Below are 54482 nucleotides of genomic sequence, written 5' to 3'. Positions count from 1 at the left end.
ACTTTTTCTGTATTTTGATTTAAATTCATCATGTGCACATTTTTCAAAATTTTTTTTTATTATTAATTAGGTTTGAAAAACTATATCTGTTCTAGTTTCAAAATCACATAAACCCGTTATATTTTTATTTGATTTTTTTGTGAGTTCTTTTTCTAATTTTTTCTTAAAAAGTTATCTCAAAATACATATTTTAAGAACCCGAAAAAAAAATTTGTTACCGACACAAAAAATACCTAGAAATTTTATATAAAAATATATCTTTTTAATTTATTGTCAAAAAGTTCAGCCAATATCAAAAGATCATCAATTGTAGAATGAGTTTAGCTCAACTCCTATTATACCCATGAGGGTAGGATTTGTGAAGTCAATTCATGCTCCATTACTCATGCCCCACGTTAAAACTCGTTTAAACTATTATGGATAAAATAGTGATATATATATCTATAAAGGAGTTAGTTGAATTAATTAACTCCATTAGAACTCTTTTAAGCAAAGAGGATTGCGAATTACCTGTCCCTTAGAACTCTTGCCATGGTCTTGCAGCCACCGGGGAGTGTGGACTGCATATTTACAGCAATATTAGGGTTGTGAATACTCTGCCGAATGTGTACCCACCCATGTTGCCCATGCTCTTCATCTGACACTTTTGCCCTAATAATAATGTTCAGTTTAATGAGCCAAAAATATATATATATTAATAATGCACCAACACAATCGTTTGCAAATTTTTGAAAATGCTACAGTTTCAAAATGTTCTTGCAAAATTAAATTTATCACAAGAGTGAGATTTTTGTGGGGGATGGATGAAATTTCAACTTTACTCAGCCAACCAAATCAGTTATAATTAAATTCGTGAAAAGAAAAATCATGCCAACCTGTACATGTGAGCGTCGATGGCTGCCGGAGCATCATCGGAGTCTACAAGGCAGCCGTCACTGACCCAACAATCTCCACAGGAATCTAACTCCCACCCAGGCAGCTTTCCTTCCTAGATTGATCGACGAGGAGTGAATTAACAGTTTGGGATAATTAATTCGCTGGAAGTTAACAAATTAAGGTAAATGTAAATGGAGTGTGGTTTGGATTAAATTGATACATACCTGGATGCTGTTTCTAAATGCTTCAATGGCTTCTACGGCTTTTGCCTTTGCATGTCTTGGCTCAGAGATGACATTCATCCGCAGCTCTACCGATTCCAATGGCTCCTCCAGATCTTCGATCAAACTACCGATGCCTTCGTTTGATCCTTCAAGCCTCATTCGTACCATTTCGATTATGATTTTCACCACCATGTAAGCACCTATAAAAAAACATCATCTTGACTTTACAAACACATAAAAATCAGGAGAAAATAAATTAATCACATAAATTTTGAAAACGTAAATTATATATCAACTCCATGTAGATGTAGTTTTCTTTCCCCCCATAATTGTTTCTCAATCTTAATTCCCTCGATTTCGTGGGATTTGATGAGCATTTTACCCAACATCGGGACTGAATTTTTGTATGAAATCAAATTAGGAAAGAAATAGCATTTTGGTTTCCCAAAAAGGCAGGCAAATAATGGAAGTGATGAAGAACTCACCATCGTCAAGAAAATGGTTCTCCTTAAGGGCGCCATGGCCAGAAGTTTCCATCATCAGATGGGTCTCAACCCCATCTTCGTTAAGATGAACTCCCTTATCAATCACATTCCTATAGCCAACCCGGTACAAGCAATGGTGGCCCCCCCGTTCAGTGATGAACTTGGTGAGCGCCATGCTGGTGCGAGCGTCAGTGACGACGGAGGTTCCGGGGTGCTCTCTCAGCACAATGGCGGCCATGAGGGCTATGAGCTTGTCGCCGTTGATGGGGTTTCCGGCGCTGTCCACCACGCCACTCCGGTCGACGTCGGTGTCGAAAACGATGCCGAGGTCGGCCGAGTTCTCCAGCACGGCGGCTCTGGTCAAGGCCATAGCGGTCTTGTCCTCAGGGTTGGGGATGTGATTGGGAAACATGCCGTCCGGGTTGAGGTGGAGAGACCCGAAGGTGTCGGCTCCGAGCTTGTCCAGAACATCCCAGGTGAAGAATCCTCCTGATCCATTTCCTGCATTTACTATGATCTGCAATTCCAGGTTTGATTTCATCAATTTCTGTTTGATATTTTGTCCTGAAGATTGAAGCTTTGATGTAAGAATAATCAATCTCGAGTTGGGTCTCCATTCCAAACCTTGATTAAATATGGGTCCTTTTGACTCAAGGATCTAATCCAAAACAAACTCCATGAATATCAATTGGGTTCAATTTTTGAAAAATCGAACTCCAACCAAATTAGACAAAATTAAAAATCAAACAAAACCAATCTATTTACCTATAAATTGTCTATATAAAAGTTGTACGCATATTGAACTGGGTCTTGGGCTTTGTTAGTGGGCCAGTTGTAACCACCACTTACAATATCCGCATGACCACTTGCCAACCAGTCCAAAACACTTAGAACAGAAACCAGACAATACTACAAAGGCCTGTCCATTTAGAAAATCATATGGAAAGAAACCCTATTTAGATAAGGTGCAGAGGCTGTGTGGCCATGCATTTATGTGAGCTCTACGAACATCCAAAAACAAACCAAGAAATGTAGATGATGAGGGAAGAAGAAATTAAATAAACCTGAAAGCCCTTGAGAGGAGTTTCGTAATGCAGTGGATGGTTCACTCTCTCCTTGATTATGTTTCGGAGGTGCTCGGCGTAAGTGCTCATGAAGTTCACCTTCGCCGGCAAGACAGGCAGTGCCGTCGACACTTTAGCCAGCCGATTGGCGTACTTGCGAGCTGCTCGGTTGCATATGTCCTCCACCTCCGGCGAAGTCAACCCGCCTCTCCTCGTGAAAAACTTGAGGCCGTTTCGGGTGTAGGGTAGGTGCGATGCCGTCATCTGCAGCCACAGCTTGCATTGTGTTATTCAATCGTCACTACGGTCCTTCTCTTCATAATATATATAGGATGATGCATGCTCTATTAAACCATCATTCTTGAGAGTTACCACATGATGCGTGAATTTAAACTCGTCACGATATCTACTCATGGGTTTTGCCCTGAAAATGTTAGTTTGAAGGTAACCATTAAGTTTATAAAATTAAATTATATAATATATCGAGACCTTCCAGTAGATTAGTTTGGATCATGACAAAATATGCCTCTTCCTTTTACTTGAATATTCTCACCCCGCCAAAATTTCCTATCTCAATCTTATTTAAGCCAATATTAAAATATTTTCCTCTTATGGTATTTGTTTGACAATATACCTGACTTGATTATAACACTATAAATTCTCAATTCTTATCCAAAAATACTATTAGAAGATACTGACTCAATGAAATTAAGTAATATACCAAGATCTTTCTTAATAGACTACCAATGCGAGAGATTATAACATGTAATGTCAGATAAAATTTTGTATAGCACACCTAAACAGTTTTAATCATAAATAAAAAAAAACATATATTATAGATTTAAAAAAAGAAGAAGAAGAAGATATTCTCAATGCATTAGAGTCCCCATTTTCCTTTGTGAGGTTGTCTTTATATACGGTCTGAATATATCGATATAAAATATATATATATATATATAGAGAGAGAGAGAGAGAGAGAGAGAGAAAGAGAGCTAGGGCTGCCTGCGGGACAAACCATTATAGAAGCATCATATGCAAATGGAGGCAACAATGTGCTCATGAAGCAAGCCGGCGTAGTAGCAAGCCCCATGTCAAACACTTGACAACCAGCCCGAGCAAGCCCCGCAAACACTGCGACGCTCAACACTCTGCCGGAAATCCTTGGATCCTTCCCCAGTGAAACCCTAACTCCGCCGCCTCTTGGCTCCTTCTCCATCCCACCAATCAACCACTCGGCAAAGCTCTCGGCAATAGCCTCCACTGCCGGAGGCGTAAGGTCGACTGCGCGGCCCTTCTCACCTTCCAGGGCCACGCCGCGAACGTCCGACCCATTCTGCAGCCTCCTAATCTTGTCCATCTCTTCGTCGTCCACTGCAACCTCATTGAACTTGAAGGTGCTTGATGATGATTTTGCAGCTTTGAGTTTGGTTAAGGGAAGGGACAATGGGAAGTTGATGGTTTTGTGGGAGGGTTTTGAATTTGATGCTGGAGAGAAAGGGAAGCTGGATTTGCCGGCGGCATTGGTTTGCAGGCACGGCGAAGAACACGAAGTGGAAGCCATTAATTATTACCGGTTGTGCAAAGCTTGGCAGCTCATTGGAAGGATAAGATGATTCATATCAAGCATAACTATAACCTCATGCTTGTAATATCTATGTAGACAAAAATATCTGTAGAGAAACTTCCAAAATCTAGATTTTTTTCGTTCTTCGTTGTTTTTTTCTCAGGAATTTTTCTTCGCATTAATAGAGCATATTTGACATGTTTCAGTTTATACCCATCGTCAATCTCACTGATGAATATATAGGAGTATATTCCTTTTTTAAGTAAAGTTTTTGTATTTTTTTTGTGATAATTATGACTTCAAATCCTAATTCATTGATTCAATGTTTTCATTCAAAGGTGATTGCGACTTCGAATTTAATTGTAATTAAGATGTTATCAAATTTGATTTTGAGTAAGATTTATTTTATCTAGAGGAATATTCTCACAAATCATCTTCTAATTAAAATATGATTTTATGTATACATTCATAAATAATTTTAGATCTATAAATAGGTAACCAACTCAATTGAATTAGTGTAATAATATCACTTTTATTGTAGCAATATTTGCTTAGTGATATTTTATTTTTTTTGTCCATGATTTTTCCTGATTTAGATTTTTCACATGAAATTATGTGTTCGAGTGTGTGATTGGTGATTTGATTCTGGTTTGTTTTCGATCCAATTTCGTAACAGATTGATATCAAAACCGTTGAATCAAACCATCAACCATTTGCAAATCTCACCCGTTGGATTTGAAATTTTAGCATCATCATCTTTTTTAGTCAGGTTTCATGTTTCTTAGCAATGTTACAGCCATTGTCGTCGTTCGAGCCTCCATCAATCGACCGCCTCCACCTTTTTTGTCGAAGCCCTTGTTTCTTCCATCAATTCACATTACAAACGTCAGTCGCCTCTATTTGGTAGTGCCCGCCATCGCTGTAGATGCCACCCCATTGTCCAGCCATTAACAACTTTTTTCTAGTAGTCTTTTTCATCGACCGACCATCAGTCGATTAGATCTTTTTTCTGTTGCCTTCGCTAGATGTTTCTCCCTCACAATTGATGTCAATGGACGGCTACTTCTCTACGAGCGAAATCAATGTTGCCTCTATTTCTTCGTTGTGAGCCCTCGTTGGGCCACCATCACGACCAGTGTATCGATTGTCATCCCCGTCATCAGCCCGCCTCTATTCTTAGGTTGGTTGCCATCATCGGTTGTTCATGTTCCCTCATTGCCGTTGATTTCTACCATCCATGCAAACGTCTGCCATTAAAGAAGCTTCAAGCTTCAAGACCCAAATCTGGTTCAAATCTGACCCATCCAACTACAACCCATTTTAGATCTGATCAACCAGAATAACCTAGATCCAAATCCGACAAATCTGCCAACCCAGTTTCCAATATGTTTCTTTGCCCAAATTCAATATTTTGATCTTATCGACGTTTGGAATTGGTCGACAGAGATTTGTTAGCCCGCACTTGTATGGTGGATCTGAGAGATAGATAATGAAGTATCCGGTTGGTTTTGCCGAGCGGACGGCCCGTCCCTGCAAGATACTTCGAAGCTCAAGTTAGTGAGCAAGTAAACAAAAAATATCGGGTGTTCTTTCGTTAGTCATTTTTTGAGTACCTACCTTTGGCCCTTAAGAGGGCTGGTTGATATATATATCAGCCCGAAAGCTTTCTTGCTTGCTCCAACGTGTCAAGACGATAAGATGGAGTAGCTGGCGAGGATGTTTGCCACGACGAGGTGCCGATAAGACCCTCATTAATGAGGATGAGATCTCACAATAATGCAGATGGGAGCTCCCATTAATGCGGATGGGATCCCAGAAGGGTATCTTGAAATCCGGATGCGGCTGTAATGATATTGTTGCCAGAAGGCCAGAATGGGACTAGCGTGGGCCGACGAAATGGGCTGTGAGAATGGGCCTAAGGGGTCTAATTAGGGCATCCCCTGGCTGTCCGGTATGCCGCAATACGCGCTTCTTCTGTGATGCGAGTTAACGAGCTAAGGCGACGAGCTATGAAAATCGTTGGGAACTTGCCCAGAGTGTAGCGGAGGGCCGTTAGAATATGCCAAATAGTTAGATGTGCTACAGGGAGCTCGTTTGGCCTCGATCTTTGACCCCAAGCTTTAGCACTGTTCGAGCTTGCTTTAGCGAGCTCAGTTTAATTTGTTGGGTCCCGAACGTTGGGGCCGAATCATCATGTTGGGTCTGGCCCGCGCAAAACAGAGCGAGAAATACCCGTAACAGATCCCATTTCAATTGGGTTTTTTATTTACCAATTACTTGATATTCTTCAAGGTTATTTGATTGATATTTTGAAGTATGATATTCTCTTATTGGATGAAATATTAAATTTTCGCTATAATAGATTTAGGCGTGCAATTTTGGCACATATAAATTTAGATGATGCACTTTTAGGCTTTGAAAAAATGTCACAATCATGGAGTATTGAGAAAAAATAGAATAATGATCATAAAGTGTTGTCTCAAATACATCTGCATATATCAATCAAATTTTACATGATGGTTTAAAAGAAAAAATTGTTCCTGCCCTATGGTTAAAATTGAAACAACTATGTATGACGAAAAAACTTGATCAATAAGTTGCATCTCAAACAAAAGTTGTATTTTCATCGAATGGCAAAATGTACGTCGATTGAAATCCATTTAACAGTTTTTAAAGAAATTGTTTCTAATTTGGAAAGCATAGAAGTATAATGATGAGAATTTAGGTCGAATTTTGTTATGTTATCTACCAATCTCATATTCAACTTTTAAATACACCATACTTTATAGTTGTGATGCTTTCACTCTAGATAAAGTTTATAATATTTTATTCTCAAAAGAAAAAATTGATAAGCCATTATTAGGAAATTCTGAAAATCAATGAGAGAGTTTGTTAATTAGAATGAGAACATAGGATAATGGTAAAGGGAAAAGTCAATCCAAGTCCAAAAATAAAGAAAACATATGTAATTATTGTATAAATAAATGATACATAAAGAATTAGTGTTATAAACTATAGAACAAATTTAAGATATATGAATCTGATAAGAAATTAAGGGAAACAACCAAAAACTTCATATAAAACCAATGTTGTTAAAGGTAATAGTAATGATGAAGAACTTATGGTGATAACTAATGAAATTACCAAACCTAGTGAAAATTGGATTTTTGACACAGTATGCACGTTTCATATCTCCTAATAGGGATTGATTTTTTTATATATAAAACTTTGACTTCTGGTGATGTGTTGATGGATAATAATTTTTCTTGTAAAATTGTTGGCATTGGAATAATTAAAATTAAAATGTTTGACAATATTGTTTGAACTTTAATTGATGTCAAACATGTTCCCAATCTCAAAAAAATCTTATATCATTAAGTACTATTAATTTGAATGGGTACAAGTTCATTAGTGAATGTAGAGTTATTAAGGTAAGTAAATGTGCTCTTATTGTAATGAAAGGTAAAAATGAATACGGTTGATTATATGTTCTATAGGCCTCTACTATTACAGATGATGCTTCTATTTCTATTTTTTCTTTATCTAATACCGATATCACTCAGTTATGGCATATGCGCCTTAAACATATGAGTGAAATAGATATGGCTAAATCGAGCAAATGAGTACTTTTCAAAGGCAGAGTACTAAAAAATTGGACTTATGTGAACATTGCGTTTTCGATAAGCAAAAACATGTCAGATTTAATAAAGAAAGGTATACTGGACTATGTTCATTCTAATCTCTAGGGTTCGACTAGAGTACCCTCTAAGAGTGGTGCCAGATACATGTTGATTTTCATTGATAATATTTCTAAGAAAGTTTGCGTATTCTTTTTGAAATAAAAGATTGATATTTTTGCTACTTTCAAGCAATGAAAGACTATGATTGAAAAATAAATCAAAAAACAAATTAAGAGTCTCCGTACTGATAATGGTTTAGAATTTTGTTCACATGAATTTAATTATTTCTACAGGAAAGAAATAATTCTAAGGCACCTAATAATTCCCAGGTACACCATAGCAAAATGGCGTAGCCGAGCAGATGAACAAAACTTTAATAAAAAAAGTACAATGTATACTGTCTAATTTCGATTTATTTAAGTCTTTTTAGGCCAAGACTGCTTATATGGCATGTTTTCTGGTTAATCAATCCCCTTCATTCGCTATTAATAAGAAAATTCTAGAAGAGTTATGATTAAGTACTCCTGCGAATTATTTTGATTTGAAAATTTTTGGATGCTCTAAATTTATTCATGTTGATAATAAAAAATTAGAACTAATGTCTAAACAATGTCTCTTCCTTGGTTATAAGTCTGGTGTTAAGAGTTATAAACTATGGGATCCAGAAGCATTTAAAGTTGTAATTAGCAGAGATATTATTTTTTCTAAAATCAAGTGCCGATCCATTAGATTATTGTATTGCTAAGGATAAACCTAGAAAGAAATATCAGACATTCTTAAAGATATACTGAAATTGATCTTGTTGCATATGTTTTGAATGTGACTGATGATAATTTTGCAGATATGGTGACCAAGTCCCTTCATAGTACAAAGTCCGAGCATTGCATGAATTTTGTCGATATTCGTCAAGAAGATTAATTCTTCGTATTTTTTTTGAAAAAAAGAATTATGGATAATTTCATATGTGAATTTAGAGTCAGTCCTAATTCTCAATTTGTGATAATTATGACTCAAAATCCTAATTCATCTATAATTGAATTTTTTAATTTAACCGTGATTAGGATATTGTCAAATTTGATTTTAAATGAGATTTATCTTATTTAGAAGAATATTCTCATGAATCTTCTAATCAAAATCTGATTCTTTATGTACATTTATAAATAATTTTAAATCTATAAATAGATACATACAGGGGCGGATCCAGAGGGGATCCAAGGGGAGGGCTGGAGCTTCAATTTGAGGGATTGTGTATATATGGATATATATATATATTTATATATAATGTTTTGGTTGGGGCTGGCATGGGCTGAAGCCCGTGCCAGCCCCTCCCTGGATCCGCCCGTGGATACATAGGTCACTAGAATTAGTGTGACAATATCACTTTTGTTGTAATAATATTTACTTAGTGATATTTTGTTCTTTCTACCCATTATTTTTTCAATTTGAGTTTTTCATGTAAAATTTTATATTCGTATGTGTGATTGATGGTTTAATTGTAATTTATTTTTTATCTAATTAGATAACATTTTTAATTGAGAATAGCCCATTGAAATAGCATATTTACTCAAATATTTAAGCCTTATGGATAGTGGACCGTCTGGGCCCAATCTTGACTTATCTTCAGCCCAATCTAGCCCATCTCTCATGGCCCAATCTCGGCCTGGCCCTAGCCCTGTGCTAGCTTGTAGCAGCATTATTGCAACCCCCATACTGGGTATCCGCGCACCCGCTTAAATCTATTCCTCATTAATGGCGGATTCCATTCACATTAATGAAAGTTCCATCAACACCATGCTGCCACATGGGAACCCCTACCAGCGCCAGATACTCAATCTCATCACTTGCAAACGCACGACGCATGCATGCAAAAAGATGTTTCTTCCTCCTATATCAACCAACTCTTTTCAGAGACAATATATGTTCTATTCCTCATTAATGGCGGATTCCATTCACATTAATGAAAGTTCCATCAACACCATGCTGCCACATGGGAACCCCTACCAGCGCCAGATACTCAATCTCATCACTTGCAAACGCACGACGCATGCATGCAAAAAGATGTTTCTTCCTCCTATATCAACCAACTCTTTTCAGAGACAATATATGTTCTATTCCTCATTAATGGCGGATTCCATTCACATTAATGAAAGTTCCATCAACACCATGCTGCCACATGGGAACCCCTACCAGCGCCAGATACTCAATCTCATCACTTGCAAACGCACGACGCATGCATGCAAAAAGATGTTTCTTCCTCCTATATCAACCAACTCTTTTCAGAGACAATATATGTTCTATTCCTCATTAATGGCGGATTCCATTCACATTAATGAAAGTTCCATCAACACCATGCTGCCACATGGGAACCCCTACCAGCGCCAGATACTCAATCTCATCACTTGCAAACGCACGACGCATGCATGCAAAAAGATGTTTCTTCCTCCTATATCAACCAACTCTTTTCAGAGACAATATATGTTCTGCTCTCTGACCTACCGATACAGTGCAATTTCTTTACTCTCTTAGTCACTCAAGCATCAGAGTGTTTGTAAGTGTCAATCACCCTCTGAACGAACCCGTCACCAGAGCCCGTTTCTTGCCATTGCGATCTCGTCTCCCCGACCGTTCTCTTTCGTTAGAAAGGAACAAATAAGATGAACATGAATATCGATTTGCTTTTTACTAAAGTTGTTATATTCGATGTTAATATATATATATATATATATAAAGCAAAACTTAATTTCCTATTCAGCTTCAACAATAGTATTTTAATTTTCAATTGAATGACTGAAATGTATGATTATTTTAAGTTGTTTACGACAATATACTAAGATAAGCTTAAGTTAATATGCATGCTATGACGATAATTACATTTATTAAAATATTTTAAAGTCATAATATATTTTCTTAATATTAATTATTCTGAATATAAAATTTGATTATTTAAATTAGTTCGGTCCGTTACCCTTGTTAGGCATGATAGGATTTATTAGCCAGTGCTCTCGGTAGCTACGTTTTTTTAACAAAATGAGAGTGGACATCCCCCTCCCCATTTTTCCTTGCCCACGCCAGGTTAACAAATCTGACGTGACGCCAAACAAATACAAGGAAAGCATCTAAGAGAATACAGGCCCGTTTTATTCCCTCTTCAGCCACCCACCACTATTCTTATATATCTTCAAGTGGTCCTACACTGCATCATCAAACACTATTGCATCCAACCCAACCGATGCAAGGGACTCCATTTACGTTCCTAAATTACAAAGCCAAACAGCTGATCATAATTAATTATAGAATCCAAGTCCAACGGAAGTAGTAGAAGAAAATTTAGCACAGACGAAGACAAGCTCTCAATCTAGACCGTGGGGAGATCGATCCACTCGATCTGGATCTCGACCTCGCCGCGCTCCACCTTCCTCAATTTGAGGCGCATGTCTTGGCGCATCTTGCCGTCGTTCCAGACGATGCAGCTCTCCTCGGACAGGCAGTTGGTGTGGCTGGGCTGGACCCGCTGGACTTGGGTGCCGTTGGGGATGTTCTGCAGCCCCATCTTCATGCACTCCATGTATGGTTTGATGTCTATGGCTGCCTCTCCCATTTTATCATCCACTGTGAACGTATCCTTGTCAAGCACCGTCTGCAAAGTAATTAAACAAACCCAATTTAACGCTCAAGTTAGAATATCCAACTAATTCGTCATTCACGGCATTAAGTAGGGCTGGTGTACATGAATGAGATTAAGCGATCGTACTAGCTGGATCTACTTACGAGGATGATTGGAACATTGGGATCTTTAATGTACAGGGTTAACACATCATCCCACACAGGATTTATATTCTTCTTTATCACCCCGGTCTTTACCTTCTGCATCACCAAAATTAAAGCATGAGATTAGAGAAGATCAGATTATCTGCTACAACTAACTGCAGGGGTTTTTACATGGAAGTACCTATTTGTCTAAATTAGGAGTCCTTATTAGTAGGGTTTGTTTGGATTCTATTTAAAATTGGACCTAAGTAAGAAAAATAGTGATCCATTCAGAAATTTTAAACCCAATCATAAATTAAAACCAAACTAATCCAACTCAATTAATTTTGCATTTGATGGGGGGTTAGATTACATCTCTATTCGAAACTGCAAAGACTATAATCTTATATATAACGCTATATAAACTACATATATAAAACTAATCAGCTAAGATAGTGACAACTTCAAAGATAAACCCAATGCAAATTGGATTATCATTGTTACGCCTGACCAAATAAATCCATAAAATGGCCAGACCAAAAATTGGCCGAGGGGGGCAAAATAGGCCGAAGGGAGGGGCCAACAGGGCCGAGCCACAAGAGGGCCAAGTGAGGGTCACTCCCCGTCACAAGACTAGCCTTGGATTCCGGCCAAGAATCTTGTAATGGCTCTAAGCTTGCCCACTCAGATCAGCCAACAACCCTCCGGGGTTAACTCACCAAACAAAGGAAAGCACACACAAAGAATACGGGAAAAATCCCAACCTTTTATTCAATCCGAGAATACAAAGGAAAATGGCTCGGGCTATGCTCTATCTAAGAAGTTACCAAAAAGGCCCACAAAGCCACATATATATAGGCTACAGAAAATACAAGCGGTTATGCCTTATAACCGTCCCCACTGGATCATAGGGCCACTTGCACCACGTCCAGCAACCGTTCGTGGGCCGCATGGCCTATCTGGCTGACACCTGTCGCAACTGCCTCGGCCACTCTGCGCACGCATGGCCCCGTGTGGCCCTCATGGGCGCGCCTTGCGCAGACGTGCTCTGCACATTGCGGGACTGCTCGGGCCACATCCCCACGTTGCTGCAACCGCTCCCGCCTGTTGGCCTTGCCACTTGCCAAGGTGCACGGATTGCCCTTGTGTCCCGCACAACTCGACCCATTCAGCTTGCTAGCGTGCCCGCATCCTTCGGCCTACGTGGCATCCGCCCCACAGCATCAGGTCCAATCCCATCTGTGCGCGCCAGCCATGCCAACCGCTGCCTTGTGTGCAGGTGCCTCAACCACAAGGCCCATTCTGCCACACACTGCTGCATCAACATGCATACTTGCTGCCACCATGGCACGGCAGCCCTGTGCCATCCAACACTTGAGCCTGCCACTCACCCATCACCTGCCATGACACGCCACCCTTGTGCCACAATGCTTCACCGGAGCCGACAAATTCCGATGAGCTTGTCAGTGTGACCAAAGAGCGGCCATGAGCCGCGTGCGCATGGGCATACCCCCGCTCAACCGAGTGGTGGCCATCCCCGCAAGGTCGTGAGCCTCGCCTGCGCGGCCAAGCGAGAGCCATGCCGAGAGACCCCACTCGGGCCATGCCGAACAAGGGTTACTCAACCATGGCCCCCCACCCTCACGGCCAAGCTCAAGCCATGCCGAGTAAGGGTCACTCGACCATTGCCCCTCGCCTACCCAGCCATTAGCGGCCAGCACAGGACCGAGGGTTCAAGTCCTGGGCCTTTTACCGTGCACCAAATCATCCATGCCACCATGCGAAACACAATTGAGTGACCCCCGGGGAGCCTCTCTCAGGGCACCACCGAGTGACCCTCCCCAAAGAACCACGCCTCCCCTAAAGATATCCGAGAGCCTCCCTCCAAACCATACAAGAGACCCTCTCAGATGGCTGTGAACCCTGCAAGACTAAATCAAAACGGCCTCTGAGATGCCCGTTGAAAAGGGTGGGTCTTCTACCACATGTCAGCCCCCTCAATCACTATAAATAGGGGGACCCCCCTCATTGAGGCACACTCATTCTCATATTCAAACTTCTTGTCTACTCTCGAGCAATTTGCATTTTCTGGAGGTTGACTTAGGCATCAAAGGGTCTGCTTGGGGACACTCACCCGCGCCCGGTTTTCTCTCTCGGCAGGTCACCCATCGTCCAGGAGAGTCACCCATCATCCAAGAGGTCACTTGTGTGCCACCTTGAGACGGTCCCCCATACCATAAATTCTGTAGTCAAGCAACAACAATCATCAATGGCTATTGTTTCAGAAAATGTTTTTTTACCATCAGAAACTGGTGTAAGAAACTGTTTACCAGAAATTGATACCAAATTCTCCCAATCTTTTCTCTGATTTCAAAAATCATTGAAACACATAGGTAAACAAGTATGTAAAGAAGCAGGGTCATGAACACTCGGTAAAAGGCTTGAACAGATTAACACCCGATTGTGTTATTCTCTATTGCAGGATGCATAAAAAAACGATACATTATTGCTTCAAAATTTTATAAACTAGTTATTGCTACAACTATAAATTTCAATTCTATAAATATATATATATTTTCTAAAAAAAAATTTCTTAGCTAGAAAGTAAAGAGAAAAAATAGAAGAGGATAACAGATAGAATGAGAGAAGAAACTAAATTAATAAATGGCCTTGAAATTTGCTTGGTTACCCAGAAATTTAGATTTATTTCTTTGTTCTTTTCAAGATTCCAGAAAATAAATTAAACCATCCGCGAAAAGAAAACAAGAACAGATTGGAATATTTCTTTTCCAGAGAGAGAGAGAGAGAGAGAGAGAAGAAGAATTAAAAAAAAAAACTGTTTAGAAAACTAAAAGAGAAAATAATAATCAAACCGAGTTAGATCATCAGAAAATCGTCAGACACATGGATCTCCATTTCCATCATCAGAATCAAGAACTCAAGGCAACACATATCCATATACGTACAGAAGATTATATATATATATATATATATAGAGAGAGAGAGAGAGAGAGAGAGGTTGAAGAAAGAAGACTGGCCTGGTCTCCCATGGTGACGACAACGTAAGGATCGCTGCTAAGAGTGTCGCAAACAACGAGATTGATACCTCTGTGGACTCGAATCTTGAGAAGCCCCTTGATGCCCTCCATTGTCGTTCTTTGAAGTTTGAACAATAGCTTCTGTTCTGTTCTTTCAAGCGAACCAATTACTCTGGTCTGGAGCTGCGGAACAGAGAGAGAGACAGAGAGAGAGAGAGAGCGCAGAGAAGGAAAGTGTTCCTCGGATGTTGAAAACTGGGGGCCCAAAGATAATCTTAGGCTGTGTTTGGACGGAGGGCCTGGCTCTGGAAATCAAAGCACAGAAAATATTACTGGCGGAACCGGCTACTGAATTTTGTGGCAAATTGATTACTAAATTCGGAAAGAAGTTATTAAATTTTTATAAATGCAAATGTTAAATAATTATTATTAATCTTTTGTTTTAACATTGTTAAATTATGGTAACATCCTCAATAATTGATAATTAATTATTTTCTCTTATTTATAAAAGTCGGTTTATTTATCCCATTTTAAAGTTTAGTGTTTAATTTAATTTTTTCTAAAAAAATAAAATATTAAATTAACCATTATAACTTAAATCTAAATTGACGACTAAATTTAAAATCAAAACCAAATGGACTCCTAAAGGTTGCGTTCTCTTTGTTTTTAATTTTTAATTTTGAGTTTTAAATTTATTTTAATTTTTTATTTTGGTAGTCAGTTTTTAGAAAATTAAAAACACGTTCACTTTATTATTTTAAAAAATTATTTTTCAAAACAGAAAATTAAAAAAAAACGTTCTCTTTGAAATTTTAAAAATATTATTTTAATGATACTTTATTCAATAAATTTGATTATTAAGTAAATTATAAATATCTAATATTAATATATTATTAAAAAAATATATACATTTTTAAGTTAATAAATTTTATAATATCTTTTTATTATAATAATAAAATATAAATAAATAAATATATTTTGAGTTTTGAGTTTATTTTGAATAAAAATACTCAGAATAACTTTTTATTATTTTTAGTTTTTTTTATAATTTTTTTTATTTTCAAAAATATATTTTTAAAAACAGTAAAGAGAACACGTTTTTATTATTTTAGAAAATTAAAAATTAAAAATAATTTAAAAATAATAAAAGAAACGCAACTTAAATTTTTATAAACAAGATTGTTTTTTACTTTTATTTTTAGACTTGAGAATGATTGTGTTAATTGTGAAATAAAAAAGTTAATAATTTATAAATAATGGACACTTAAAAAGTATTAAGTCAGTAACTTCAAAATACCCACTTTCAAAAACAAAATAAAAAAAATTAAAAACATAACTCAAAATTAAATATAAAAATAAAAAAGAGCTAGATAGAAAATCTTTATTTATTTTGAATAAACTTCTAATTTTGTGGGGTCATTTAAAAAAAAACTAATATTAATGAAGGATCCATAATATGTAATAATGTAAGTATATAATGAAGATTCTTGCAAAATATCCCCCACCAACCGCCACTTTCAACATTTATTATTATTCTTCCCTTTCATTCTCGCTGTGCTTTTTTTATTATTATTTTTCAAACCAGCCAAAAAAAACACAGTCAACTGTTTTCTTTTCTGTCCCCTTTTCTAAGTACAATTAAAAGGAAAAAAAAAAAAAGAAAATATTTTGTGTTTTCCATTCCTTCCAAACACGTCCCAAATCACATGAATCACGTAATTCAGAAACCAACAACGTCCGTACCAAAAAATCAGATAAATAAATTCCCTTCGAGACCTCTCCATTCCAAAGCATTTGTACCTTCAACATTATTATAATAATATAAATATAAAGATGCCCTTTTTTAGGATATTTTTGTATATTTTTTGTCAGGAGGCGGTGGAAAATTAATTGAGTGCACTCCATTATATATACATATACATATATATATAATAGAGAATATTTAAATAATTTTATATTTCATTCGGACCAAAAAAAATATCAGGAGAATCTTAAAATATTTTTTTTCTTAAATATAAATATAAATATAATCAATTAGGTGGTAAATTATGTAATGTTACGATTTGAGTTTACTAAAACCATTTATTTAGCCTCTAATTTAAATAGAAAAGACTGATAATTACGAATATAAAATTATAATTAGAAAATTTTATGATGATTTCACTTTTATAATTATATAAGTTATTGTGATAAATAAGGATTGAGAATTTGTTGAAGACGCAAGGTTTAAATTGTCAACCCATCAAATCATTCCAAGGCGGCTTAAATTCATGGGTTATCAATCTCATAAGGTGTGAGGGGACATTCTTGTTTTATTTTTTCTTTTATCTTTTTTTTTTCTCTAGGAACATGACAAAATATTAATTATCTTAATAATTATTTAATTTTATATTTTATTATTATTTAGTCATTAAACTTTAAAATATTATTCATTAATCACTGATATTTTAAATCTATTACTATTTAACCACTAAACTTTAAAATATTACTCACTAATATTTCAAAAATATTTTTCATCCATCACTCGTGAATTTAAAGTTCAGGGATTAATGAATGACAGATGAAAAACGATTTTGAAATATTAATCACTAATAAATAATATTTTAAAGTTCAGTAATTAAGTAATAATAATTTTAAAATATTAATAATTAACAAAGTTAAATGATTATTGATATAATTAACCCGACAAATAAATTTGATACTACTTGGAGGAAGAAAATAAGGATTTTTATAGCAATAATTATTGGCAATATTCCAACTCAGTTGACGGACTTTTGTGTACTTTCCAAATTTTTAGTTTTTATTTCACGTAACTTTAACTTTATTTAATAATAAAAAACGTGCATAATATTAACTTAATTTTAATTTAATTAATATTATAAAAGTATATATTCTCATTTCAATAACAAATATGACAAAAATCAAGCACTCAATTTATTTTTAAAATAATAACTTTATCAGATAATATTTTAAAATATTTAATTTCGTAGCAAGAGAGAAAAGAGGGCATAATATGTTTGTTTTTTAAGAAGATTGTAGCTAAGGAAAAAATATATATAAATATTTCTCCCAGATATCCATAACTGTTAAAATTTGTTAAACCATCACTTTGATACTAAGATGCCTACTTATAAATAATAACCTTTTAGTGTTCTATTCCCACCCCAAAAAGAATTCAGGATATTTGAAAATTTATGTCTAATCTAAGTTAGAATAGAATTTGAGGAGTTATTCAACCATAAAATTAATAATTCTCATTCTTTGGACACACTTGATAAGGAATATGACTTTTAATCCTCACGCCATTGGCGTCCACATTTCTCGTTCAGGCACCAGTAAAATGTCGACATTGGTTCATCAGCTGATCGGATCTGAAGTTGCTGGAAAACAGCCTTCCCAAACCCGCAATTTGGGCATGTTGCTACAGAGAACAGAGAGCATAATTAGGTTATGAAAGTAGCAATTTCATCAACTTATGTCCTATTCTTCTAGATATATGTTATAGATAAGATCAAGAAAAATGGGAGATACCCTGTCCGTCTTGGATATTATAAAACTAAGGAACATTGCTTCTCCCATGCTTGGTGAAAACAAAAATCAGCCAAGATGGTACACAACTTAAAACACATAAATCTATGTCAATTAACAAGGCAAATGCCACTTGCTTGCAATGAGCAAACATTGTTTCTTTTGATTTTTGGTCTTTATCAGAATTATTCTTCAGGGTCATCTTTTTCAAAACCTCTCCCTGAAAAAATATGTATAAAGAAATAGTCCTTGAAAAATGGTCTTCTTCAGGACCTCACCGTAGTACTAGTACTCACTCTCTCAAAACTTGAGGGTTCTTTTCTCTCTTCCTTTTTTCTTTGTTGGTGCTGGGAAAGCTTTTAAGACATTTCAATTTTGTATGGATATTGATCTTCTTGAAAACATGACAACATCATCTGGAAAAGATTTTCTAAATTTTATCTCAATATGTGCTATATATTAAGATCGTTTGAACATGAGAGAGAAAAAAAAAAAAATAGATACACCTATGAAACGAATGGATGGAATGAAAAAAGTTTATAGTAAAAGAAGTAGAGGACTAAAAAAACACTTGAGAAACTATTGGATGTGAGTGTGACATGGATATAAGGACTTTATAAAATATATGACCAAGGACAATGATGAATGAAGAGCTAAAATTTATGTAGCCAAACCTACCTAGTGGAATCAAGACTTGTGATGCTATTATGTGCTATACATGTCTTGAACAAATATTTATCTTCCAAAAACATGCCAACATCATATCCCAAAAACTTCTTAAATTTTATCCTAAATATGTGCCACACATCTTAACACTGTTAGATGCATTCATTGACAAGCAATCTTTAGACTGACGACTCCTTACAGCCAAAAAATTGTAAACAAATTCATTTTAACACCTCTTTTCTTCTTCTTTTTGGCTATTTCAAAAGGTTATTTTAAGACTTTTCATGAGTAGAAAATTAAGGCTTTTGACAAATAACCATTACAGAGAAGCTACTTAGAGAAAAGAACAAGAAAAGGAACATAAGTACAGTACATAATAGACATGAACTAATAGATCATGTGATTTATTTTTATAAAAACAGAGATGTGGAAACATATGTTTAAACTTCTAAATTTTTCCTCTTTAAATAAGTCAATATTCACCAAACAGTATTCTATTCCAATCCATATGTTTGATACAACAACATGAACCAGCTGGAAACAAGAAATTGGGAAATGTAGAATTTTGCATAAAGCAGTTACAAGTACATGAAGCATACTCTGTAGATTATGTAATTGTGTTGGGTAATTTGAGTCTCAATTTTATGCTTTCATCATAACATGCTGCTCAACAGATTTACTAACAAGCTATTAGATTTTAAAAGTCAAAAATCTTTTGGCAGTTCAATTGCCCCTTCTCCTTATATGCCTAACTAGACACCACATGTTATCATCAGAAAAAACAAACCAGATATTGCATGTTGATTATCACTAAATGAATGAATGATTGCAAATGCCAAGGAACAATGCAAAATACACTTCAATATAAACTATTCTGATGTCAGATCTGAGAATCTGACATGGAATTCTCCCAAATTGGCGAGAATCAGGGAAGGGATTAGGGAGAATTGGAAGAAGAACAGAGAATGAGGAAGGAAAGGAGAGAGAGAGAGAGAGAGAGAGAGAGAGAGTTGGAGATATCTCAATTGTATTCTTCCATGATCTCAATTGGGCTGGATTAGTTTGTTATTTACTGATCCCAACAACCAGGAAAGGCACCAAGGGCCGCCAAAATCAAAAGAGTATAACTGCCTTAAGCTCTTATCTAGGTACAACCAATTACAACTATAACTACCCACTCAATGTATAACTTCAATAGCAGTAGGTACATGAAAAATTCTCCCCCCCCCCCCCCCCAACCCTTGAAAACTTTCTTGTCCTCAAGCAATGTAAAAAAGGTTAGCAGCTTTGGGAAACTGTTTGAGTAGGTCAGGCAAATGCTCCCATGTGTTGTTGTCTGGTGAAGGTGGGACCAGTACTAGAGTTAAAGGAGCTTCCTGCCTACAGATTATTCTCCTGTCCACTATGGCACCTGATTCCATAGTAGGGGTAGCCTCTCTAGCAAATGGGGGTAAGGAGGAACTCACTTGATGTGTTTCCACCAACTTCTTGAGCAAAGATACATGGCATACCGAGTGGATTTGGGAATCAGCAGGCAGTTGGAGACTTGGAGTTTATAAGCAACATTTCCAAACCTTGCGATAAAAGGAAAGGGGCCATAGAACTGCAGGCTCAATTTAGAAACCTGCCCTTGGGATAGGGTCTTAAGATGAGAGTGTTTTAGCTTCAGATAGATTTCATCCCCCACTGCAAACTCTCTCACTCCTTCTGTCCGCAAACTGCTTCATTTGATTCTAGGCAGTTGCTAACTCTTTCCTTAGCTGCTGTAAAACATTTTGCCTTTGCTGCAGGTATGAATCCACGGCAGCTATTGTAGTTGGTCCCCCAATTGCCAGCAGGAAGGGAGTCTTGTACCAGTACAATGCTTCGAACAGTGACATTTTGATGGAGCTATGGTGGCTGGAATTATACCACCATTGAGTTAGGGAGAGCCATCTGTGCCAACCCTTGGGTTGCAAGAAGCAAAGGCAGCAGAGATAAGTCTCTAGGCATTAAGTCACCCTCTTTATTTGTCCATCTGTTTGTGGGGGATAAGCAGAGGACATGTATAGTTTAGCTCCTAGGGACTTCAAGAGCTCTTGACATAACAGGCTTGTTAACACATTTTCCCCGGTTTGGTACTATGGATTATGGGGTTTCATGGAGCTTCACTACCTGGTCTAGGAAGAGTCGAGCCATTTCTTGTGTAGTGTAGGGATGGGAAAGGCTTAGAAAATGAAACAAATTTTGTAAATCGGTCCGCCACTACCAATATGCAGTCGCTTCCTTCTGACTTTGCTAATCCTTCCATAAAATCCGTGGACACATTTGCCCATGCGTGGCTAAAGGTTGCAGTAAGCCTAAGATGGCCACTGTTGCATGTTTGCATCTCTTACAAATATCACAGGCCATAACAAACTCCATCACAAAATTCTTTAATTAAGGCCACTAAAAGAGTTGTTTTACCTTGTGGTAGGTGTTTTGTATGCCTGAATGCCCACCCACCGAAGACTCATGCAAGGACTGCAATATCTTCCTCTAAGTTGGTCACAATCACCAATTACCAGCCTACCCTGGTATCTTATCAGCCAATTAATTAGTGTGTAGCCTTGCCTACCTAAGGGGTCCATGACCAGCTGCTCCAGAAGTTCTTCAGTCCTTTTATCCTTATCATAACTTGTCGTCACCTCTTGACACCAGTCTGGAACGATGGACATGATAGCTACAAATGTTCCCTCTTTAAAATAGCAGGAGAGGGCATCTACAACAACATTCTCCTTTCCCTTTCTATACTGAATGACATAGCCCATGTAACATCCCACATCGAGAGATAGGAAGGACCGGAACAACTTACCTTAATGGGCCTATGCAAACTTTTCAGGGGGTCACCCATTCTTGAGCTTCCCTAGCTCAAGCACGCTTAACTCGGGAGTTTTTTGCCTATATTCAGCCTAAAAGGTATCAAACTGGTATTGTTTCTTTCCTTACTTATTCTCGATATATAATACCCTTCTCTGGACTCTTGGGGTATTACAGTCCAGCTCCATGAGTTTAGCCATCCCTTTTTTCTGCAGATGTGTGTGGAGTTTTTGTAGTAACGGGAACTTCAAACTTTCATGGTCATTCTTAATTATAAATTGGCCTCTTTCCAGGTAGTGTCTCCACTTTTCTACTGCTACTAACACTGCCAATAACTCTTTCATATATGCTCAAGCCCAAGTGCCTAGGGGCTAAGGCTTGGCTGATAAATGCTAATGGTTTTCCCTCCTGCATTAAAACTGCCCCAGTTCCCGTACTGCTTGCATCAATTTCCAATGTAAAGGGCTTATTGAAATCTGGTAAGCCTATCATGGGAACCTCACTCATTGCCTTTTTTAACTACACAAAGGCTTCCTCGGCCTTGGGGCTCCAATTCAATCCATCCTTCTTCAACAAATCAGTAAGAGACTTGTTGATCACCCCATAATTTTTCACAAATCTTCAATAGTAGTCTGTTAGCCCTAGAAAGCCCCTTAAGGCCTTAACAGTGGTGTCTTGGCCAAGTAATCATGGCAACCACCTTCCTTGGGTTTGTGCTCACTCCAGCACTTGAGATGACGTGCTCAAGGTATTCCACTTGTCTTTGTGGAAAGGCACATTTTGACCTTTTAATATACAGTAGGTTGAGTCTAAGGACCTCAAATATAGTCCTTAAGTGGTTAAGGTGTTGGTTAAAGGAGGGATTGTACGCAAGGATATCATCAAAGAAAACAAGGATAAATTCTCGCAAGGTTAAAAAATTTGGTTTATTAAGGACAGAATGTGACTGGGGCATTGGTGAGCCCAAAAGGCATGACCATGAACTCGTAATGGCCATGAAGTGTTCTAAATGCGGTTTTGGGAATATCCTCAAGTTTCATTCTAATTTGGTGATAACTCAATCTGAGGTCTAGTTCTAGAAAACCGCGAGATGTTTCAATTTGTCTAACATGTCTTCAATTATGGGTATAAGGAACTTTTCCTTGATAGTCATGACATTTAGTTGACGGTAGTCAACACAAAATCGCCATAATCTGTCTTTCTTTTTGACAAGTAATACAAGTGATGCAAAAGGGCTGCAACTAGGTCTGATAATGGACTTTTGAAGCATTTCCTTTACTAATTTTTCAATCTCAGTCTTTTGGATGGGAGGGTAACGATAAGATCTTATGTTGATTGGTTCAGTGTTTGGCACAAGGGTTATGGAGCGATCAAGGAGTCTGTTAGGAGGTAGGGAATCAGGCTCTACAAGCAGGTCCTCAAACTCAACTAATAGTATATTAAGAAGGTCAAGCTCATGTACCTCCCATTTGGACTAAGGCAAATTGCTGACAGTTCACCTCCTTGCTCTCAGTTTCCCCCCAAATTGTCCATGGCCTGAATAGAGGATAGTTATGCCACTTGGGAGAGTTTACTCTTGAATATTTTTTTAAGCTTCTTCCCCTCGATCATCTTATATGCCCCTATCTCCTTGCTGCTCGTGAGGGGCATTTTCTTGCCCTCATTTTCAAATGTCACCTCCATTATGTTGAAGTCAAAGCTAATAAGGCTCACATTCTTCATCCAACACCAACCCCATTACTATGTCACAGCCTCCTAATTTCAGCAACCTTAAATCAACTTCAAATTCCTCTCCATGCATCTCCCAACAAAAGCCATCATAGGATGATTTACTCGTGACCTTGTTGCCATTGGCTACAGTCACCGATAGGGGTTGAGTGCCAATGACTTTGCAATTTATCTTCTTGGCTGGCTATGCCCTCATCTAGGAAGTCGTGGGTACTCCCACTGTCAATCAGGATCATCAACCTACAGTTCTATACTCTCCCTTCCACTTTGATTATCTTGCTGTAGGTCGATCCCCGTAAGGTATGCACGAAAATTTCTCCATTATCCTCTCCTTCAATTTCATTTGGATTTGTTGGCTCCCTTTCACCTCTTTCCAATTCTTCTTCCCCTTCCAGCAAGAGTAATTGCCTCTTGCACTGATGCCCGGGAAAATATTTGTCCTCACACCGGAAGCATAGCCCGACGTGCCTCCTGTGTTCTATAATCCTCCTTCCTTAACTGCATAGGAGTGACAGACGTTGGGACTACCAAACTCTTAGAGCCCTAGTTGATTTTAATGGCCTCCTTAATGTACCCTTTACTTCCCTGTTGCAATGTACTAGAGCTTAACCCCCTGCAGCCTCTACTTCCTCATCATAGCCTCCACGAATAACTCTTGCAGCTTAGCACTCTCAGCTGCTTGTTTAATCATCCTAGGCTGCAGCATCTTTACCATAGACCTTAATTCTTCACTCAATCCACTAATGAAACTTGAGACGAAGTAGGCCTCGGTTAGGTGGGGATTGAGGTTCAACATAAGCGATTTCAACTCTTCAAATTTAAGTTGGTAAGTCTGCACAGTACCCTCTTGCGTTAATTTGTTGAATTTCTCTACCACATCCATCATGCTTCGATCTCCATACCTTTCACATAGATCTTCCATGAAATTTGCCCATTGCCAATCACCTCTTACCCTTGACCAACCTTGGAACCACACATCACCTGCATCATTAACGTAGGCAAAGGCCAATATAATCCTCTGTTGATCCAACACATTATACAAACTAAACATTCTCTCATACCTTCTCACTAACCATCTCAAGTTAAGTTCATCAAACAACGGGATCTCCAATTTAGGCATAGGAAAACCAAGCGAATTTGGGGCAGCCTACACTTCCTACCTCCTCTCCAATGTACTCTCCTCCATCACTGCCAGTTCTACCTCAATCTCAGAGGTTCTGACAACCTGGTGAATCGTCCCATGACCAAGTAGGATCGAATCCAATCTCTCTCTAGGAGAAAAATCAAGAGAAATCCTTACCGAATTTTTCCTAGCAAACATCATCATGAAGCTCTGTAGTTGTTCCTGAATCTGGCCTCCAACTTCATCTCGGATCTAATTGATAGCCCCATCTAACTTCTTCTCCAATCCATCCATCGAGCTCTCCAATTTTCGATCCAACAAGACAATCACCTCATGATTCTTGTTGGATCCGATCTCCAATAGATCCACCTTGGCTTGCAAATTATAGATCGTCGAGTTGAATTTCTGCAACTGGGATTCGAAGTTCTTCATTTTGGTGTTGTTCGCTAGGATCTCAAGGAATTTCGCTGGCCAAGGATGTGCTCTGATACCAAATTAAACACATTTGAGAATCTAACAGGGAATCCTCCCCAAATTGGCGAGAATCAGGGAAGGGATTAGGGAGAATTGGAAGAACAGAGAATGAGAGGGGGAAGGATCAAAAGAGAGGGGGAGAGAATTGGAGGTTGGAAATCAGAAATATCTCAATTGTATTCTTCGATGATCTCAATTGGGCTGGATCAGTTTGTTATATACTGATCCCAGCAACCAGGAAAGGTGCCAAGGGCTGCCAAAATCAAAATAGTACAATTTCCTTAAGCTCTTATCTAGGTACAACCAATTACAGCTATAACTACCCACTCAATGTACAACCTCAATAGCAGTAGGTACATGACATCTGACTTATCCTATGTTTTATGTATCAGTCTCCAATATGGAAATATGTTCAAATGTAGGACTTATTTATTTCTCATACCCAAGATATGAAGATAATAACAACACCGCCACCACTAAGCTTAATTCCACTAGATTGGGTCAACTACATGGGTTTTAGCTCTCCAATCTTTATGCAAGGCCATACTCCAAGGATGAAAAAATTTTGACTAAAAATTTGCACTGCTCAACTACTTTATTATTTAACACAAGATGATGCTTAAAAACTAGTTCCATCATTCACAGTTTTAGAGAAGTTTTTTACTTAAACCTATTGGTTGAATGCATGTCTAATAAAACATTGCAGGCATAAATTCACATCATGTACTAAGAATGAAAGTCTCTTACACAGGTAGTTCAAGAAATTAAAAATATCAATGTAACATAGCTCCATGTGGCTATCTTTAAAAACTCTCAAATCAGCACAAAATAGTAATTCAATCTCAAGAAAAGCTATCCAATCTCAATTGATGCACCTGCATCTCATCATTCAAACCTACTTGCCAAGGATGGCAAAGAAATGAGGGAAAGATAGATTTCAATAATCAGCAACTAAATAAAATCAGTAAAGCAGTAGCCTATAAGTTTTTGAATTTCAAATGAAGTGCGGAGGGCTTCAGGAGATTCCAATTACACCCAATATCAGATAACTGCCAAGAGCAAGCCAGAAAAGACAATAAGTTCCTTGGACGCTACCTCATAACTCAAATACTAGGAGTATTTACATTACCTCAAACACAATTAACATAGGTTGAGGGTACCAACACATGGGAGGGACTTGCTTTTCTCAAATTGTCTAGGACTTATGAAAGTGGCATATTATAAGTGCACTCAAAAGCTGTGGTAGTATGGTACTGGTAAAGTCCTTAAGGGCAGAGGCTTTTCTGGCAACTTCCTGTGATACTTTAACAGTTCACGTCACTTGGACACAAGCCATGACGATCAAATTCAACTGAGTTCTAAAGAATCTTAAAACATAAACCATGAAATAAACCGTCAAGTGGCTTTTGTGTCACAGCATCATGACAAAATTTCACCAATTGAAAGCCAGATCAAGAGATCAACAAAACGAATTTGAAATTCTTCAGTCCACAAGTAAATATGAGCATTTAACTATAATCAGGTATAGAAAAAAAAAATTGATCAAAATCAATCAAGCTAGAGCACAAGAAAAAGAAGTAAAATTCATAATTGAGGCTGAGAGAATAAATAAGGACACACCTTCAGTAGTGGGTCCATTCTTCATGTCATCTTTGGAGAAGATGGGTTCTATCTCTTTCCTGACTAAATGTTGCCTTCTCTTTATTTTAACCTGAAAAATGGGGGCATACACACAGCAAAAATCAGAAAAAAAAAAAAAAAAAAAATCGTTGTATTTTAATAGAAAGGAAACAATACCATTAAATCTGCTTACTAGGTGAAGTATTTACCTTGCTCTCAATGTGACATACATATGGACAAGTTGGACAGAAGAATCTAGCAGGCCGGCCCAAATGGGGCAGCTCATACTGCAACAAAATCCCGCATGTTGGGCAAAATTCCATCTTCCTAGGCTTGTACTGCACTGCAACCCCTGCAACTTGGTTAAATTAATACCAACAGTGTAGCAAGTCAAGATCTTATCCTATAATGTCCAAATGAATTCATTATTAATTGCTCTCACCTTTCTACTTATTTATGTATAATATCAGTAAATTAGTTTCAGATAAGTAATCAGTTCAATAATCTTGTCTCCAAGAGACATTGCAGCAGTTTAATGAACTCGTCTTGGCCATTAATTTAATGGACAGTATATTGTCAGTTCCCTGAACTTTGTAATTCTTAACAAACTGATAACAGTAGTTTAATTTTCTCATCAAAGACATTAAACTTTGATTGTTGTTACAATTCAATCCCTCTTTTTAACTTTTGTCAAATTCTGTTATCGAACCTAACATGATATACATTAATATAGACTTTAAAATCGTTTGATTATGAGGTTTATATGAATTTTAACTTTAAGTGATTTTTTGGTTTATATTAATGAATATCACATCAGTTTTAGTTATCAGAATTTAATAAAAAGAAAGACTAAATTATAACAAAAACTAAAGTTTAATGATTGCGATGATTAAAATACAGTGACTAGTTTTGGTTTGTTAAAGGAGAGCAAAATTCAATAACTGCAATTTACCCATTATTTCTATCTAGGTTGCATGGAAATGAAACAAGAAACAAATACAATACGAAACAAAAATGAGGAAGCGGCATTTTTCGGAAAAGTACGAAACAGAACCGCAGGGAAAACGCGTAAATAGCAAAAATATAGGAGCCTTTTATAAATATAATTTTTAATATAAAAAATTATTAAAAAAAATAGTCATTCAATCGAACAATAAACATGAATTCCATAATCTATTCAAACAAATATAAACATAAGTTCTATAAGTATTACAGACATTCACATAATAAGTATTAGATACATAACTATAGATATTACAAAGTAATGAATTAGAAAAATGAGTATTACATGCAGTCATACAGGATACATTCACAGATTCACGTAATATATATATAGAGATGATATATTCATATAACAAAAATCAGTACCGTTCCTGAGATTTGGGGGCCTGAGTCGAAATATAAAAATGGGCCATCCGAATCGTAGTGTACATTCAAATTTTACTTTCATAATAAAACATCAAAAAAATAAATAAATAGTCATACCATATCAAAGAATAAAATCAAAAAATTTCTAAATTACACCGTATACCAAGGAATGAGGCTGCAAAATAACTCCAAAATAAATAAACATGAATGAAATAATTAAAGCTCGAATACAAGGAAAAGAGTTATTTTAATCATCCCTTGAATCGCAAATTTGAAGCTAATTCATCAAAAATTCAGACTAAAAATAATGAACAGAAAACGAAAGTGAAGAACGCAATTAAATCAAGAACAAAGAAAGGGAATTATGTAATTAGAGGAAGAACCGATTGATATAGTTATTATTATTTTTTTTTTTATTACCAATGTAATCAGTGAGAACACGACCGTCGGAGAAGCGGCCGGCCGGTGTGCCGAGAAAAGTGAATCCGTATGGTTCCTTCCAGGAGGCGGCGGATGGTTTGGGACAGTTTCCAGCGTCAGCATAGGAGTCTCCGAACACAAAAAGCTTCACAGCGCCATAGCAGTGACGGCAATGCTGCTTCTCGCGGCGGCTTCTGATACGGGGCGAGCGAGAGCGAAAGAGGGAGAGGGGCTTGCAGAAGGGCAGGGGCGGAGCAGGGTTTGCAGAGGGGGTGGGCGCTGAACCAAAATTGGGTTGGCTTCAGCCCACCCTGCCCATGGGCTGGATCCGTCCCCGTGGGCTGGGTGAGAAGGGCAATTAGCTGCCACTGTTTGTTGAGCATTTAATTGAAAATTCAATGTAAATAACTTAAAATATGATTCATCCAACTAAAACTGAAATACTTTATTATTTTACGAACAAACAAACATTACTTTTATTAAAACTTTACCCAAAATTTTAAATAAATTGTATGGTATCCTATGGCTAAAAAAAAAAACATTACTTCCATTAAAAATTAAATATATATATATATATATTTTATTATACATAATAATACATGGTGTCATATGAAAGATGCTTTATACCATATATTGAAATTGAATGTTGATGTAAAATATCTCAAAAATTACTATCAATAATATGATTACCCATATGAATATTAATGACTGAATGATATCGTTTGTTGGTAGGACGGTCAGTCGATTGATGGCATCTGGGGTTGGTGGCAATTATTATATTCATATGGTGAAAACTGGGAAAGCAATAGCAATTATAGCATAGCCATAGTGGGCAATAGAAATAAAAAGGAAATACCAGTACTGTACCCGCGGTAAAAACGTTTTTGATAGAAAATGGAAACGTGGAAACGGACATTTTTTTTAAAAAATAAGCATAAATAGGACCCGAAACAGGAATAAAAAATATTTCAAAAATAAAAAAATGACTCTTATAAGGTGTTTCCATACAACACACAGTCGGTAATAACCTGAACATGCAATCAACATGATTTTTCAGATTCCAATACTGCCTACTGGGCCTGGGCCCTCCATTGTTATGTTGTATTGCCTACTGGGCCCTTCATTTACAAGTATATACATAATTTTCCAGTTCAAATAACAAAGTTCTTTTGCTTCTGTTATGTTGTATTGCCTTGTAATTGTATAATAATATATGAAAACTAATGTTTAATAATTAATAAGAAATTCAAAAATGATACTATATTTATTGATGTAAAAAAAATAATAAGTGATTGATTATATTTTATTATTATTGTCGTGTTTTTTATATGCAAAGTGATTAATTTGTACTAAAGAATATGTGTCATACTATATTACATGCTTCGCCTAATATTTAATGTATATAGCACAATTATATTGAAATAAAAATTATACATGAAAATAAAATGATTTGTTAATAATCCTAGTGGTGATGCACAAATATGACTATTAATATATATTTAATGGTAAAAAACTTCTGCTTTAGACTGTTGAGCTGATAAGTTATAGAAGAATATAGTAAAATTTGTCGGTACTATTATAGTCTAAATTAGATATGGAGCAAATAAAATAAAGTAAGAAAGCTTAAGATAGCATTAAAAATATTTATTTCAAATGAGAAATTCTTCTCTATTTATAGGAATTTAGAAATACTCTTTAAGTTAAGATTATGTCTCATTTTTTGATAATATTAAAAAATAAGACTATCTCCTCAAATTTTTTACTTAAAATTTAAAAGAAAAGGTTTATTCCAAATTTATTAAAATTTTAAAAAATTATTAAATTATAGAAAATAATTCTAAATCACGATGAGCTTATGACTTATTTTTAGGTGACAATTATAGTTAAATATGGTAGGCAAATCCTAATAGAATTGATATATTCTTAGGCGTGTAAAAGACTTAATTCTTAAATTAAATTAATTTTAAATAAAATATCAAAATTAATACGAACCTAATTAAGCAAATTGAAATTGAAGGTGGTATAATTACATAGACCAAGCCCAAGCGAGGCTTGATAACATGAATCGAGGCCAAAGAATCTCGAATATATCATAGCCTTTTATAATTACGATGGAAACACATTTCAAATTGATTTATAACAACTACTACTTTGTTTCATTAGTTTTTTTTTTTTCAATAAAATTTTTATAAAAATATTATCTTCTTATGTGAGTACACACATATAATAAAATAGATATATACATATATGTAATAGATTGAGAATTGATTGAAATAAGCAACATTAACTTGCCTCATGGACATAAATATATAATTAAAAATAAAGGTTAAATTTGCCTATTTTGCTAAAATAGTGAATCCCCGTCTAAACAGTTAACTCTACTTTAAAAACCTTAGATGATGACTTAATCACTCACTTGGATTCCTCATTTAGCGTAAGCAATTATAAAAATTCGGTAATTTTATTAAATTATTATTATTCAACGCGTAGCGTTTTGTTTTTGGAATTTAAAATATGCCCAGGAATCATTCCTGATGTCATATATATGCCCTTTGGGATGGATCATGGACGGAGCCTTGAGGGCTTCCTGGGGATTTCACAAAGAGCCCCAGTTTGATTTAGTCTCCAACATCAGATAGAATGAGACAAAAAAAAAAAAAAAAAAAAGGAAAAGCCTGTGATTGATTTCTTCAAACCGCGAGAGATTCTTTAAAACCGACAGCTGTTAGGGTTGAACCGTAAAAATAGGAAAGCCCAGCAATTCTATAAAATCCCGAGGGGTTCAATCTCGCATTTCACCAAACTCCAGGGGAGATTTCTGCAATTTAATAAAAAATAAACAGAGAAAAGCGAGCCAGTCGGCGGAATTCACCACCACTCCCACGCCTCTTCTATTCGATTCCGTTCTGGACACGGGAAGAAGGGGGATAATTCCGAACCCTAACCCTAAAGTCCCAATTCCAGATCGTATATATAAAGCAATACAGACCGACCCTTTTCTCTCCACATTCTTCTTCGTATTCAATTCCTGATCCTTCCTTTTTCTCTCTGCAACTTTTTGTTTCTCCCTCTCTAGAAAACAATTTCTCTCTCCGTGTTCCATTGTGAATGGTGGAAATCTCTATCAATTGGTTCATGATCTCCCCTTTTACTTCGAGGGGGATCTCCGCAGCCTCTGCTTTCTGCTTCGGGTCTTGCAAGCAAGGCTGGTACTATCGCTGCCTCGGCCTCGACCCTTAAAACCGATTTCGACGCCGGATCGACAAGCCCCTTGTCTGCGATTTTCGATTTCTTTTATCTCTTCGACTCAATTCGCTGCCCAGCCTCAATTCATCTTCTGGATCTTGATTTTTTCTCGGTTGGTGTTTGTTTATTTTTTTCTGATTCAACAATGGTGCTGTACAAGCAGAAGAAGAACAACCAAGCGGCCGCCGCCGCTCGCAACCGCCTCCTCATAAGCATCACGGTGCTCGGCAGCGCCGGCCCGATCCGCTTCGTTGTCAACGAGGACGAGCTCGTCGCTGCAGTCATTGTCACCGCCCTCAAGGCCTATGCCCGCGAGGGCCGCCTCCCCGTCCTCGGATCCGATTTCAAGGATTTTGTGCTCTACTGTCCTATTGCCGGAACTGAAGGTATTCTTCTAGATAACATACCAACCTTTTATCCCACCATGCGACGAATTCTAAGTATTCAGCCAATTGTGTGTGTATCTAATCTTCAATAGCGATCACTTCACTCTAGAATTTTGTTGTCAAAAGTATTGAAATTGGGTAGCCTTAATTTGGATTTGGATTTGGATTTTGAGTTTTGCAGCTTTGGGTCCGTGGCAGACAATTGGGTCTTTTGGTGTTAGGAATTTTATGCTCTGTAAGAAGCCCCAGGTGGAGAGTGCATCCGTGGATGAAGAAAAGCACGCAATTACTCGGAAAGGAAATGGCAGTTGGAAGACATGGTTCAATAAGTCTCTTAACCTTAAGATATCTAGCCATTGAGATTATGCCTTGTGGTTCCCGGAAAACATTACTACTGTTTTTGAGGATTCTAATGTTGTTCCCACATTGTGGCTTGGTTGTTCCGGTTGGTCTGCTTTCAGCTTCAAGTCAAGTCTAATTTTATTCTAGATTTTGGTTTTTTCTTTGTCCTCTGGTCTGTGTTGGGTTTCTGGTTTTTGAGTTGCATTGTGAGAAAAATGGTCCACAATGAGTCACTTGTACTGGCAGCGTTACCTTTGAAATAAAAGAGAAGATTTCTTATTGAATTCTTGCCTACTTCATATGTCTGTTTGGATATTTACTTCCTTGGATTGAATTATGTCTTGCTTCTTTAAGTAGAATTTGCAATTTTAATAGGGTTTATTCATGGTGAATGTTGTATAGCAGATTGATGAATTGTGTTTATTAGAGATCCTAGTTGGATGATTGGCAAGCTAATTCTGTGCACTTGGAGTCAATTTCACTGTTTTCGGTTGGTTAGCAAATTGTTCTTCTAATTAGCTTCTATCATACACTATTATTAAAAACGGTAAAGTTGCTCTTTTGTGGCTGTAAGATCAGAGGATGGAGTTATGGAATCAGTTTGTTTATAAAAAGGCGAGGTTAAGGTTGCTAGGAGAACAACATTCCCCCCACCCTAGCAAAGTGTGGAGTCCCTTGTGGACAGGGGGGACACCCTATACACTGAACACCATCTGAAAACTGCCCCTTGTGGACGGGGGACACCCTATACACTGAACACCATCTGAAAACTGCAGCATTTTGGAATAATTGTTTTTGTATAAAGCTCAGTTTGCTTCTTGATATTGTAGGAAACAATGTGCAACTAGTTTTGTAAATGCTGATCTTGCATCCTTTCATTTGTTAAGCGAGCTGATGATCTTGTAATGTCCTCAGGAATTTATAAAGATTTCAACCACATGCAGGCATGGCCTTGTAGATGTCAAACATGAACTTCCTTGCGTTGCTTGTTGGTTAACTTATGTTGCATGTTCATTTTTATGAACGTGGTATTTACAAGGGATGACTGGCATGTGAATTCATGCATTGAAATTTTCATATGTTTTTAGTCCATTTATGTCGGTACATTATATTCTCTGTCATATTTGTGAGTTCTTACCAATGTTTTCTTTTGTTTTTTTCTTCTTATTTTTCTACAAGTTTCTTTGATTTCATCAACACTCTTTGCGAGAGTGTTTATAAGTTTTTTCTTAAATGTCCAAAACATCTAGACCAAAAGGTGTCATATTAATTTTATTACTTACGATTTTATTTTTTATTTTTTATTTTTTTTACCTTTATTTTGTATAAATCGCCACAAATCTGGCGATTTATGCTTTGTTAATTCAACTTAATAACGTGGGTTTGGGTGTGGGTGTGGGTGTGGGCGTGGGCGTGGGTGGTTGTGAATAGATATATGGACTGATATTTACACGAGGGACACGTGGTTCAATCTTGGCTGTCGCATGTGACGAAGTTAATTTGGTGTACCAAGAAAAAGCATCTTGACATCGACCGAAATAGTGTCTGTACTTATCCGTGGTACCAGTTGCCAGTTGTGTCATCATCATCATCTTCAAGTACTTGCATATCAATACAAAACATCATAGCTGCTTCTTCATTTGATAATCGGCAAAAGCATAAAAATACCTCTCAAATTTGTGTAGAAGGTCATTTGATCTCCTCAACATTAAGTTAAATTCATTGTATCCCTTAATTTTTAATCATCTCTCAGCCTTAAATTTTGTAACAATCGGACACTTGATCCATCACTATGCACAATTTGACATGGACTACACAATGACCAGTAATATGCACAATTTGATATGGGCTCTGCATTAACTAAGCTAATGAAAAAGATGTCACATATCTCGACATTGGGGCTAACAACGAAGGTCAAAACTAATGACCTTAGCCTTGCAGAGGTTAGAGTCGACGACCTTGACCCTGGCCTTGCAGAGTTTGATATTGCCCTTGAATTACAAACACAAACTTGGCAATAAGGTTTGAGTGGATTGGATTAGGGTGACAACGAGGTCTGTGATGAGGCCAAATCGAGAGTGAGAATGTAGAAAACGAGCGTATGCAATGGCAATTTGTGATTGGCTTTTGGGGGTTGGAAAATGAAAGAAGAGATTGACGTTAATGGCGGCAGCTTCATCGGTTCAACTACTTGAAGAAGATCAAGTTGTGGGATTTGCTAGATGAGAGAGATGAGATGAAGTGAGAAAGGAGAAGTCATTTGTGAGCAACTGCTTCTCTAGTTTAGTGTTTGTTATCACTATTTTCCCATCTTCATCTTTGGTTTGTGAAGGGTTTGTCAGTAACAATGAAAAAGACAAAAGGTTAGTGGTGATAATGAGACAGCAAAGAGGTCGATCAACAAGGAAGAAGGAAGGCAAGAGGTCGCTGGCACTAGGAACAAGAAAGGAGGAGAAGATGGGTGTTGCCTTCACTCTCCTCAACTACGCATGTAACTCAACCGCGATATTGACTAAATACAATGTACATTATTTATCCAAAATTAAAACTTAAAAAGGCACAATACATCCCCTTCAAATTTAAAAGCTTGTTAAAAGCCCCAAATTGAGGGCCACGTTTGTGCCTTTCGCCTTAGATTATCATAGGATTCCGAAATAGTTGAAAGCAGCACAATTGTGTGTTTATTTATCCGATTTGTCCATAAGATTCTGATAGCTCCTCGTCCATTTGATCATCACGACATCAACACTTTTTCAAATTACTTACACAGATGGACATAGACCCCATTGCTGGTTGAATTAGCTCTCTTTCCCCTTCTCCACAGTTTTTTTTTTTTTTTCTTTCTTTCTTCTTTCTTTTCATAAGTGATGAAGTTGCCGGATAATGGTGAAAGAGAGAAATCAGCAAAGAGGGGTGGGTGTTTCCAATTTTCTCAAAATTTTCAAAAACAAGAAGATTAACAAAATTTAAATGTCCTTTATTAATTTTATTTTCCAAATTTTAAAAACGAAAACTAAAAAAATAAAAACAGGAAGAAGCTTAACAAAAGGCTGCAATATTGCAACGAAGGCAGGGTTTGGGTGGGACCAGAATATATGGATGATGATATGCACTTTCCACAGAGAAGGCGGCATCGTGCTGGAAGTTTCTTGACGTTTTGGTGAATTTTAGAATACTGGACATTGTATTTGAATTAGACAGCCCAAGCTGCCGAATGGTCACGTGCCACCATCGCTGGGTGATAATGATTTTACTGCAGAAATGGCGCAAAATTCAAAGCCTTTAGCCAATGTCGCGGCTTCCATCTTTATCTGCAAAAGTCGGTGGCTCTATTCGGTATGTTAAATCACTGTTCCGTATTGGTATCGTGTTTGTTGGTTGAGCGAAAAGTAATGGAATTTAATGGAAATGGGTTACTTTATTTGAAAATTTTATTAGTAATTGGATAAAAATAGATTTATTTATTTATTTATAATTTTTTTAATTTTTCATTTCATGTTCAATCAAATAATCTTTCATTTTATTTTTTTCTTTTTCATTCTCCATACGTTTTAAGATTCTTAATCGTTTGAAATATATATTTTTTATTTAAAATTCTTATTTTTTTTGGGTTTTGAATTATTATTCTTATTTGAAGTTGTACTCTTATTATAATTATTTTTTTATTTAGTACATAATTTCCTTTTATAAATAGAGATGCTATATAATAATTTTTTATCATCAATTTGAATAGAATAAAATAATAAGTCTTAGAAAGATTTATCTTGTTTGCTATTTTTTTTTTTCCCCTGGTGGCAGATTTTTAAGGTTTAGAATATAATTATATCTTTGGTGTAGCCTAGCAAAATGGTGATTTGGTCATTCATTGACTTTGTTCATTTTTATTGGAGTTTCAATCTCGCCAAAATCAGGTTGAATAGCCCATCCATCAATTCTACTTGTTCAAAATCCATTCAATTACTAAATCCTTCCCAACACACAACCTTAGATATGTTTATTCTTGACTATTGTCGTTTGAACACAAAAACTTTATTTTTTTTGGAGAATTGGTCTCTAAATTCTAAAAATTTTACAAAGAAAAAATGGTAAGCTAAGTGAGTAGTGATATGATATTTCTTATGCAAACACTCAAATCTTTTGAGTTTGATTTTGGGAGATGATTGCAAAATTTTTAGAAGAGTTGAAATGTTTTACTTAGGGTAAGAACAGGTAAACAGAGTGAGTAGTGATAACGATTACAGATTTTTAGAAATTGATACTAATTTTGTTAATCATAATTTGTTAGATAATTTTTAGAGAAAATCATAAAATATATTTGTACGTCTTTTTGTAAGAAATGCCCTACAAAAGAGTCTCTAGGAGACTCTCCTCAATACTTATGTGGAGATTTTGGTCATTTGAAAAGTTGTCCCGCCACTTCTTGTTGAAGTATCTCGAGGAGTTTTATTGAAATTTTTTATATGAAAACTCTGATGTACAAGTCATTGACAATAGAAAAGAGAGATGAACCTATCATTATTAAGCAATGTAATCTTTTTTAAGGGATAGCATATTTGATGAAGAAATAAAACAAAAACAAGAAAAATGGGGCTGTAAGTTAGCTTGAATCATGGAACCATCAATGTCTTTCAATTAGTTGGCTCAAGCACGCCACTATCTGCTTGAGTCAAGTCTTGCCTAAAGCATATTCTAAGGGACGATTTACACGGAATCTTAAGAATTTAATTCAAACACCTCATGTTACCAAATATATTTATGATGAAGCAATGGGCTTGGAAGATTTTGGTGAAGGTCTCACGGATTCCTAATCACCCCTATAAACTTACTCTTAGTTTCTATATGTTTGTACTAAAATTCTTTTGTGTGTCACGAAGCACAACCTGAAACTCAAACTCCCCACCTAACGAACAAAACTGGACCCTCAACTTCCTAGTCTTTTATTTAAGTAATTAATTTAATTATATTATTATACTTAGTAAACAAATGAATACAGCAAGCAAGAGCAAGAGCAAGAAGCAGCGTGTGAATAAGGGCCCTCTAACTTCCTAGTCTTTTATTTTTAAGATAAAATCATGCTACGTACCTAGACACTAGAGTTATTACGACCATTATTATTTCTCTCTCTTCGATGTTTCTTTTCTTTTATAAAAATAAACAGCCGATGGCTATGGTATCCAATGACGACTTTCCTTTAGATTTTTTAAATAAATCAACGGCACAAACTGGGCTGGCTTTATGGACTTCTAAGGATGGATGACAGCTTCTGCGTCTGCTTCTGCTTCTGCTGCTGCCTGCTTGTATATTGTAATTATAATTATGATGAAAGGAGGAGCAATGGAGCATATTCTCTCTCTCTCTCTCTCTCTGTAGTTGATCCATCATTCCAATTATCAAATAATTCAACGTGGCTATGGTCAGTGCTCATCTGCTACTTATGCATTTGATAATTCACAGCTTTTATACATATTTGATATATCAAATATTTATCAAATTTGATGTTCGGATTTGGTAACACGTGCTGCACGTGTCCCTGACTCAGCCGACTGCTCCACGTGCTCAGTCCACGGATGGCTGTGGTTAATAATTAGGTCTCTGCAGGTACTTACCTGGAAAATTCCATTTAAAATTTAAAATTTTGAGTTTGATATAAATTTTACTTAAATTCACATTATTTGAGTTGTTTTTAAACAATTTTTTTATAAGTTAAAAACATTTAAAAAAATTTAAGACTTAACCCTTCTGTTTTGACATCTCATTTAAATTATTTTTAAATTTTAATGATTTCAAAATACCTTTAAAGGTCCTTTTAATTTAATATTTTTATTCGAACAATGTATTAATTAAAGACTTTGATATATCAAATATGTTTTGTATCCTTTTGTAAACTGATTGGATCGTTGGAAGATATATAGAGAGATCAAATTCTGTCTTTACAAGTCAAGTAAACTTTACACAGACTTGGGCTCAAGAATGATAAATAGACATGATGATATATAGAGAGATCAAACTCTGCATTTACAAGTCAAGCAAACTTTAGACAGATTTGAGCTCAAAAATAGTGAATAGACACGAAGATATATAGAGAGATCAAACTCTGCCTTTACAAGTCAAGTAAACTTTAGACAGACTTGGACTCAAGAATAATAAATAGACACGAAGATATATAGAGAGATCAAACTCTGCCTTTACAAGTCAAGCAAACTTTAGACAGACTTAGGCTCAAGAATAGTGAATAGACATGAAGATATATAGAGAGATCAAACTTTGTCTTTATAAGTCAAGCAAACTGTAGATAGATTTGAGCTCAAGAATAGTGAATAGACACACTCGAATTTAGATAAATTGGATGATCGATTCTAGCCATCATCATTGTGATATTTTAAGAATGTAGTTTTTTATTTTTAAATTTTTAATTGTATTTTAGAATTTTCAAAACCGTCTTAATTGACAATATGCTTTATATTATTTTATTCTTTAAAAATTTTGGTAGTATTGAATGTGTGTATTGTTAAAATATTTTTAAAATGCTATTAAAATATCATGTGAATACTTTGAAGTAGTGTAAAATTCATGGAACCTAAAGGGGAAACGATCAACGGTCATTGGTAAAAATATTGCGATTGGACTGATTTTATTTTATATTAAACAAATAAATATGCACTTATAAGATTTATGATGTAAAAAAAAAAAAAAATCAAACCCGTGGCATATTTTCATGTAAAATTATGATTTTAATGATAGATTTAAAGACATTTTCATGATGATTAACATCTATAACAAATTATGATTTTCAAGAATAAACCATTAAAACACTCCAAAAGGTAGGAGGCAGAAAAAAAAAAAAGGCAAAAACCATTTTAACAATATGGCACCCCAAACTTAGACTTGGACTTATTGTCCCTTCAACTTCTAATTTTGTAACAATTACACATTTCACTCTCTTGTCAGCAGGTAGCGTGTACTCACACGTGATTGAGCGAGTATGAAGGCATGGTTCTATCCTACATGATAAAAAACTTTAAGCCAAACAAAATATGTATACACACACCCACCCATCCATGCAATAACTCTCTAGCCCCATTTCCAGTGCCACCATCACCGACGACTTTGACGAGCACAGTCACATTAAGGCCAAGCTCGACGAATACGTGTGGCCCTTTTGGGAAGTCGGGTTAGTGATGTTAGTGGAGCTCGTGGAGAGTTTTCAAAGCTCTGGCCATATCGTGGATTGTATCATTTATGATCCTTTCTTACCTTGGGCTCTTGAAGTTGCAAAGAAGTTGGGGTTGGTTAGAATCTCCTTCTTCACTTAATCTTGCGTCGTTGACTACACGTACTACATTTTTCGAGTTGGAGAACTAAACATCCCGTTTCACCTAGGTTTGAGTTTATGGTCCTTGAATTGCGGTAGTTTCAAGCTTCAAATTTGTCGAGTTATATCACTGGCGACAAGCCTTACTATCAGTATCCGATATCATTGGCAACAAACCTTGTCGAGCTTTGGACTTGCCAGCTGTCTCTTCAAGCTTCAATGGGCGATCTTGCCTATGCCAAGCCATTGTCATCGAAGCCATCGAAAATGGTCTTAACGACGAATAAGCTAAAAGGGTGGCCAAGGCACCCTGAAGAATGATAGCAAAACTTGCGAGAGACAGAGCAAACAAGAATTATGAAGAATGATAACAAAAGACACCAAGGAGTAAGAAGAAAATCCAGGTAATATTTCTCATCATTGTATGTTCGTATACACCCATACCTCACCTTTTATAAACTCAATACAATTGTTCAAATAGAAAGTTAACAACTTAATAACAACTTAACTAATTAGTTAAAACCAAAATAATGACAATAACAAATTAATTAACTAAAATCAATTAATCTCAACATGCCCCAGTCCCCAACAGCCTCTAACTTGGAAATAAAAACAGGACATTAAGTGGAGCCTAATGGCTTGGTAAAAACATCCACAAGTTGTTCTGTCGAAAAACATGTATTGGGAAAATAAATGTTACAGTTATGTGTTCTGATGTTAGATTTGGATGACATTTAGTGAGGTTATTTGTAATGCATTAATTGTATTTTTGTATAAATCAATAAAATGTAAAGTTTTCTTTATTCATATTTTCTCCAATTATTTATACGAATGAGTCCCTAGACATTCTGTGTGAGAATTTTATTCTCAAGGTATTGAGACTGTGTGATAGAATTATCTATAACAGAACTTCTTAAACTATTCCTAGTCCTTAGATTCTTTGGATGGGAATTTTCATTAATCAATTAAATCGATTAGCACAGGGGTTACTACTTAGTTCAATATGGGGATATTGATAGGAAGATGGTATGTCACACGCTATATGTTATGAGATGTCGCTAGTAAACCTGTGGGTGGTCGTTGACTGTGACGTCGATGACTGACCACATAGCTTGGTGGATAATGGTCGTGTCATCAGGTTATGATGGTATATTAATCTTTAGATTTGAACCTGCACGATTATTTTGTGTAACATCCCGTATCGAGCGATAGGAAGGATCAGAACAACTTACTCTCATGGACTTACACGAATTTCCCAAGGGGTCACCCATTCTTGAGCTACCCTAGCTCAAGCACGCTTAACCCGAGAGTTCTTTGTTTACATTCAGCTCAAAAGGTATCCAGCTGGTGTTGTTTCCTTCCTTACTTATTCTCGATATATACTACCATTCTCTAGGCTCTCGGGGTATTACATTCTCCCTCCTTGAGCACATGACGTCCTCGTCATGCGACCTTACAACTGGTCCCAGATCTCCCTCCTTTGCATGGCTGATGTGGGATTCGCCTAAGGTGTCTACACGTACCCTCCTTAGGGACCTAACTTCCTCGCTGAGGTTTTCCCCACTACCGCGCTCAGAGGCTCGGGGGTCGGCTCTGATACCACCTATAACATCCAGTATCAAGCAATAAGAACAACCAGAACAACTTATCCTGATAGGCCTATGCGAACTTCTCAAGGGGTCACCCATCCTTGAGCTACCCTAACTCAAGCACGCTTAACCCTAGAATTCTTTACCTACATTCAACCCAAAAGGTATCCAACTGGTGTTGTTTCCTTCCTTACTTATCCTTGATAGATACTATCATTCTCTAGGCTCTCGGGGTATTACATTTTATGTATTGGTTTGCAAGATTTGCTAATGAGTCAAACCATCTAATTGGGAAATGAGAACATTCATCTATGTGGTTCTATATTGCTGGTATATGGAGATAAGTGTTACGAATATAATCTGTCGCCTCGTTGGTATTTGATAGGGTGAACGTCCTATATGATTTACCATTGATGTAATGGGATAGTTCCTAACCAGGGTAGATTAAAAGTCAGAAAAATTGTTTCTTGAGGTGTCATCTAGTCACATTAATGAGATTTGACACATAGTTGTTGAGTTTGTGAGTTTGTCAGTCTATGACTCTCGTTTAGTTGAGACGTTAGGTGATGGAAAGATTATAACACACAGTAATTGTCAACTGTAATAGGTTCACTTAAAGTGAGGCTTCATTGCCACCTATATTGTCTTGAACCGTTGTTAGATGCTATTCAATAACTCTTGAAACGTCGTCGAGATTTGGATAAGTTTTGGTAATGGGTCAAAGGGTTGATCGATACTAAAAAGGGTTTCGGTGTTATCTAATTGCTAGTTGGTAGTAAACCTAGAAAGTCACATACCATATAGTATTGTGTTTGGTATTGACATCGTATGCCCGAAATGTCTTTGGAAGTGATTGGTCAAAAGTTAACCCTTAGCCCCCTTGCCAGTAGTGCATAGTTAAAATGCATAGTGCATAGTAAAGTGCATTATTAAAGGAGGGTGGCGGATTCATGAGGAGATTTCAATCTGGAAGAAGAAGAAAATAAACGGGGCAGGGGAAAATAGTTTAAATAAACAGAGGCAGGGCCTCTAGCACTCTCTTTTTCGATGTTGCAACTTATTCTTCTTTCTTTCTGTTTCTTTGAAAATACTTTGTTGCCATAGAAATTATACGTGTAATTGTTACGCGTATAATTTTGAGACACGAGCACTGATGATATGCAGATCCTCTGTGTTTAGCATGGAAAGAGGTGACCGGAACGATACCATTTGGCAATTGTTACCTAAAATCACGTGCTAGACATAGAGGATTTACGTATCACTGGAAGAGGTGATCGAAACGGTACCATTTAGCATACTAGGCGTGGATCGATTAAGACCACCACATCTTGAGATGAATTCAATCTCAGTATAAAAATTATTTTTGTACTCCATCCTTACATCGGGCAACAGGTATGCATTTATTTATATTCAATTGTTGAATATGCATGTTGCTTAAATATTCAAACTATGTATGGCATGTATATTATATTCCACTGCATGTATCTGATACACGAAAAAAAATTTATTTTTGTCTGTACTAGGGATTCCCTTCAATAAAGCCATGATTATACTAATCACGCACAATTACAGTCACTATCCAAGTGCTTCGTGAGTTCGTGAAACATGGGGTTCGATGTAATGTGAATAGTAGCTTGGTTGTCACAATGGAGTGGAATATGACTAGATAAGGGAATATGAAAATCCTTTAGCAGGTAAGAAATCCATAAAAACTCACAAACTGTTGATTCCATGCTGCGAACTCTGTCTCGGCAAAAGAACATGAAACAGTAGACTACTTTTTATTCTTCCAGTACACCAATGCATCACTAAGAAAAACACAATAACCCGTAAGGGATTGACACGAATAAGGACAAGAGGCCCAATAAGCATTACAATAGGCCCAAAATGAAAAATCATTAGACCCTTAGAAGCAATCCCTTAGAACCAATCCCTTTTAGATATCTAATAACTTGGAGTGCAACAGTAAGGTGAGGTTGTCGCAGCTTGTTCATGAATTAACTTAAATGTTGAACTGCATACTAATGTCAAATCAGGTTAAATTGAGATACAAAAGTTTACCAAGCAACTGGCGATATTGGTCAAGAGCTGAAAGTAAAGTACCCTAATTAGGATGTAGGTATAAACCTTTAGATAAAGGAAACAGAAAAGACTTAGCTTAACCAAGGTTTGTTTTAGCCACCAAATCGAGAATAAACTTATGTTGAGAGATGAAAGTTCTTGAAGGAGAATGGGTCACCTCAAGGCCAAGAAAATACTTTAAGAAACCAAGGTCCTTGATGGTGAACTTACTATCAAGTTTGTGTTTAACTTGTTGAATAAACTCTAGATTATTCTCTGTGATAATAATATCATCCACATACACTAATAGAGACACAAAATGGGAACTACTGGACTGTAGGAACAGACAATGATCATGGGAAAACTGAGTAAAACCCAAGGAAAGTTGTAAATTCAATATTCCATTAGCTTGAAGCCCGTTTGAATCCATACAAGGAACGTTGCAACAAGCAAACTTGACCAGATTGAGCTTTAGAATAATCGGGTGGTGGAAGCATATACACTTCTTCATCAAGAAATCTATGTGAGAAGGCATTATTTATATCTAGTTGGTAAATTGGCCATCCCTTAGATGTAGTTGAGCCAATGAATATCCGGACTGTAACTAGCTTAGCAATAGGAGAAAAACTATCCTTGTAATCCAAACCTTTAACTTGATGATAGCCCTTAACAACTAGTCGGGCTTTAAACCAATCTATAGTCTCATTAGCATTATACTTGACCTTATAAACCCATTTAGAACCAATGGTTTTTTTACACTTAGGGAGATTGGTAAGCTTCCAAGTGTTATTTTGTTCTAGGGGTTGTAACTTTTTATTCATAGCATCAACCCAATTAGGACTTCAATTAGCTTGGTCATAGGTAGATGGCTCATATATAATTGAAACAATGTGAATAAATGAAGTATAAGAAGGGGAAAAAAACAAATGAAGATGGTGCAGCCAAGTTCATACCTAGTCCAAGTGAGGAAGAGATAGTTGGGAGAACATAATAATGAGCAAGGCACACAAAATCTTGAAGCCATGTAGGCTTGGTAATGGGTCGAGTACTCTAGCACAATGGTGGTGAAGGCAATGCTGGAGCGAATGAATGTGGTGTATCTAAAAAGAATGGAGAATGATGAGAAACTAAGTTAAGGTCATCATTGGATGAGGGTGTATGTGGAAGAAGAGAGTCGAAAGATGACATAATGGAAGTATGTGGTCTATTAAAGTGTGCATCAAGATAAGGGCTAACAATTGGAAACAATTAATTAGCAACAAAATCAGATATTTGAAGGTGATTAAAGGGAAAATTGGCTTCAAAGAACTTGACATCACGGTTAACAAAAATAGTTTTGGTTTAAAGGTTGTACAACTTATAACCTTTTTGCTAGGTAGAATAACCAATGAACAAGGATGGCAAGGCTCTTAGCTCAAACTTGTCTTTCTTTGGTCATATTATCAGTGGCAAAACAAAGGCATCCAAAGACTCTCAAATAAGAGTAATGAGGGACTTTATTATATAATAGTTGGTACGATAATTTCCAATGAAGGACAGAATAAGGCAACTAATTTATGATATGTGTGGCAGTAAGTATACATTTTAACCAAAAATTTTTAAGAACATGGGATTGACAAAGTAAAGCTCGTGTAATATCAAGAAGGTGTTTGTGTTTACACTTAACTACTCCATTTTGTTGTGGAGTATATTGGTGAACAATTCAAACATATTTGAATAATTAGGTACATTTAAGGTTAATATACTCACTACCATTGTTAGTTCTAATAGTTTTGACCTTGGATTGAAATTAGGTTTGGAACATAATGAGGAATCAATGCAGAATAGAAACATTTTGAGACTTTTACTTCCTCATGAAGGTCCATATGACCCTCGAAAATTCATCAACAACAGTCAAGAAGTATTGTGCCCCACTAATTGACACAGTAGAATAGGAACCCCATACGTCCACATGAATAAGGTCAAATGGATTTGTTGTAAAATTTGAGCTGATTTTCTAGGTTGTTTAGCCAGAAGACAAATAGTGCACGAGCTATTGACATGTGACAGGTGACTAAGGAAGCCAATATGCGCTATTTTAGCAGGTGAAGTATGTTCTAATCTAGCATGCCATACATTGTAGTCAATAAGAGTATTCAAAGCAATAGGTACAAGATAAAAGCTTTGGGAAACATGCTCTTTATGATTCGAGGAAGTAATAGGAAAAATAGCATTAGCAAGAACATGGTAATACAAATGAATTTGAGAAACAAGAGATAGAATACTATCATTTGTGAAACTGGCTTTTGTCAGTTTGTATAGCCTGCCTTCTAGCTTCCCAATCGCCACATTACTAGTCCTCATGTAACACTCCAAATTTCTTGAGCGTGTTATAACTCAGGATTTCGGGAATATAAAAATTTTTCATATCACAATAATTGTCATATATCACACAATATCCCCAAAACCCTAATTTTTACCTTTCTGGCTTAACAAACCCAATAATCGAATAGCTAAGACATGCGTTAAAATTTCAAATGCAGAAGCTAGATCGAACCTGATGTGGTTCACAACCATAATGCTTTATTTATCATAAATAAAATCGTTCAAGACATTTACAAAATGTATTACATGGACATCATCTCTCGCAAATGATAACTGAATGCCTTAAACATAGGTTCACACATAAATAAAGATATTCTAAACATGCTACAGACAGTAAATTAAGTTTATTCTTTCGCTACCTCATTTTCCTTTGTGTTGCTTATTGAACCTGGAACGTTTGAATATTCCAAGGACATAGTCTAATTAGAAGATGAATCTTCTAGTGAGAAACTCCAAAACAGTTTATATGAATGTATGATCAAGTATAAAATGTATGAGAAGACAACGAGAACTACTCCGAAATGCCTCGTGAACACGTTAGCCTCCTCCAATGAGAGATTTCTCAATGGCGCATGCATAACACCTCTCGGGAGGTCCCTAACCATGTCACTTCGGCCCGACCTCATAGCACTCATGCAAGCACCACATCCGTTATTCTTTAGGCTCACAATTTTTCCCATGAGAGCTTTCTTGATGGCGCAAGTATAGCGCCTCTCGAAAAATATCTGACTTTTTCCCTCGGCCAACAACAGATAGGTACAATAGTATGGCCACACGAATTTTATAAATGTAATAGTTAAAAAGCCAATAGCATATAATTTTCAGAAAAATACATTTCATATATGCAACATGATTTCACATAAGAGAATAACAAGAGTTTACATATAAGAACTTCACGAAACACGTCTCATGCAATAGAAGTCTCTCAAAAGAGAATAAAAAATAGGATTTGGAGTATAGGAGTCTCACCTTGTTAGTTTATCACTTGGACAGTATAATTTCATAGCAAACGGCCTAGGTTTCTACAGAAAACACACATTTTGGTAAACTTAACCTCAAATATTTTTATATAGGGTTGAGGGGCATTAAAGTAGGGGCATAACTAAAAATTTTCATGGAAAAATGACCTCTCACGCAATCTCACGCGCCTCGAGAAGATGGACCACGCGCCTTCACGCGCAGCCACTTCCGGCGCGTATGTCTCACGCACTGCCTACCAGATTCGGACAGCATTGCGTCGTTTTCGTATTTCAGCCATATCTCCATCGTTTTAACTCCGATTCGACCCGTGCTTGAACCTACGCGACCTTCTCTTCCCCCTCTACAAGATTATAAAAAAGATAGGACTTACCTCGCTTTTATTCCGACTGATTTTGGTGAATTCCGACAAAAGCTTATAACTCCGATGAGGCTCATTCTCTCCGGCTTCTCCTTCGATTTCTTCCCGCCTTCTTTCTGAACTTCCTCTTTTCTCTCTAGAACAAGCTCCTCCTTTTAGAGTGTCTCAACTCTCAAACTTGCTTGGAATGATTTGAGAACAACCCATGGTGCCTATTTATAGATTTCTTCAACCAATCACATTATGCCACTTGTCACAATCTTAGCCATGGACTTCAAAGACTTAAAGATATAATTGAATGGCTTTTCAAATCCAAAGTTAGAATGAATTTAACTTTTGAAATCCAAGCTAACACCCCAAAGTTCTTCCAAATGACATTTTGTCTCTTATTTCGAGTCCTCAACTTTAATATTTTACCATATGGGCTTATAATTTTATCCTTATTTCATTTGGATAATTCTCTAATTATAAATACACCCTCAAACATCAAATTTATCGAGATACTTAAAATCTCAAAATTAATAACTCAAAATTACTCGATATGTATGATTTCCCGAAGCCCTTTACCATCATTCGGCTATTTTAGGCTACAATTAGCTTAATTGAAAAACCGTCTCTGATTTAATTTCTTTCAAAATCATAAATCTCGTCTCAAGACGATTGTCAAAAATATGCCTTTGTCCTCAGGTATCTAAGCTCTAGGGCATTACCTGTGACCGATTCGGTCACTTGTTGTCATTTCAAGCATATTTTTTGATATTTTAAATTCACTTAAAATGCGTGGCATCTTCACGAAAATATGAGGTATTATACCTCAGGTCCTGAATAAGATAGTCAATGGGAAAAAACAACACAATTACATCGTTGTCATGTAACAATTTACTGACATAAAGCAAATTGAAGCAAAAAGAAGAAATGTAAAGAACATCTTGGATACCAAATGTCAAACTTAGGTTTATATGACTAGTTTGGGTGACCATGGCAGTGGAACCATTTGGTAAAGAAACAAAAACAACTTAGGTAAGTGTATATAAGGAATGAAACAATTGTTTGTTAAAGCACATGTAGTCTGTAACACCATTATCTAAAATCCATGAATCATTGATAGCAAATCCAAAAGAACACAAATGAATGCGATTAACATTACCAGCACAGTTTAATATGTTGTTTAGGCTTAAGGATGAACTGTTGCTCTTGAAAAACTTGAGAAAAGTGTTGGCCAAATTAGCTCTGAACTTTTCTTCTTCGATCTTGACATTTTCCACAGGTATGTCCTGATACTCTTCATGCTTTGCACTCGCTTGAGCTACAATCCCATGATTAGTCCATTTTTATCTTTGTTAGACTTATACCTATCCAAATATCCTACAAATTTAAAACACTAATCTTTGGTGTGACCATCACGTTTACAATAGACACAGTAACCCTTTAATCATTTTCCTTTCTTTTGATCTTATCGTGAACTAGTGTTGGAATTAGGATTTTTTGCAAGCAATATCAAAACATCTCCATCTTTAACAAAGGAAGAGACTACTTGTCTCTGTGACTGCACTCTTAAGATCATAGAGTAACCTTGTTTATAGTTGATAATGGATCTAGCAACAAGATTTGGCTTCGTACTTGGTCATATCCAAAATGTAAACCCATCAGGAACTGCATCAACTTGTTCCGATTTGTTATTTCATCCATTACTCGAGTCGACCAACAAGTACAATGTGGCAATGGTTCCACTTTCGCAAGCTCATCCCAAAGCATCTTGAGCTTAGTGTTATATATTGAGACTAAAGAATTTTCATACGCAATAAAAGAAATTTTTCGTTAAATCTGATAAACAAGAGGGCCATTACTTTCTTTAAACCTTTCCATGATTTCATCCCGCAACTTCTTTGATGTGGTAGTATATAGAAAAGCCTTAACTAAATCCTTTGAAATGGTGTTAAGAATTCAAGATAAGACCATATAATCACACCTTTCACCAAACCTCAAATAGTTCCGATCCTTCCTCGAGCGATGAAACTCCACCATCAATGAAACCTAGTTTATGCTTTTCTTTAAGAGCTATCTTCATTGCCCTAGACCAGGCTTTGTAATTCATATTGTTCAAAGGAAACGAAACTAACAACAGACCCGAATGATCAGTGTTATGAAGATACATTGGATCTCCTACAACTTGACTCGTGCCTCTATTGTCGATGACTCCTTCAATTCTCTCCATATTATCATTGATTCTAAGGATAACTATCACATATCTTGATTAATTGAAACAAGATGTGAATCGAGATGTACCTTGAACTCTCGAACGAAGGCAATCTGATGGAGCAACTAGGTACTAAGCCCCTGCGTCAAGCTCTGATACCATGAAGAATGATAGCAAGATTTGCCAAGAGGCAAAGCAAACAAGAATTATAAAGAATGATAGCAGAAGACACCAAGGAGTAAGAAGAAAATCTAGGTAATATTTCTTATTGTTGTATGTTGGTATACACCCATACCTCACCTTTTATAAACTCATGACAAATGTTCTAACAAAAAGATAACAATTTAATAACAACCTAACTAATTAGTTAAAATCAAAATAATGACAATAACAAACTAATTAACTAAAATAAGTTAATCTCAACATGCCTTGGTTCATGTTTTTTTTTTTTTTAAAGATGAAACGGGTGGTGACGAGCATGACTTTGGCGCCTTTACTCTGTAAGCGCTTAGAGAATTGCCTCATCAGCTGATGTGGCCTTGCAATGGCAATGACAACACCAAGCAGTGAGCTTTCTCTCACATGATTCACTTCACAATTGTTGGTTCTCTTCTCGAATGGGTTTCTGTTCTCCAATAGCTTATCTGAGGTGTTTCTCTTCTCCAAGAGCTTCAACGACGTTCTTTATTTTCCACTTTTGCACTTTCAGTTATTGCTTTTTGTTAATTTTCATGTCAGATGGCATGCAGTCATGTGTTGCATTTTGGAGAATAAGTTGTGTAATTGTTACAAAATTAAAAGTTGAGGGGCAAAATATGTTTAAATCTAAGTTAGGAGTGTCACATGGCCAAAATGGCAAAGTTGAGGAACCATTTTATGTCTTATGTAAAAAAAAAAAAAAAAAAAACATTCAATAAAATTGAGGATGTTGTTTGGTAGACAAGCTAAGGTTTCTTTTGGCTTATAGCTCGTTATAGATGGAAAGTTCATGAATTAATCAAATTCATAGTCTATACTCCATAGTCCATGCTTCATGCATAACATTTATATGGAATATCATAAGAAAGTATAGAAATTAAGTTTATAGTGTAGAATATATTTAAACAATATGATCACATGAATTCAATAGAACACCAAATATGGACAAAAAATGACATAACTATATTTGCTATATAATAAGATTGTGTATAGTTTGATCTTAAATTGTATGACGGTCACAAACACATATATCAATTCAAAATTGATTTAAAACTATAAGGTCTTCATCCCATTATTTCTTGGACAGGCAACCGATCAATGGGACAAGCATATAATACATTAGGTGTTAAAAACCTTAACCCAACATTATTATTTAAAGTAGTGGAGAGAAGATCTAAGTGTAAATAAGATGTTTATCTAATTACATTTCCATTACGAGTTAATTAGATAATGACTTACACTCTATCTCAAGTCACACTTAAATCCAAAAATCGATACACACATCTCACTAATAATTAATTAGGCCACTATCAATAATGAAAACAACGTATATGTCTCTTAGAAAATAATTAATCATATTATCCGCCTGATTTTAACATAATAAAACCATTAACAATTAACAATAGCGCACACAAAATATTTCCATCACATAGTCCATATTTACTCCATCTATAAATGAAACCAACAAAAACATAAAAATAAAAATTATAATTCCTAATCAACCACCTCATTTTATGCCGCCCTTTTCATGCCCAAACTGAATTGAGGTCAAATCTTCTTAAATCGCTCTAATATCATCCTCTTATATATTCACAATTAAAAATTAGATCCACATTATAGTGATTTGGTGTTTTAGCATCAATAAGTCACCAACATCATTGTGAAAGGGAGTCAAATTAAATTAGGCTCCCCAATGCTGGTTAAATTTGACCCAAATTGTCCAGATTTAGAGAAATCTAGTAAATAAATGGTAATCGTTTTTTCATACAGTTTTCAGTTTATGTTGAAAACAAAGACTCAACGTTACTGTCCCAATTATAATAAATATCACTATTATATTATTTTAGTATTATTTCATATAAAAAAATTTGTAAAAGAAAGAAAAACAATTTCCCCAAAAAATAGTGGGTGAATGTTAGATTATGAGGGCCCAGAATCCAGACGGCCCATAATGTGGGGATGGACTTGGGCTATTGAGGGACAGTACAAGCCCCAAATAGATCGTAGATGCCTCAAACAATAATCCTTAATCCATGAAATATAGCTTTTTTTTTGTAGACTTTTTGTTTTTAGTTTTATTATTACATAAATAAAAGATGTGTAATTTTTTATTTTTGTTATAAGAAAATTTGAATAAATAAAAATAAGAAAAAGATTTTTTCTTTTTTCATTTCGTTTAAGTGTTCTCTCCTCTTCTACAACAATTTTAAATTATTTTTTTTCTTTATTCTTTTCTTAATTTTCAATTAATACAATTATAACGATGACGGTAATTTACAAATTTACTAATTTTGAAGTACTGTCTAAGCTAATTTATAAGGGACATATAAATTAGTAAAAAACTGACACGTGATATAATTTCAATAATCTAATATAAATATCACTTGAAAAGCATCTAAACCCGCCACATGCCAAGATCATATGCCCTAGTCATTAAATGGTATCATTCTACAAGCATTGCTCGACACCTTAGCTCCATGCCCTAATTATACCTCGGGGTCACAAGTTGGCACCAAAAATCACACTCGGATCATCATTATATGCATTACAAAACCCCTAAATTCTCTAGATAAGTATTTATTATTGTCATATTTATTATTCTGTTTTTCTTTGCTTGGTCTTCAGCAACCAAACACTAACTTGACTATTGATGTCTATCCTAAGAGATTACAGCTCTGAACTTAGAAAAAATTGGCAAGCACCGCATCAAGTCCCAATTTTCGAACGTCACATTGAATTAACAATAACTCAGAGACCGCATTTTAAAATGTTATGTAAGTACATAAATAGTGGTATTTGAGAAACCACTGCAATTCTTAATGCCACGTACAGATCATCCTTCCACTCAATATGCTAATTAAAGATAGTTGTTTATAAAGAGAGATACGAGTTTAGTAAATTAGAACTATCTGGGAGTGGGAGAGAGTAAGGTTACATTGAGGGGTGTAGGTTTCAGATAATTTTGTGTGCTGAAATATTGTATAATTTAGTGGATTATTTCAATTTTTTAGATCAAATATATAATTATGTTGACAGATCTAATTGTGTTGATTTTCTTTTTTTATCCCCTTTCTCTTAATTTCCAGGGTGAGCTATAAAACATTCCAAAATTTCACATTATTTTTTAAATTTTTTCAACAAGAACATGTAATTTACTATTTAAGTTCAATTCTAAACTATTGTTTATTGTCATTATTATTTGTTGTTAATTATTGAAATGATAAATTAAGTTAGATGACTTAGTTTATTTATGTAGCGTTTGTTAAAATGAGTAAAATAAAGTTGTATCAAGATAAAGTTGAAATATTTTTTGAATCAAAATATGAAATAATCGAGATAAATTTAAGAAGCATTATAAGATTTTTATCAATAGAATACACTAAATGACATATACGTTATTTTTTTTTATCTATAAGTTCCAATATATGCTTATCTTGAGAAAGAGAGAGATAAACGAGATATAAACATATCTAAAAAACCTCAAGACAGACAAGTTTGTATCAATATAAGGTATGAACACTTTCTAAGTTAAAATATGAAATGATCAATATAAGTCTAAAAAGTATTTTAACATTTTTATCAAATTATTTGTTAAATTTATTAAAATGCACTAGAGGACATATGCGTCATTTTTTTTATCTGTAAGATTTAAGATAACTTGAGAGGGGAAAGATAAACATACCTGAAAAATGATAGATAAAAATTCACGAATTTTTTTTTTAAGAATCGTTATATTAGTTTAACAAATATATTGAAAAGTACAAAAGTCTAAAATATTTTTCATATTTTATATTTTTTAATTTATATCTTGGTTAACAAATCCCCTTTTCAAATGATAAGAAGTTGCTGCTGAAACACAAAAAATGATGGCAAAACTTACACAATTTTAATTAACTGGTAATAGAGTTCTTGCAATTGATTCAACTTGTGGGCTCTTAGCCTCACAACCAAATTATCTAAAATGGTTTGCCAAAATCAACAATTAACAATAATTAACAATAAGAGTGTATTTGATTACATACATTTGTCATAGAAAATGTGTAATTATTACACATTTTCTATAGAATCAATTAAACACTCTTAATTTTTCTATAAAAAAAATGTGTATGGTACAAGTATTTAAAATTTCTTTCCACAGAATTCATTTTCTAAGGGGGTGGGATGGTTTTTGTTTTCTAGGCAATCATTACCTAGAATTAAGGTGTGTTTGATAGACATGGAAAATGAGGATAAAATTCATTTTCCATCTAAATTTTAAAAAATTCTATCAAACAGCTTTTCAATTCTATGGAATTCGAATTTCATTTTAGTTCAAAAAATGAATATTTTCCTTGAAATTAAGGAATTGAAATTCCTAGGGATTGGGGTGAGAATTAGAATTCCATGAAATTAGAATTCCACCCTCATTTTCCAACTCTATCAAAAAGGGTGCGTTTGATTGCAAGCATGGAACTTGCATAGAAAGAAAATAAGTTCTAGGTAATTGAATTAAAAGTGTGTTTGATTGAATTACCTAGAATTTAATTCTAGGTAATATTGCCTAGAAAATAAAAATCATCTCACCCCCTTAGAAAATGAATTCCATGGAAATAAGTTTTAAATAGTTGTACTATACATATTTTTCCATGGAAAAATTAAGAGTGTTTGATTATTTTTTATAGAAAATGTGTAATAATTACATATTTTTTATGAAAAATGTGTGCAATCAAATACACTATAACTATAAATGATTTGCATGGAAATTGTCAATTAAGAGTGTTTGATTGACTTAAATTTTTACCTAAAATTTGTTGTACTTTTCTAACTTTTGGTGTTTGATTATCACTATTTTTCATGAAATTAGTTATTTGTTTCAAAATAAATAATGACTAAAAAATGAACAAAAAAACTCAAAATAAATTTAACAGAAAAAAATTTGAACAAAAACTCACATAAACAAATAATGTGGCTGAAAAATAAAAACATAGGATAAAGCAAAATTAAAACTCCAAAAGCAAGCATCTGC

General features: G+C 35.7%; 4 protein-coding genes across 6 annotated transcripts in view; 1 reads left to right on the top strand and 3 right to left on the bottom strand.

Moving 5' to 3' along the window:
• The window catches only part of LOC127809498 (uncharacterized), a 4609-nt gene extending 281 nt beyond the window's left edge, over positions 1-4328 (bottom strand). The window contains exons 1-6 of the mRNA XM_052348332.1: positions 3665-4328; positions 2650-2913; positions 1586-2102; positions 1101-1300; positions 876-988; positions 511-651 (exon numbers count right to left, since the gene is read on the bottom strand). Of these exons, the coding sequence (XP_052204292.1) occupies positions 511-651; positions 876-988; positions 1101-1300; positions 1586-2102; positions 2650-2913; positions 3665-4210 (1781 nt within the window). The 5' untranslated portion in view covers positions 4211-4328. The remainder of the gene's footprint in view (positions 1-510; positions 652-875; positions 989-1100; positions 1301-1585; positions 2103-2649; positions 2914-3664) is intronic.
• A 6682-nt stretch (positions 4329-11010) lies between these two features.
• LOC127809110 (protein C2-DOMAIN ABA-RELATED 7-like) lies at positions 11011-14960 on the bottom strand. Its single transcript, XM_052347787.1, has 3 exons — positions 14679-14960; positions 11662-11757; positions 11011-11530 (listed from the first exon to the last, which is right to left on the bottom strand). The coding sequence occupies exons 1-3, from the start codon at positions 14787-14789 to the stop codon at positions 11249-11251; spliced, it is 489 nt and encodes a 162-aa protein (XP_052203747.1). The 5' UTR covers positions 14790-14960; the 3' UTR covers positions 11011-11248.
• Positions 14961-17806: 2846 nt separating this feature from the next.
• On the bottom strand, positions 17807-28705 carry LOC127809222 (DNA-directed RNA polymerase III subunit RPC10-like). 2 transcript variants are annotated; one of them, XM_052347986.1, is made up of 4 exons: positions 28444-28705; positions 26865-26998; positions 26656-26746; positions 17807-18099 (listed from the first exon to the last, which is right to left on the bottom strand). In XM_052347986.1, the coding sequence occupies exons 2-4, from the start codon at positions 26976-26978 to the stop codon at positions 17969-17971; spliced, it is 336 nt and encodes a 111-aa protein (XP_052203946.1). In that variant the 5' UTR covers positions 26979-26998; positions 28444-28705; the 3' UTR covers positions 17807-17968. The 2 variants fall into 2 exon arrangements, with proteins under 2 accessions (XP_052203946.1, XP_052203945.1); XM_052347985.1 differs by having other exon boundaries at positions 26865-27007; positions 28444-28702.
• A 2600-nt stretch (positions 28706-31305) lies between these two features.
• On the top strand, positions 31306-32701 carry LOC127809135 (uncharacterized). Of its 2 annotated transcripts, none has more exons than XM_052347837.1 (2): positions 31306-32075; positions 32249-32701. In XM_052347837.1, the coding sequence occupies exons 1-2, from the start codon at positions 31835-31837 to the stop codon at positions 32551-32553; spliced, it is 546 nt and encodes a 181-aa protein (XP_052203797.1). In that variant the 5' UTR covers positions 31306-31834; the 3' UTR covers positions 32554-32701. The 2 variants fall into 2 exon arrangements, with proteins under 2 accessions (XP_052203797.1, XP_052203798.1); XM_052347838.1 differs by having other exon boundaries at positions 31313-32075; positions 32257-32701.
• Positions 32702-54482: the final 21781 nt, after the last annotated feature.

This window comes from Diospyros lotus, chromosome 9, assembly GCF_014633365.1.
Source record: "Diospyros lotus cultivar Yz01 chromosome 9, ASM1463336v1, whole genome shotgun sequence".
Taxonomy (NCBI): domain Eukaryota; kingdom Viridiplantae; phylum Streptophyta; class Magnoliopsida; order Ericales; family Ebenaceae; genus Diospyros; species Diospyros lotus.
This window is presented reverse-complemented; position numbering and strand designations above follow the sequence as displayed.

Bases quoted from the DNA above. Each gene is read 5' to 3' on its own strand.
- LOC127809110 (XM_052347787.1), bottom strand. From the start codon at position 14,789: ATGGAGGGCATCAAGGGGCTTCTCAAGATTCGAGTCCACAGAGGTATC. The intron at 11,758-14,678 runs GCCAGTCTTCTT...TTGGTGATGCAG, and splicing joins TCGTCACCATGGGAGACCAG to AAGGTAAAGACCGGGGTGAT. The intron at 11,531-11,661 runs GTAAGTAGATCC...ATTACTTTGCAG, and splicing joins CCAATGTTCCAATCATCCTC to ACGGTGCTTGACAAGGATAC.
- LOC127809222 (XM_052347986.1), bottom strand. From the start codon at position 26,978: ATGGAATTTTGCCCAACATGCGGGATTTTGTTGCAGTATGAGCTGCCC. The intron at 26,747-26,864 runs GTAAATACTTCA...CCCATTTTTCAG, and splicing joins TATGTCACATTGAGAGCAAG to GTTAAAATAAAGAGAAGGCA. The intron at 18,100-26,655 runs GTGTGTCCTTAT...TGTTCTCTGTAG, and splicing joins GAATGGACCCACTACTGAAG to CAACATGCCCAAATTGCGGG.
- LOC127809135 (XM_052347837.1), top strand. From the start codon at position 31,835: ATGGTGCTGTACAAGCAGAAGAAGAACAACCAAGCGGCCGCCGCCGCT. The intron at 32,076-32,248 runs GTATTCTTCTAG...TTGGATTTTGAG, and splicing joins TCCTATTGCCGGAACTGAAG to TTTTGCAGCTTTGGGTCCGT.